Source organism: Notechis scutatus, chromosome 6 (genome assembly GCF_049901735.1).
Source record: "Notechis scutatus isolate UNSWTSFEM ecotype Mainland chromosome 6, rNotScu1.2, whole genome shotgun sequence".
Classification (NCBI taxonomy): domain Eukaryota; kingdom Metazoa; phylum Chordata; class Lepidosauria; order Squamata; family Elapidae; genus Notechis; species Notechis scutatus.
In genome coordinates, this window is record NC_142014.1 from 18,725,001 (window position 1) to 18,797,089 (window position 72,089).

Genomic DNA, 72,089 nt, shown 5'->3' on the forward strand with positions numbered 1-72,089 from the left:
GTAGAAAGAAATTCCCTGAAGATGGGCTCCAGCGTGAATCGGAAAGCTCAGAAGAGTAAATCTCTGGTCCTGGTGACTGATCCAAATTTGATCTTGCATAATTATATCTAACGGGATGTGGTGGCTCAGTGGTTAAGACGCTGAGCTTGTCAATCAGAAAGGTCAGCAGTTCGGTGGTTCAAATCCCTAGCACCACCTAACGGAGTGAGTTCCTGTTACTTGTCCCAGCTCCTGCCAACCTAGCAGTTTGAAAGCATGTAAAAATTCAAGTAGAAAAATAGGGACCCCTTTGGTGGGAAGGTAACAGCATTCCTTGCACCTTCGGCCACATGACCACGGAGATGTCTTCGGACAGCACTGGCTCTTTGGCTTTGTAACAGAGATGAGCACTGCCCCCTAGAGCCAGAAACGACTAGCATTAGCGAGGGGAACCTATCTATCCAAAGCAACTTTTTCCCTAAGTCAGATGTATGACCATAAGAGGAATATATCTTAGAAGGAGTGATGTGCCCAGAATTTTCTTTCTTCCAATACTTTCATATTTTGATTAAGGGGTTTGCATGATCATTTTTCCTGTAGAGGAATCAATATATTACATAATAACATAAAGTGATATTTAGAGTAAACCACCATTTTTGTATCTTATTTTCTTACCATAACTGTATTACTTGCTATTAATAGTACCAGTTTTCCTTCTTCAGGAATATAACATTGGCATTATCCTTCTGTGCTAAAATAATAAATTGCCACTCTTATCCCATATCCATCATTATGTTCAAGGAATGGTAGTTAGGATCTTAGAAACTCTTCATTGTAACTGTTTCGGGATTCATTATTTTCTTCATCGATGAGACTGTCACCGTAAAATTGCTACCTGAATGGAACAATAAGAATGGGAGCATATAGCATTAAGATACTTTAAGCGAAAAATAATTATAAGTGTTTGATAGAAGTTCTTTATTTTCTTGTCTATTGATGTCGAGAAGAGGCACACTGCACAATTAAAATTGAACTTCCATAATACAGGAACCTGAGAGCCATGCAACAGAGAGAATTCCTAATGTTTGCCCCAACTCCTACTGACCTTGCAGTTCAAAAGCATTCAAATGCTAATAGATAAATACCACCACCATACTGAGTCAGACACAACTAGACAAGGGAAACTTTTACCTTTAATACAGGAACCATTTTGGATTTGAAGGACTTTTTTGTTTTCAGGGCCTCAGATTTTCAGTTTGGAATAGGGCAGAAAACTGCAAAAAACATTCCTTTTAAAAATGTCCCAATGGAAATAAACGCAGTGGGTTTTTTTAAAACTCAGGTGGTGATAAGTGAAAACTAGTGCTTTTGAACACAATTAATAATACAACCAGATTCAAATTTCTCAGAAGAATATATTAGATGGGTTTTTATTTCTCCCCCTCCCTCTCTCTTTTTCTCTCTCTCTCACTCACTCACTCACACTCACACATACACACCACCCTTACATTACAGAATTGTGCATGAATAATTGTCCACTGTCTGTGTGCATTATGTCGATGGCAAATTAAATAAAATGCAAATTAAAATAAAGAGCATGCTTTTCCCTGATGCCCATAGTACTGTAATAATTGGAGACCGAAAATTGGGCCCTAACAGAGTTAGAAACAGAGTTTCTAACAGTTGTGAATTTAGTTCTCTTTAAAAAGTTGTTATCTTTCCAACATTGTCTGCAATCTGCTGGTAAATTCCAAATAGAACATGACTAAAATTCCCCTATTCCCAGTTTGCAACCTATCATCTAAAATGGGTCTAAAATTGAATGTATGACAATATATCCAGCAATGACTCTAATAAAAGAAGTATTTCTGCAGAATGCATTCCAAAACTAGGGTCTCATTATGGTAAAAGACTTTTTTCCAAACTCATATTGCTTGGGGAGAGGGAGGACATACGAACATGAATTTTGAAGGATACCATAAGATTTGAGCAGATATATTTGAAGACCCAACAGACCTGATAAAGACATTTATTGCTTTAAAGGGTAGATTTAGAACCATCTTTGAAGTGAGCATAGAAATTCTGCTTTTCATCACCATTTTCCACAGCCTGGTCCTAGTTGTGTATTCTATTTGAATGGAAATTATTTTGTGGTGACTGACAAATTTATTGGGTCATACAAGTGTTTTGTATAATAGACTGTTATTCTTGGTGTCTGAATGCATACTGGAATACATAACAAGCTATGTATCTCTTCCAGGAACATTTGGACAACTCTATCTACCTTTATTAAAAAATAATTTCTTTTGCAAGCTCAACATTTAAACCTTATGCAAATGTTCATTGTTAGTGAAATCTCCAGAAGAGTCAACAACTTCACGGTTTATGGTATAATTTTATTTTTTGCTGCTATGGATCAATGAACCTGCCAAGTTCAGTTTTGCTCAATTTACCCATTTTCCCAGTCTTAAGTGTTTTCTAATTTATTTCTAGCTCTGTCTGTATAATGTTTTTTTTTAAATCTATACAAATGTTTTTTTCAGACTTTTTGTGCATCTTTCTTGTAATATAGACTTCTTTAGTCCATGTTTCTTTTATATTCACTTTTGTGGAGCACTTTTCCCTGTTACAATGCATTTATAGAGAAATTATTTATCTGCTTAATCATCTTTTGAATGGCAACTTGTATCAGAAAAACCTTAAATATGGGCATGTCACAGTATAATTACATTCAGGCTAATATAGAACTTTAGAAAATGAAACTGATATGTTGCAAACTCAGTGAAATTCTCCCAAATGCCTATTTGCTGTGCCAAAGCTTACTCTCCTTTTAAGTACCGTATATGCCAGCGTATAAGACGACCCGGCGTATAAGACGACCCCTCAACATTTCCACTCAAAATATAGTTTGTTATATACTCGCCCCTCTTCCGCACGCCTTCCACTTTTGCACTTTTTTTTTTTTTTTGAGGCACTTTTGTCTACCGTGGAAAGCGAATCCCGTGAAGCTGAAAGGAGCAGCCAGCCTTCTCCCAGCTCCCAAGGAAGCGAGGCTCGCACCGCCCGGGCTCCGCTGAGGTATCCGGCTGGGGCTGTCAGGAGTTGTTACCGCTGGCGCGGCTCCAGTCCCGCGTTGCCTCGGGAAGGAAAGGCAAAAAGGAAGAGCGCGGCGGCGCTTTGCAATGGCAGCAGCGGCTCCTGGTTTTGCCTTTCCTTCCCGAGGCAACACGGGACTGGAGCCGCGCGGAGCCGCGCCAGCGGTAACAACTCCTGACAGCCCCAGCCGGATACCTCAGCGGAGCTCGGGCAGTGCGAGCCTCGTTTCCTTGGGAGCTGGGAGAAGGCTGGCTGCTCTTTCGGCTTCACGGGATTCGTTTCCACGGTGCGCAAAAGTACCTCAGCCGCGGGCAGCCGCAGTGCTTCCCAATTACTATTTGCCGCGTATAAGGCGACCCAGCATATAAGACGACCCCCCCAATTGGAGGCATCTTTTTCAGGGCAAAAAAGTCGTCTTATACGCCGGCAAATACGGTATGTCAAAAAGTTTTGGCAACTGGTAGCTTGTAGATTCCATTCTTAATGAAATCTATTCAGTCTTTTTTCACCTGCTTACTGAGATCTGTCCAGACTGATTTCAATAGTTAATGGAATTAGAATAATTTCAGAAAGCTCACCAAAACTAGAATGAAAGTTAATAAAGAAGAAACAGTCTGAGGTCAAGTGTAGGGGTATCCAACCTTGGCAACTTTAAGACTTGCAGACTTTAACTCCCAGAATTTCCCAGCCATCATTAAGGGAGTTGAAGTCCACAAGTCTTAAATTGCCAAGATTGAACACCTCTGATCTAAGGGAAGGCCCTTTTCTGCTGTTAAGTTTGGAGAGTAATGGAGACCAGACATCTGACCAGTGACTTCAACTCTTTACTAACAGTAAATAGAACAGAACAGAGCAAGCTATGGGTAGCAGTAACCCCTTTTATAGGGTTGGCTGCTACCCTATTAACCAATACTAAGTGCATCAAGTTCAAACTAATAACCAATAAGAAGTGTCCTAAGCTTGGCCAATCAGGGGCTTGTTATGAACCAATCCTTGTTCATTGTTTAAGGACCAATCAAATGTGCAGGCTTCCAAAACCTGCTTTGCATTTAGGCTTAGTAATTTTATTCATTCACAACATCTGCCATGGCCCCTGCCCTTTGGAAAATCTTGCTGCTGGAGGTAAAGATCTTCCCCTCCACCCTTTTGGCGTTCAGGAAAATCTCTAAAACCTGGCTCTGTTTATTAGTGTGGGACTCTAATGAGGAAGCTGTAGGCTGGAGGTGGTTGGTGCAGTAATAGAGAAGACCCAACTACTGCTCTGCTATAAGCATGTGGTCTTTTAGTCTGTATTTAATCTTTTGTGACTTTAATCTTAGGGGGGGGGGGTGGGGGGGGGGGGGGGGGGGGGGGGGGGGGGGGGGGGGGGGGGGGGGGGGGGGGGGGGGGGGGGGGGGGGGGGGGGGGGGGGGGGGGGGGGGGGGGGGGGGGGGGGGGGGGGGGGGGGGTGGGGGGGGGGGGGTTTTTTGAGGGGGGGGGGGGGGGGGGGGGTGGGGGGGGGGGGGGGGGGGGGGGGTGGTTGTTTGGGGGTTTGGGGGGGGGGGGGGGGGTTTTGGGGGGGGTGGGGGGGGGTAGGGGGGGGGGGGGGGGGGGGGGGGGGGGGGTGGGGGGGGGGGGGGGGAGGGGGGGGGGTTTATTTTTTTTTTTTTTTAAATAAAAGAAATTTTTTTTTTTTTTGTTTTTGGGGGGTTTGTAAAAAAAAAAATCTTTTATATTTATAATCATTTGGATATCTCTATTTTTTACTGCAAGGTAAGCTGCCAAGCTCTTCTCAGACAGTGAGCTGGGCAGCATATAAATTTAATAAATAAATCAACAGCATTTATTTATTTTTCACTATTTTGATCCATTTCCACCCCCACCCCCATTTCTCCATGACCTGGACTTGCTAATCCATAACCATGTGTCTCTATGGAAAGCTATCCAGGCAATTAACCTTTCTTGACATTCAATAAAGAAGAAAGCATGTCATTATCTAAACTGTATTCAATGCTGCAAGATCTGGTAAAACTGTTAAAAATAAAAGAAGCAATAGTGTACGATTACAGGATGAATAACAATTAGCAGCCATGCTCCATGATTGAGACCATGTGGTCTACTTCCTGACTAGGCCAAAAATATAATTGTCCCTATATTACCTAAAGGTGTGAAGGGATATGCTGTTTGCCTGAAATACCCCCAGATGGGTCAAGATTGCACCTGAAAAACTGTGAGTGGCTTCTCTGAATGGAAGATGGAGGGTAGAATGGCCTCACTTCCGTCCTCTTTTCCATCAATGCACAAAATGGGGAAGTAAGCAATAATCCCTAAACACTTCCATGTGAACATTTCCTTGCCGCACCTATTTGGGCAGCAAGGGTTAGGGTTGCTAAACTTTACCTATAAACCAGCCAAACAGAAAAAAATTAACCTGCCAGAGTAGCAAATACTCTGGGGCAGAACAACCATATTATTTACTGGGTAACTTTTTGACCTTGGGTAAAGAAGCTATCTTTACTTCAGTTATCTCGATTGGCATGATTTAAAATAATCCTCAATTTTATAATGTTTTTAATGTTACTGCAATACAATGAATCTAAGCACCTTATAAGGATAAAAAAACATAGTATATACCAGAATGAATAGTAATCTAATCTATAAAATCATCATGTTTTTTTCCTGTTAATTCACAAAAATGTGATGAATAATAATATAATACACCTCCAAGGTATGTAACTGACACATCCCATCTATCCTAATGGCTTCTTCCAGAATTACTTATAACCAATTTCTAAATATTAATAATGGAGAAGCAGCTCATATTTCTAAGAGTATCTGGATTCACAGAGGGAGTGCCAGTCTTGCCAGGGAGAAATGACAGACATTTTGTGGTATTTTACAATAATATTGTGTATTATTTATGTTATGGTTGGGAATTCATGGGTAACTTTTCATTCCACCAGTGCAATTAAAAAATATTTTGAATTATCTGAGTAACAATTTCATAGGATTTCATACTGAGAGCAGGAAAACTTTGATTGTTTTGAATGCAAAATGATCCTTTAATAATACCCATCCTATGAAAAATCATCATATAAAAAGTTGTTATTTTATTTCACGTGTTTAAAATGTTAGATTTCTTTAAATGGCCTGACAGATGATAAAGAATTTTTTTTAAAAAATCTGCCTTCTATTTACTTCCTATTAAAATACTAATGTGACATTTTTATATCTGTTTTCATTAATATAGATATAGTTTAATGTCATGCAGAAATATGTCCTAAGCTAATATAAATTGACCAGTTTTTCCTTGTGCAGCCAAAGGCAACAAGACAATCAATATACAAATGGCTGTTTATAAGAGCTTTTCAGAATATGCTTTAATGAAGTGGCTGATATCATTTTCTGTTCAATAATTTTTCTTTATAGTGTTCTCACTTAGATAAAGAAATAATTTAAATAAAAGATTTCTAGTCAAGGCAACAAAAGTGAGGAAATTTATATACCATTCTTAGAATGACCAAATCATTCATATCCCTCACTTGAATTAAAAGGTCAGGTACAAAATAAGTATTGGCCTGTATCTAACTTTAATCATACAGAAAACAGTTTTCAATTGATCTCCTCTAAATAGGATCATAAAACTAAAACACAGTGTTAAATAGTACAAGGAATAAAACAGCATAAAATAGTAGAGGCACTTAAATATATTGAAAGTATATTATTAAACATTAAAGATGCTTAGTTGTATAATTCTCCTCTATGGTATTCATGAGGTAGGGTTAAAAAAATCAAGATGACCAAGTCATGACAGCCTAGTCAAAACTCTCTCATTGTACATGACTATATAAATAGGACTTTTTTATTGTTCTAGAAACATTAAGGCCCTTTAGAAACATAAAGACTTCATTGCATTCACTGGATAACTTTCTTTCTTTTGAGAAAGAGGTATTTAAATACAATTTTAAAAGTTTTAGAAAAATATTATTTTTTGATTAAGCAGCAAAAAAGTGATTGGAATATGGATTTTGGAAAGTTTACAATGGATTTTTAAATTAATTTTTTTAAAATTAATTAGAAGAATTCTTCCCATGGGAAATGATGATTTTTGTGTTTCTTTTAAGAAGAAACATGATAATTGATCCTTGAAGGTTTGACACCAGAGGAAACTAGAAAATAATATTATTAGAAAATAATAAATTTATCGCATTAATAAAGAATGGAGCAAAAAGCTTGGAATATTCATCTTTGAAATACTTAATATACTAGATATATCATTTGCATATTTCACTCGAAGTCCTGTAGATTGAGGTATTATAGAATACCTCAAATAAATACATAAGTACATTGTTATGATTATACTATATATTCAATTGTGTCTGATTTGAGAGCCTGTTATTGATTCTGGTTCTGTGGTCTGTTTCTCCTGTGCTGGGCAATCCTTTTGTGTAAAAGCTATTTGGTTTCTTCAAGTAGCTATGGGAAACATGATTGTTCAGTTCCTATCCTGATGAGCTTGCTTTTCCATACTTGATTGGTACTCATCATTACTGCAATTCAACACTTTATTCTGGACCATATACACTGCTTTAATCAATTTGCGATCTCAAGAAAATGAATTATTGCAAACATGAGATTCCTTTACTGTCAATTGTTATTCTGACATTTCCATTCCTTGCAGTGGTCCTGAGCTTGTATTTTTGATGTTCAAGATGAACCAAATTTCTCACTTTTTTCTTGAACCCTTTTGATCAAATGTCTTCTATTTTGATTTCTGAAAGGATATGTCATAATCATATGATGATGTTCTTTCCTCTACTCTTTATTCCAATATTTGGTTCTTCAGAAAAAAAACCCCACCAAACCTTATAGATAAACATAAAACTCAAGTTACAAAGAGTCGTAGTGGCACAGTGGTTAGAATGCAGCACTGCAGGCTACTTCTGCTGACTGCCCTCTGCCTGCAATTTGGCAGATTGAATCTCACCAAGCTCAAGATTGAGTCAGCCTTCCAGCCTTCCAAGGTGGGTAAAATGAGGACCCAGATTGTTGGGGAAAATATGCTTAGAGTGGGCTGTAAAAGCACTGTGAAGTGATATATAAGTCTAAGTGCTATTGCTATTGCTACAATCAGCATCTATACCAAGCATGAATTAAAAGCTTTATAGTTAACTAAAGATAAAACTAATTTCTTCCTACTTTGGAGGTAGATCAACATTTTTTATCTCCAATTGTTTTTTTTTAATTTCCACGAATCCAATATTGCCCGAGGTCAATGAATGTAACCTTTCCTTCAGTTTCTTAATGGACATAGAAATAAACTTTACCACACATTCCCTGAAAAAAATGTAATCCGTTTCCTCTTTCTTGCATCTTCTTCCACAGCATGCAATCAAATTAAAGGATCAATGCCCATTTTGGTTTTTACTGTACTTATTTAACAGGTGAATGAAGGGGCTTGTTCATCAGCTCCCGAGTCACTCTACCATAGCACCAGAACAAAATCTTATATTGTATTGATCTGTTGCTACCATCAGAGTTTACCAATCAAACATATTTGGTTCATTAGAAAGAAAGTAACTTTAGTAAAATGTATGTGGGAAAGAAGAAAGAGGAAAAAAGGTAAGTAAAGCTGAAGCAACAAGTGAAAAGTAAATGCTAATTGTAAAGTAACCCTGTTCCAGCAGATGGGAGCACAAAATTAACCTAAGCCAGTGTTGAAAAAGCTAAAGTTAATTGGACCTGGTTACTATCTTGAGGGTGACGACCTGGAAATTGCAAAGTTGTAGACTACCCTGAGAATTAAAACAAAAATGGCAAAGGTAATCTGGAAAAAAGGTAATAGTAAGCGTTTTTGTACTGTTACCAAGAAAACTTTTGGATATGTTCATAGAGTTTGACTTGGGGAAAAATTTATCTTAATTCAATCATTCTAAATTTAACCCTAGCGATAGGCTGAAATTAGAAAATGGTGGCTGGGGATTCTGGAAATTGTGATAGATACACATTTGAAGAGGGCAAACTTGCAAAAGGCAAAGGTAAGTGATTTCCCCCCCCTTTTTCAATGTTTTAAAGCAGGGTTTTAAAAAAAGAACATCAACTCAGATATTTTCTGTAAAAATAGCATTTCTGAAGAGATTTTATTCCTCAGTTCTAGATCACCATTGATTCATTTATTTGTATGCTATTCTTCTTAATAAGAGAACCACCAATCTAAGCTATATCCAATCTAGCTAGTACAGGGCTGTCAAACTCACAGCCCACGGGCCTGATCTGTCATACGCTGGCCACACCCATGCCCTGTTTAGCAAAGGGGAAAAAAGTCATGATACGTCACTTTTAAAAACGCGAGTTTGACACCCCTGAGCTAGTAGATAACTTTTCTGCATAGGTAACCTTGACTATATTGTGAACACAAGTAAGGCAAGAATTGCATCACAATGCATAATTTTTCATTAATCTCCCCTTGTTCCCCATCTCCCATTCCCACCCCATGGATGCCTCTGGCTACCCTAAAATCACACAATAATTAATGGCATTACCTACAGGTATCTAGCTGGACCTCATAGATCACTCTCTCACAGACAACCAGAAAGACGAAGTTGATTTGTCCAGATAATTTGGGTCCATAGTGGATCTTGAACTAATTGCATCTTCAGTCCCTCAGCCATGCTCATGTATCCAGAAAGGAAGGGAGATTTCTGCTCCTTCTATTTTTCCAAAGAAAAAATTAGGTATGTCTGGTGACTGCACTGTATTCCTTATTCAACTTACCTGATGAATATTTCTTGCACACATTTTGAGCATACTTTTTGGGAGAGGTGTTTTGAATAATGCTAATATTTGATTTGATAAGATTTGAATAATCCTAATAAACAATTGACCAGTTATGGATTTAGGATATTTTTCAAAGCCAGCTCAGCTTCTTTCTTGTTTTTTTTAAAATGTAGCAATAAATGCTTATTATTTGTAAAGGTGGTAGAAGAAGCAAAATATTACACGTTAACAAATATATGATGCATTGATTTGTTGCCTATTATAAATAAACCTTTAATTTTGCAAACCAGAACTTTTTATAAGTATTTTCCTACAATTAACAGTAAATGAAATATTGCTAAATTAACCTCATTTGAAATTAAGTTGCAGTTGAAAAAAAATGTATTATTAGGGAAAGCCCACACTTGATAAAAGGAACCATTAAAACAAAAAATGCTTCAAAGATGGCTTGTTTATATTTCTACAGAAACTGAAGGAAAGGATTTTTATTTGAAATAGCTACTGTGTCAACTTACAGCAAATAATACCTTCTCTTTCATGCAATTAGGGATAATACCTCTATGGCAAAATATGTCTAGTAAGGATTATATTGACTTTGATGCATGCAATGTAGGGTAAAGGTTTTTGTGCTGATGAGAACAAAAACAACAAGGAATTAAAACTGGTGGGAAAATAATAGGACTGAACAAAAAGAAGCAGATAGACATGTCATGAAAAGAATGTTATAAAAGGGCAATTGTCTTTTACTCCATCTTACACTTATCTTAGTCCAAATTCAGTAGTCCACAGTTCATATGTATCAATCAAAATCATAGGAACATCTGGTTAGGAATTCTATCACAAGCTTTTGATGACATTTCAGATAAAATAGGCCATGAAATCGAGTTAATGTCACCCAGTGGTGAAGCTTTACCTGATATACCGCCCCAGTTCAGATTTTAAACATTGAAAGTACAGGTAGTCCTCAACATATGACCATAATTGAGCCCCAAATTTATGTTGGTAAGTGTCATGCCCCTGTTGGAGACTGACTCTGAGGGAGAGGAGGAAGAGCTGACAGGGAGTGGAAGTGTGGCTCCAGAGGTTGTGGAAGAGACTGGGGGAGGCCAGAGACCAGCTGGGCAGTCAGAGGAAGACCCAGGCCCATCCGCACTTCATCCTAGGGCACGCGGGGAGGAATGGAGAAGGGAACAACGTGGCTAACAGGAGAGGAAGTGGCCATGATCCCCCTCATTGGCTGCAGCTGGGGGGAACAGTATAAAGCAGGGGTGTTAAAACACCGTTGCTAGAAGCAAAGTGTGTTTTATTTCTGGCTGAGGTTTATCTTGGTTGGAGTTTGGACTGTATTTCTTTCTGGAAAGAGTTTAATCTCCACCTGCGAACAATTGAACAGTGGGGCCAAGTTGGAGGCATTAAAGGAAATTTATTTACGTTTGGGAATTTATTATGTGTGTGCTGCTTCCTGGGTCATCACAGTAAGCAAGACATTTCTTAAGTGAGTTTTCCTCCATTTTGCAACCTTTCTTGCCACAGTTGTTAAGTGAATCACTGCAATTGTTAAGTGAGTCTGGCATCCTTATCGATTTTGCTTGTCAGATAGTGCAAAAGGGATTCATGTGATTCCGGGACACTGCATCCGTCATAAATATGAGTCAGTTGCCAAGCATCTGAATTTTGATCACAGGAGAATGAAGAGGCTACAACGGTTATAAGTATGAAAAATGGTCATACCTAACTTTTTTCAGTGATGTTGTAACTTTGAACGGTCACTAAATGAACTGTTGTAAGTTGAGGACTACCTGTATGCCAGAAAGTAGTGCATTTGTTTATTCTATTGCTAAATGTTTACATTTTAAGTATTGTATTCAAATGTGCTAAAAAGGATTTGAGAACTTTACATTAAGCCATATTAGTGAGCCACACATCATGTGACTTTTTTTGTAAAAAAACTATAGAAGAGTCTAGATCAGTGGTTGCCAACCAGTGGGCTGGGGACCACTGGTGGTTCGCGAGAAAATTTTGGTTTCCGCAGAGAAATGTCCCCCCCAAAGCACTCCCAAAGGAATTAATCCAGGCTGCACGGGAACACAAGGCTGTGCCACCCACATGGCCCGCCCACCTGCTGGCCCCCACTCTTCAGCCGAGCACAAACTTTACCTTGAGTAGAGCCATTGGCAGGAGAGGGGAAATCGGCCCCGGGGTGGTTTGCTGATGGTGGGAAAGTCAGTCCCATATTCCAGAGCTGCAGTAGTCACAGGAGTGGCCCTTTGGTCATCCCAGAGCAGCTCCTCCAGTCCATGGCAGGCTGATGCACCTGGGTGGATGAGCAGCTGCTCTGGGATGACCAAAGGGCCAGTCCTGTGACTACTGCAGCTCTGGAATATGGGACCGACTTTCCCACCAACATCAGCAAGCCACCATCTGTCAAAATTCCTATTAGTGGTCCGCAGGATTTAAAATTATGAGTTTGGTGGTCCCTGAGGTCCAAAAGGTTGGTAACCCCTGGTCTAGATCAGGGGTGTCAAACATGATTTAATTGAGGGCTGCATCAGAGTTGTGTTTGACCTTGGTGGGGGGACTGGCCAGGTTGAGCGGGGCCAGCTCGATGTCACTTGAGCATCTCTGCCAGCGAATGTTTTTGCTGGCAGAGGCACCGCAGGCCCTTGAGTTTGACACCCGTGGTTTAGATTCACAAAACACATCAAGCGAATTTTTTTTAAAAAATTGTTTTGGGGCAACTTGGGGAGCCAGTCTATAGCAATCTTCTGTGAATATTGGAAATAAACAAATACATTAATCTTCTCATCACTCCTTATTTCCCATCCCCTCCCACTTGTGACTGTAAGACTGTAACTTTATTGCTTGTATCCTTATGATCTATATTGACTGTTTCCTAGTATGATTTGATTGCTTATTGTACCCTATGACTACTATTAAGTGTTGTACCTGATGATTCTTGACTCTTGACGAATGTATCTTTTCTTTTATGTACACTGAGAGCATTTGCACCAAAACAAATTCCTTGTGTGTCCAATCACACTTGGCCAATATTTGGAGTTGCCATATGTTAGACCATTCAGATACATAGTCTAGATCTTTTGAAGGGTAGTAGTATTGTCTGTGGTATTGAACAGCTTTACATCATCAGCGAAGAGAACGCAATTGCTCTTGAAACGACCTTTGTGATCATATCAAGAGCAATTGCGTTTTCTTCTGCTGATGATGTAAAGCTGTTCAATACCACAGGACAATACTACTACCCTTCAAAAGATCTGACTATGTATCTGAATGGTCTAACATATGGCAACTCCAAATCTCAACAAATAAATGCTCTGTCTTACATATTGGTAAAAAAATCAGAAAATAAAATACAAGCTGAATAGTCAAGATCTTGTTGATGACCCAAGCTCTGTAAAGGACCTGGGAATACTCACCTCTAATGATCTAAGTGCTAGAGCTCACTGCAACTACATAGCCAAAAAGGCATTAAGAGTTGTTAACCTAATCCTACGTTGCTTTTTCTCTGGTAATATCTCACTACTAACCAGAGCATACAAAACATTTGCTAGACCAATACTCGAATACAGTTCATCAGTCTGGAATCCTTATCACGTATGTGATATTAACACAATTGAGAAAGTCCAGAAGTATTTCACAAGAAGAGTTCTCCACTCTTCTACCCGTTATAGAATACCTTACGCCACCAGACTCGAAATTCTAAAACTAGAAAACCTCGAATTACGCCGTCTTCGGTCCGACTTAAGCATGGTATATAAAATCATACATTGCAATGTCCTACCTGTCAATGAATACTTCAGCTTTAACCATAACAACACAAGAGCACACAACAGATACAAACTCAAAGTAAACCGCACCAAACTTGATTGCAGGAAATACGACTTCAGCAATAGAGTGGTCAATGTCTGGAATACTCTACCCGACTCTGTAGTCTCTTCCCCAAACCCCAAAAACTTTAACCTTAGACTGTCTACTATTGACCTCACCCCTTTCCTAAGAGGTCTGTAGGGGCGTGCATAAAGCGCACCAACGTGCCTACCGTCCCTGTCCTATTGTTTCTCTTATTCTTTTATTTTTCTTATATGTACCCATTTCATATATTCACAACTATGTATACACTTGTACTTATTATCTTGTAAACAATTGACAAATCAAATAAATAAATAAATAAATAAAATTCTATTCTATGCCCAAAAATGGAAATGTAAAGAAACTCCAGGTGAAATAGAAATAATTAGGAAAAATTGGTTCTGTGAAGAAATGGATAAATTAACACAAGAATTAAAAAATAAGGATGATTCTGATTACTACAAAATATGGGGAAAGTTTTATAACTGGTTGGAAACTAGGAAAGATCAAAATGACTTAGAAAAAGGCCAAATACTTTCCCCACAAGTCATCCATGTTCATTGCCGTAGATCTGATTACTCATCTGTTGAAGCCCTTTTCTAAAGAAAGAGCACAGTTACACCAGTCTGGATGTTGCTGATTTCCCATAATTGCCTGGGAAAATCAGCACAGAATTGATGGATGATCTGTCTCTTCCCTTCCAGCCCAGTTCTACTTAAGAGCGCTCTGTCAGTCTAACAAAGCAATTATTCTTTTGTAACTCATGCAGTCAAGAAATTACACGAAGCACTGCCTCTGATGGAAGAATGCACTTCTTTCTGGGTTATTTTGCACTACAGGAATTTGGAATGCAATGCTATAAATACTTTTCAAATGTATAACTCACCACCAGGGATGGCTGCTTTATGGAATCTGGGAGTCAAAGACTAATGTAATATCAAATTTGTAGAACTTCCTCTCCACCAGGGGTGGGATGCTACCGGTTCTGCCCGGTTCTATAGAACCGATAGCTCTGAAGAGCAGCAGACACTGAACCGGTTCTGTGTTTGCTGCTGTTTGCCCCACCCACCCACCCAGGCTCTTACCTGTCCTTTATTTCCTGCTTTTTCAACCTCAGCTGCTTTGCGCGGCACAGCTGAGATTGTAAAAGCAGGAAAAAAGAGGCTTTTCAAATGCTGTGCACCTACACGCAGCGCGTTTCAGCTGTCTGGGCGGCCCAACTGATGTTTTTTTACACACGCGCACAGGGCGTGTCAGGCGTGCATGTGCACGCAAAACGTAGTCACCGAACCGGTAGTAACACCATTTGAATCCAACCCCTGCTCTCCACCCCAGCCCACCCCATTTGCCAATGGTCACACAACCCAAGATTAACACTCTAGGTGGATTTCTGCAAAATAGAATCTTAAAACTGTGTAACTGCAATGGAGAAATGGCAGTTCTTTTTTATATATATATACCATTTTATTCATAAACATTTTGAATACAGTGTATTGTCAGGGTATACCAATTAGAAGCAAAAAAACACCATAAAGAATACTACATTAATACACATTAAAGATAACAATGCTAATAATAACACATAATAATAGTAATAATATCACCAAGTATTTTTAACTAAGTTTCTTTTTATATTATCTTATTTAGACTCTTTTAGTACTTATAATGATTATAATTATAAACTATCTCTATTTTTGATGCATACGTTAATCATTTTTCTTCCTCTAATTTCTAACTATTTGTAAAATCTATTCCATATCAAATAGTATTCTGTGTCAGCTTTATCTTTTATTTTTAAGGTTAATCTGTCCATTTCAGCACAGTCTAAAATTTTCCTCTTCATCTGACAGGGTGTTCTCATTTTTCCAGCATTTTGCGAAGCTAATCCTTGATGCTGTCAATATATGTAAAACTAACTATGTGGTCCCTTGATCAAAAACCTCTGGTGTTATGCCCAGCAAGTATAATTCTGTTTAACTATCTTTTCCAGCCAGCTCCTTATTTTCTCCCAATATTTTCTTGCTTTGATACAAGTCTACCACATAGGATAGTAAATACCTGGGGTACGCTTACATTTACAGAATTTTGCAGAGAGATTACTAAACATTTTTGCCAATCTTGTCGGTGGTAAATGTCACCTATAAAACATTTTATATAAGTTTTCTTTATATGCCGAGGCCATAATCAATTTATAATTTCTGTCCCAAAGTTTTTTGCCAGGAAAAATAGCAGTTCTAGTAACGGTAGATGTAGTTCATTTATTATGCCTTTACAACAAGTATGGGACAAACACAATTGAAAAATATATTACAGATAAATATAATATCATAATATAAAGTAAGAAGCCTCTAAACTAAAAAGTTTTATGGGGTATATTAATACTTTCTGTCTTTTCAAAATAACAAGCAAGGATTTTTTTTAAAGCAATTTAATGGGGATTATGAAAAAGAAGACTCTTTAAGGCTTTTTTTTTTTTTTTTAAATGTAAGTGCTCCAAATCCTGGTGGGGAGACTGGTCCAAAGAGCCCAATTTATGTCAGAAAAAGTTCTAAATGTTGACATGGCTAGTTGAGAATGCTGCAAAACACCCACAGAAATTGCCCTAATTTTAAATACATATCTCACAAAAAATAATGGGAAGAAAATCCAACTCCTATTTTTATTTAACAAAACCCCAAGAAATTCTTTAGTGACATCAGAAATACACTTCCTTTGGCACTGAGAAAATTCTTCTATTTTTGAAATGCTACTTTTTTTTTTTTTGTTTGTTTGTTTGCTTTCTGGACAATTTACAAATCTGTTGTAGCAATTGCTTGCATTCCAGCTATTTAAAAAAAAAAAAAAAAGAATATTCTCCTCCCCTATTACAAATCCAACATCACGAGAACCTCCTACTCAGGGGTGGGATCCGACCGGTGTAACTACCGGTTCGGTGATTTTACATTTTGCGCACGCATGTTCATGTATATCATCGTCAGCTAGCTGCCTGGACAGCTGAGCAGCATTGCATGCGGATGCGCAGTGGTTGAAAAAGCACTTTTTTCCCGCTTTTTCAACCGCAGCTGTGTTGCGCAAAGCAGAAAATGGTTGAAAACGCAGAAAATAAAGGTCAGGTAAGAGCCCGGGTGGGCCAAAACAGCAGCAGCCATAGAACTGGTTCTATGTATGCTCTCTGTTTGCTGCTTTTCAGAGCAACCGGTTCTACAGAAGTGGACAGAACCGGTAGAATCCCACCCCTGCTCCTACTTTTAGAAGTAATATTTTACTGGCCAACTATTCCTACCATCTATTTCCTGTCATTTAGCCAGTTACCTCTGCAGGAGAAGATCTGACCTCATAACTCACCCTAAGCTCAGTTAAGAGTCTTTGGTGAAGGGCTTTTCCAAAGGACGTGCAGAGGCACAGTGTACAGCAGACGTGTCAAACTTGTGACCTGCGGGCTGGATGCATTACACACTGGCCCCAGTTTAGCGAACAGGAAAAAAGTCACAATACATTACACGATGACAATGTCAGCTTTGGAAGCCATATTAGCACCAGAAGCTTCCACGCTGCCACATTCTTGAGCTTGGGAATTTGGGAGGGGGAATTTTATGGAGCGTTTGTAGTTAGAAATAATAGCATTCTTCTTTAGAGTCAAGGACATGTTATATCTGCACCTGGATGAGGAGTGATTGGAGGGATGTCTCAAGTTGGAACGGATGGTGATTGGGGCATGTGATGGAATGATGGGTGCAAAGGGTGGATTTTTAATTTTTAATTATTGGAGGAAAACCCAGAACTTTCAGATTTGTGTTTTCCCAGATGTGCCAGTATGACAGCTCAAATAAAATGGAACTTTGAGAAAATGCCTGTCTCAGGGTTTTACTATTGGAGCTAGTTTTTCTCGAACGCTGACAAACAACATGATGCCACAAGTTTGACACCTCTGGTGTACAGCATCAGCTGGATCAGGTCCATCTCTATGCCTGTTCATTCTCTTCAACAATGCTCTTTCACATCTTCCAGTTTGAGCCTCTTCGCAGACAGACCGAAACTGCGATCGTGCATGGTTTTGATCCGTGCTCGCCGCTGGAGTGCCCCGAGCTGGCTGGTTTTGGGGCTAAGTCACCCCGTAGAGGTGGTGAAGAGGGGGGAGACTGCCAGCAGGGTTGAGGAGAGCCGCATCTCTCCTCCTCAGCTGGCCATTACTCCCTTTCCTGAAGGCGGTTGCAGCAGTGGTCAGAAATGGCTACCTCAAAGAAGAACTCAACTGGAAAAGGATGTGCAGGAGGAAGATAAGAAGAGAAAGTTTTGATTGACCAGGTTAAACTGCAGAGCAACAACTAAGGTACCTTGGAATTTAAAGTAAAAAAAAAAAAGTAACATTGTTCCCAAAGAAGATTCTGAAGCAGGGAAGGAGAGAGAAAAAGGAAAGGATTTGGTTTTTTTTCTTCTCTCCCTTTCCCTATACTGACAGCTAAGAGATCTAAATAAGAAATTGGGGGAAAAAATCCACTTTAACATCAATAGGCATTTAAGCTGAAAATAAAATGTCAAAGGATAATAAAGATTTCTGGATACTTAAAACCTTTTAAAAGCAGGAAAGGAGAGAAAAGAATAAAAGGGCAGGATCTGGAAAAAAGGGAGGAGACTGCCTGGAATTAAAAAGAATTTACAGTAAAACCTCAACAAGACTTCTAAAAGATACATTTTAACTGAAACTTGGCTACAAAATAGTAGAACCCCAGGAAGAGAAAGTGGAAAAAAGAAGCAAAAAGAAACAGCTTGGGAGTATTTGGATTACTTGGTGATCTCTGGATTATTGAATGACTAAAATCAATCGGGTGGTTGTTTGAAAGTGTTTTAAAATGGCACTACTTTTAGATGAACTGAAAATGGAACTTAAAAAGTACAAAGAAGATGCACATGGAGGGAGAGGTTCTTTTGGCTTCGTATTTCAGTTCTTAAAAGTGGAGATCTCGAACTATGAGAAACAACAAGAAATGCCTGCAGAACAAGAAGACTGGGACAAAGAAGAGGCCATCTTTAATAAACAAGTAATTTTATGTGTGTGGGGGGGGGAAGGAAAGGGCGGAAAAGAATGAAAAGTTTAAGATTTGAAAAAACAACCAAGGAAAGGAATAATAACTTGAAAAATAATATTAATAATAATATTAGAAAGCAACAGAAGAGAGGAATACAGAAGAGAGAATTAGAACTAGAGAGACAAGGGGGTAAAAAGGGGAGGAAGAAGAAGAGAAGGAAGAAGGAAAGGAAAAGAAGTTATAAAGGACAGAAACAAGATATGGAGAAACAGGGCCTATTTAGAGATAATGGGTGAAAATTTCATTGAAAAGGGGATTCTGCAAAGGTACCTAAGATAGTATTGTTATATTAGAAATAGAAATAATTTTAGAAAATATGAAACAATGTATGCTTAAAATGATGGATAAAATAGTTATTGTAATCTAGTGAAATGTTTGTTAATAAATAAATGAAATAAAATGAATGAGAGAATTGAATTAGGAAAGGATGGGAACATTTTAATTATTTAATGTTTTATAAAATATAAGGGAAGAGAAATAGGGGAGAAAAAATTAATTACGAAAAGCTTATAAGTGTTCCCAAGGAAGTATGATATTTAATTGAAAAGTAATGTTAAAGATGTTAAGACTTTAATGACTATTAAAGAAGGAAAGAAGTTACCTTGGTAACAGAAAAGGAAGGCAGTTGATCAGTAGAGAGCAGCTGGAAAAGAGAGAGGCGGTGCTGATAAAAGAGAGAAACTAAAGCAATTATTTGAAGGAGAGAGAACAGTCAGAAAAGGAGAGTAAACGATTGAAATATTTGTGGGGTATGGTTTTCAAAAAGAGTAAGTGACAGTTCCTGACTCAAAAAGAAAAAAGCACAAAGGTCTAGTGAAGATTTCAGCTAAAAAAGAAAGTTTGAGGAACAGTGATTGCGAACCAAAATCTAGTGGCAGTGTGACAATCTATATTCAGCCATGGTTTCGTTGTGACTGTTCATACAGGGATCCAAACACTTTGAACTAATTCTGCTGATAAGAAGCTGGGAAAACAGCACTGTTTAGTTTCTTATAGGAAGTGTTCTCATGGGACCATAGATGCTGAGATGGTATTAAGGACATTTCCAGAGGAACTGGAGTGGAGTTGTGTAAATGGCTGAATCAGACCTAGAATCAGACCTAGAGAGCTAAAGATCAAGAGTATTATCAACAGTGGTGGGATTCAAAAATTTTTACTACGAGTTGTGTGCACGTGGCATGGCTTAGTGGGCATGGCTTAGTGGGCATGGCAGGGAAAGGATACTGCAAAATCTCCATTCCCTCCCCACTCCTGGGGGAAGGTTACTGCAAAATCCCATTCCCTCCCCATCCCACTAACCTGCTTTCCAGCTCCGTTCTCCTGTGCAGGGCAACAAAAGAAGACCCAGCTCATCAGCTGGGACTCGGAAGGCAGAGAATAGATGGGAGCAGGGCCAGTCAGAGGTGGGATTTGCCAGTTTTCTGAACTACTTAAAATTTCCATTACCGGTTCTCTAAAAATGGTCAGAACCTGCTGAATAACACCTCTATCAATCAGGAACTTCCGGTTTGTCGGCCCGCGGCGGCAGGGATTTGCGGCTGCGCGATCCCTGCCGCGCTAGCCGTTTTTGGGGCTCCGACCCAGCCGGGTGCGGAGCTAGGCTGCCCTGCAGGGGCAGCTGAAGGTAGGGGGATCCGGAGAAGGGTTTGGGGGTGCTGCAGACCCCCTCCTGGCCGGCAGAACCCCCTTTTCCCAGGAGCCGGTGCAGCGGCGGTCCGTAATGGCCGCCACAAAGAAGCTGGCAGCCGGGTAAGAATGCGCAGGAGGAAGTGGAGAAAGTGATTGAGAGGAGAAAGTTTTCTTGGCTCCTAGGACTCTAAGACATATTTAATAAAATTCCTGAAAAGTATGACTTTCTGAATAATACCTGCCAGAAGAGGAAAAAAGCGGCTGCTTGAAGGTGCTGAAAGGATAGCTTTCCCTCTTTTCCTATGGAATAAATAACTGGATATTAAGAAACCTATTTTTTTAGGTGGAAATTGGTTTTAAGCGATGAGTGGGAAGAGAGAGGATTAAAAAGAAAATATTTGTATGCTAAGATTTGTTGGAGCAGATGCCTTAAGGATTTGAAGACTAGAATATATTGTAACAAGACTTTAAACAGATTTGGACTTTCTTTCTCTTTGATTGATATCACCCCAGAAGGAGAAAGTGAGAACTCTGCCTTGGTTTGGACTGATTGATAACTTTGGGACTGTTTTATCTTTTTTTATTTTCTTTTGAATATTCTGGTTGTTGTAAGAAGAAAGAAGGAGAAAAGAAAAGAAAAGATTTATAATGGCTCTTTCTGTTGAGGAACTAAGAAATGGTGTGGAAGAAGCTTTCCTTTTCTTAGAAATGGCGCTTACTAATTATCAACAAAAATTACAACAGATGAAGACAGCAGAGGAACAAGAAAGAAAGGAAGGAGCCATCTTTAATGAATCTCAGAATTTGATACAGAAAAAAAGAAGAGAGAAAGAAAAGAAAGAAGAGAAAAGAAAGAAAACTAAAGGATTTAAGGACTTAAGATCTAAAAAAACATTTAAGAAAGGGAAAAATAAAGTGCAAAACCAATATGATGATTGTAAACAAAGGGGAAAAGAAATACGACAGAGAAGGGAAGCCGGTAAGGCAGAGGCTAGAAGAAGGGGGGTAGAAAGGTTTGTTGGGAAAAGAAAGAAAGGGAAAAGGTGGAGAAAAGCTACAACGTTTTGAAATTAAATGGAAAAAAGGAATTTTTATGGATAATGGATAAAGTAAAAAAGATTTTGCAAGGTACATAAGATGAGATGGTAGTATTGCAATGGTTTAAGAGTTGATAAGAGATTAAAATGTTAAAATGTTTAAAAATGATTGGTTTTAAAACTTAATAATAGGAGGGTTTAGAATATTGTTTTAATTAAAGAGTTTAATAAAATTATGGTATTGATGTTATTATGAAATTTTTATTATAGTATTTCTTTTTAATATTTGGATTTATTCTCTAATTATGCACTTAATTGTGTTGGATGTATTAGTTAGATAGAATGTACCAAGCAAAATCTGATTGGGTATTAGATATTATTTTAAAGATTAATTTGATTAACTTAGGGGAGATAGAAAGGCATCATACTCTGATTAATGATTTCAGGAGAAACTGATTTTCTTTTTTTTTCATAAGGGATGAGACAAAGGGATGATAAAAAATGGACAAAAGATACAAATATAATGATTTAAACTAAGATGATTAATTAAGGTAGAATTAAGAAGTGTGAAATATGTGGAGAAGTTAATATAGAAGGCTTAGAATGGTAAATAAAATAAGTAATGATATGTAAGATGAGCATGAATATAATTGAAGTCCATGAAGAGAGAGACACCTGGGTCCAAGTTACTTTCCAAAAAGATATTTTTTTATGTTTTGTGTGTTGTGTGTATATGTCTTTTTGGGGGAGAATTGGTAAAAACTTGTAGAAATATAGAATGAGAATAATGGTAACTAAGTCAGAAAGAAACAGATGAAATAATAATAATGATATTGAATAAGAGTAAAGAGAAGTAAAGAGAAATTGAATAAGAGGTTTTGGTATATTATATGGAAATGGTTTAAAACAGAATCATAATTTATCTGACTTGTTAAATTTACAAGGGAAAAAGGTTTAAACATGTAATGAATAATGATAATTTGTGTGTTTTAAAAATTAATAAAACTTGTTTTTTTTTTTTAAAAAAAAACACCTCTATCAATCAGAGAAAAGCCATTTACCAACCTGAATCACAGAGAAAACAATTGCAGGGGATTGGGGAAAATCTATTTTTAATATAAAAAAGGGGGAATTTGGGGCTCTATTCCAGTGGAATATCAAAATTTCATATTAACATATTTGCTGCTTGTATTCTGCTAGGATTTTATTGAAACCTAAAGTAAGAAAGCATTCACAGGTCACAATACATCACAGCTCTGTCAATTTGCTTTGCAAGATGGATTCAGATCTGTCATTCAGACTAAGATGAATAAAAAAGGTCCCAGAAGAATTTTCGTGACACAAAATCTTAAGCCCACTTGCACAGAGATATAGACCAATGCTATATGTGTTTTGGAATCAGATGCTGAGTGAGGGATTCATTCTCTTGTTTTTAGAAATTTAGACTGTCTAGAGTCAAAATTTAAACCTTCCTAAAGAGGCACACTTTGCTCCATATAGATAGTCCTCCAGTCTGAATGGAAATACGTACGGTATATATAACAGTGTATATAACAGATATAATACTGTTATATATAAATGCATGATAGATAGATAGATAGATAGATAGATAGATAGATAGATAGATAGATAGATAGATAGAGATAGAGATAGAGATAGAGATAGAGATAGAGATAGAGATAGAGATAGAGATAGAGATAGAGATGACAGTTTATATAATGAGGAAGGTAAAAACTCTACACAAAAGGTGCCAGGTTTTGACCTTCCTCACCAGCATTGGTCAACTCTGAACAGGATCCGTACCCAACATGGTGCCTGCCAGGATTCATTGTTGAAGTGGGGTCATGTCTCTACCCCTCAGTGTGACTGTGGTACTCCTTGACAAAATATCCACCACATTGTGTCCGAATGCCCATCAAGAGTTCACACCAACCCAATGTATGATTTTTTTCAATCTAGACCACCCTGTCCTTGAATGGCTGGGTGGGCTGGATATTAACATTGGAACCATTATAAGTCCATGTATTTGCCATACGCTAAATAAACGATAAATTTATATAACAGTGTATACCCTTATTTCTTCTTTTATCGAGCGGATTTTTTTTATATTATATCTCAAATTGTTTGAAATCTATTTCATAGGTTTGGTAGTAAAATAAAAGAAATTAGTTACAATCAACATCTCCAGTGGGCTCTTATGGGGCTATAGGATTCTCTATTGGTATAGTCAACTTACAACCCAAAAGCACCCAATATGAAATTCTGATAAAGATTATGGGTCATCTATCATTTCTAGACAGCTCATTTCTTTTCATCTTTTTAGAGATATCTTTGTTTAATCAAGAACAAGGAAGTATTTTGTTATGGTATTCACAAATAATATAATAATATGTTAAGGTATTAGGATTTAAGAACTGACCAGCAGTGAGTAGCTGCATGATGCTATGAATCTGATGTAAGTACTGGCTGATGCAACAAGACTGATTCAGCAGAGAATGGATATTTCCCTTTCAGCACAGAGAGTAAAGTTCCCCTTAAGTGGTGTGTATATAAAAGGCAACCATTAGAGGGCTTGGTTCTTTTTCCTTGTGGCCAGTATTCAGTGCAGAAGATCTCCATGTGTTAGGAAGAAGAAAGCTTGCTTGTAAAGGTATTTTGCCACCACGTGTATATTATCTGTATATAACTGTTGTATATTAAAACTACTGTTAATGTCTAAGTCCCTGTGTTCTGTGTGTTGCTCCTGAGTTGTCTCACAAAGGTAGTTATGCTGCCAAATGCTCTGACATAATAATAATATGCATAATAATATAATCATACTAATGCCTTATGTGACTTACATATTTGCATCAAACACCCTACTGTAATGCCATGTGGGGTACCTTTTTTCTGGCCTCATTGAGGTTTGTCAGTGATAATTCTCTACATTCTGTATTATATGCATCTTGGTATTCTGATTTTCTTTGATTTCTGTAATAATTCCAAGCTCTTAACCCAATGCTACAAAAAGAATTGCATGGCACAAGAAGAAAAATTTTCAGGCTTTGGTTACTTACTCATTGCAAATCTAGCATAGACAATGCCTATTTTGAAACCTGTGTTTTATTGCAAAAATATTGGCTATAGCTATGAAGCTCCTCTTAAACAGGAACTAGAATTAGCTTACTTGTTGCAGGGTTATAAGAAAAAAAGAACATTATTAATCTTTGATACAAGCTATATCACATATGCAATATAAAGTCATTAGTATCCTGGACTTGAAGGCATCTTTGATAATTTTCTGCAATTCAGGGGATGTTTCTTCAAGTGTGGAATAGGATAGCTAGAACATAAAGAGGATTATTTCTGACCAAACCAACCTTAATAATATAATTGTGCCTTTAATTAATTGGCTTGTGAAGAGGATGAGATTGTCAAAAGTTTGTTTCAATGTGTAAAATGAAGATAAATCATGGTACTGCATCCGCATTGCTAAAAAAGATCTTCTGTATCAATGGTTATTGGCCAAGATAGCAAAATAAATGAATATTTATTGCAGTCATCAGACCAGAAATAAAACCCTGCCAAATACCAAATTTTAGCTATTAACAAGGAAGATAGAGGGAATAAATATTAGAGGCAAAATTTATATCTTGAACATGGCAAGAATTGTTTCCTTGGTTTGAAGGAACCAAGAAAGGTTTATTATAATATATTATTATTATATTATAATAATTAATATTATATTACAATAATTATATTGTAATAATTATTATAAAGGTTTTTTTTAGTAATGAAGCCAATAGTCCACTAATAGCAGGGCATTTCATGATGAGTTACAACAATGCCAACAATAAAAAATGTTCCGGGGGGGGGGGTGTGGGGGGGGGTGTGTTTTTTTGGGGGGGGGGGGGGGGGGGGGGGGGGGGTGGGGGTTTGTTGTGGGGGGGGGGGGGGGGGGGGGTGGGTGGGGGGGTGGGGGGGGGGGGGGGGGGGGGGGGGGGGAGGGGGTGGGGGGGGGGGGGGGGGGGGGGGGGGTGGGGGGGGGGGGGTGGGGGGGGGGGGGGGGGGGGGGGGGGGGGGGGGGGGGGGGGGGGGGGGGGGGGGGGGGGGGGGGGGGGGGGGGGGGGGGGGGGGGGGGGGGGGGGGGGGGGGGGGGGGGGGGGGGGGGGGGGGGGGGGGGGGGGGGGGGGGGGGGGGGGGGGGGGGGGGGGGGGGGGGGGGGGGGGGGGGGGGGGGGGGGGGGGGGGGGGGGGGGGGGGGGGGGGGGGGGGGGGGGGGGGGGGGGGGGGGGGGGGGGGGGGGGGGGGGGGGGGGGGGGGGGGGGGGGGGGGGGGGGGGGGTGAGGGGGGGGATTTTTTTTTTTTTTTTTTTTTTTTTTTTTTTGTTTTTGGGGGGGGGGGGGGGGGGGGGGGGGGGGGGGGGGGGGGGGGGGGGGGGGGGGGGGGGGGGGGGGGGGGGTGTTTTTTTTTTTTTTTTTTTTTGGGGGGGGGGGGGGGGGGGGGGGGGGGGGGGGGGGGGGGGGGGGGGGGGGGGGTTTGGTTTTGGGTTTTTTTTTTTTTTTTTTTTTTTTTGGTGGGGGGGGGGTTTTTTTTGTTGGGGTGTGTGGGGGTTGTGTTGGGGTGGGGGGGGGGGGGGGGGGTTGGTGGTTTGGGGGGTTGTTTTTTTTTTTTTGTTTTTTTTTTTTTTTTTTTTTTTTTTTTTTTTTTATTTTGTTTTTGTTTTTTTGGGGGGGGGTTTTTTTTTGGGGGGTTTTTTTGTTTTTTTTTTTTTTTTACCCCCCATTTTAAAGTTTAAAGTTTTAACTGTTATAAGGATTAATACTTAAATACAAGGAAATGTATAAACATCTTAAATATAAGCAAATGCATAAATATTTTTACTGGAGCATCTCTGAAAATAATACGGTCGAGATAAAAAGCTACAATTTAGACGGTAATGGGATTAATTTATTTTTACCAGCGGTTCTGTGGGCGTGGCTTGGTGGGCATGGCAGGGGAAGGATACTGTAAAATCTCCAGTCAGAGGTGGGATTTGTCGGTTCTCCAAACTACTTAAATTTTCTACTACCAGTTCTCCAGAACTGGTCAGAACCGGCTGAATACCACCTCTGAATTTAGACCCGAGGCATTTTTGACAAAACAAAATAGACAAAAGTTTGAAAAAAATTGCATGCTTTATTCTTTTATGTGATAAGAATAGTAAGATTTCTGTACGCCAATGTTGGAAGGATTTAGCAATACCTACAATGGAACAGTGATTGTTAAATGGGATGGCTAAACTGATGGCTCTGATTAGAGAAAAGACATTGGCCAATTTTAATATCAAATGAAAGCCCATTTTGGACTTTTTGTAGGAAACAAAAAAAATGTAATCATAACATATAGATTTGATGACTATCAATATTTGTACATTAGTAAACAAAATGGATATTATATTGTAATTGTAGAGCAAAAACTAAACGTAAAAGAAGATGGAAGTCATTCTTTTTGTCTATATTTTTGTTTTTGTTTATATATTTTTTATTTTTTTTCTCTATTATGTTTTCTATTCTATTATCTCTTCACTGTTAGTTTTTTTATTTTTACTTTAAACAAATAATACATTTATATATAAATATAAAAAAGAAAGAAAGCTAGCCAATAGAAGCCCTATTCTTATTTCTAAGAAGAGAAGTCTGGCTGAAAAGATTTTTCATAGTGGTTTCCCAAAGGAGAAAGTGAATAGACTGAAGGGAACTGAATCATGGAAATAATATTTTCTTTGTTTCATTACAGTGCCAAAACTGAAGGAAATATGAAGGAAATTAATATAAGCTTTGTCAGAGTATATTCGTGGAATAGAGCATGGTAACAAGGTCAGCCAATGAATAGGCATAGCAACTAAGTCAGCCAATGAGAACTTTTTGGAAACTGAAACTAGAAGTAGCCTAGGAAACTTCTACTTCTAGAAGTAGCTTTGGGGTGGTTCTATATTCAGCTCTGCAACTCTGCAGCTATGTGAAGCTCTGAGTCTGTTTATTGAAAAATGAAACTGCTTCTCTCCTCTGCAGTGTATAATGCTTGCTACTGAAGTTACTTGCAACATGTTTCTGTCTGAGTTTGCTCCATGTTGGAGAAATCTACAACTGGTTTGTAAAATCTACTTATTATGTTTATAAAGATGTTAAATGAAGCATCAGCCATCTGTGTTTATTTTTCTGGTGCTGAATTAACTCTGCAAAACTCTGAATAAGGTTCCCGTGAGATTATGAATTTTTATCAATCAATCAGAATAGAGCTGGAAGGGACCTTGGAGGTCTTCTAGTCCAACCCCTTGCTCAAGCAGGAGCCCCTGGACCATTTCAGATAGGTGACTGTTCAGTCTTTTCTTTAAAATATCCAGTGATGAAGATGTATTTGGTAATTTATTATACTTTTAATGTGTTTAATATCAAATGTTCTTTGAGTAATTGACATAAAAGAATAACAAAAGGAATGACTATAACCACAGTTATACAAACTGTTAAACAAAGCATTGACAAATGAAGCTTTTGTTCTTTTATCAACTGGAAAGATGATAAGTGACCATATGACATGCAGACTGACTATGTATATGTATTTAGCCTGAATCTAGCAGGGTTTTTTTGGAGGGAGGGGGGTTTACTCCTCCTTTCCGTATCCATGATAGTATAAGTTATCCATAGGAAGTGACGGAAACAAGTCCAAGAAGTTCTTATGTTCACCTATAAAAATGTGGTCAAACTTCAGTCATCTGTGCTGTCCGTACAAGTACTTAAGTATTGCCAAGATGGAAGCAGCAATGGTCTTTAAGTTGTGCAAAGTATAATGAAGATGCTAAAGATGGATGAATACCATTTGCTACCTTCACTTTTAAGTTAAGATGTGATATTTCAGGATACCCTGCAATCATTGTGATGCATCTGGTAGAAAACTACACATAAGGAGAAAGAATATGCTTCATTACCCTGACAACAGCAGAAACTGGACAAATGTCACGGCTAGATGGTACCATCTAGTGGTCATAATTGCTTGAGAAGAGGAACCAGTGCTCCTAGCAAAATGAAAATGCCATGAATAATATGAATTGAATCAGCCTGGATAACGTTTGTCTGTCTCTCTGTTGGAAAATGGTTTTCTGATGCACAGGGTTACAACTAGAGAGCCCGGGATTTCAGCAGACTGGAGCAAATTCCAATATCCATATCGGAAATTATTATTTCTGCTTTGCCCATGAACATGTTTAACCATATTAAGGTTATTTTTATTTTTATTTTGCTTTCATCTACTTGCATAATTGTGCCGTAAATTCATTTAAATCACTGCATTTTGATAACACGATTTAAGCCAATTTGTTTTGTGAAAGAATGTTAAGTTTGGGTAGATCTGAACTAGATTGACCTGGCAGTTCAAAGGCACTTTTCCAAATTTGGTTGATTTTTCCCTGGTACTGTTAAGTACACTTTGATTATTCTGGTTTCTACAATTCTTTATTTTATTAATGAATTAACTGATTAACCTATTAAACCTGGATAGTGAATTAATTTAAAATTAATTTATTAGAAAACTTACCTTAAATTTAGCAAATATTGCTCAAGCTTCATAGAATTTCAGAAACATCTTAAAACTCATAATAGGATAGTGTGGAGAATAGATAGAAAAGCTTCATAGCTTGGACATTTATTAGTATGTGTATATTTCTGTGTGTGTACACACAGTCCACATTCACACACACATATTGGAAACAATTATGGTTTGGTAAAAACCAGGTCAATCAGGCAATTAGAAATAACAAAACATTAACAACAACCAAGTGAACATAAACAACAAAAATTGGGCTATACAAAGATGTACCCTTCAGCTCTGTATGTACCAATGATCAGATCTAATTTAGTTCTTAATCTATCATGTGTCAGCTGTTATGTTGCTGCCTGTCAAATTATATTTTTGACAGCTTCCATCTTTAAAAATGTACTAAAGCTCACTAAGAACTATATAATAGAAATAATTGGCCAGCAAAGGTTTATTATTATCAGAATCAGCTGTTGTTAACTAATCTTGAACAAGAGAGTGTTTTGGCAGCAAAATGAACTGAAGATTTATAAGTATCACATACTATGAGGGACTTAAGGAGACAAAGTAAAATAAAAGAAGAAGAAGTGTATCACATATTCATGATATAATACTAATACCCCATTGTTGTGAAGGAGAGGCTTGTAATGCTCTGATGAAACTAGAAGCTATGCTGGTAGTGATATATTTCGCCAGAAAGGTCACCCATGCCAAACAGCTCTTAGCAGACTAAGCATATCCATTAATCCATTTAATATAGTGAGAAAGCAGAAAGTGAATCCTATACTGGATTAGTCATCACCCAGGACCTCATCATATGTTACAGTTCCTGAACATCTCTTAAGAAGTTCTCAATGAGATTCAGGATCTATGGCCAAGCCCTGTAGGATTACTGGAAGAAGAACAGCCACAAACAAGACAAAAGTATACTGTGATAAATCACACCGCTATGGCCTGGTATTATAAATTGGAACAAAAGAAGTAGGGGTATTTAAAGCAAACATTTGAACATTAGTAAAGAATTTATCCAGATTCAAACATGAATGAATGATATTTGAGCCTGGAGAAAAGAGATTCCTTACCAGAAATAAAATATTCAGGGATGTAGAATTGGAAGAGATTCAGAAAAAAATTGTGAAAGTGGAACACCCAGAAACAGCAGTAGAATAGTAGAAGAAACTCAAATAACAACATTTGCAAATAGAAAAAAACTGATATGAACTATAGAAATGACAGCTTTAAAAGAGCAATAACAACAGAATCAGTATGGGCCGGGACTGAAGCAAACTATTAACTGGTCTTCCGACAAGAGTAATTAAAACAGAATATTATGTCATATGCAGAATTACCGGCAGAAAAACAGAGACTACTAGCATCAAAAGTAGTGCCTGCAAAAGACACGGCACTTATAATGAAGGATGTGAATAAGTTGTTTGCAAAGATTAGAATAAAATCTATTGAATAGACCAATCAGCTTGCAGGGGTGGTTAAAGAACTGGATATGAAATTGGAAAACAAAAAATAAAATCATATTCAATTCCAAAGTAGAAAATTAGACTGGAGACCAAGATAAAAGAAATTAAGACCAGATACTTTTATTTAAAAAAAGATGAAAGAGCAAAACTGGAAGAATGTAAGGATCAAGACAAACCTAATAGAAAATATTGACTTCCAGAAAAAGTTTTGGGAATCATAAAGCAGCAAATAACAATAAAAGCATGGAAAATTGAATGCTATGGAGCAAAAATGATCCAATTTAAACAAAATCAGCTATTTCAATCAGATCAGAGGTGATTTTACCAAAGTATTAAAGGCAATAAATTCTGAAAATGGAATTTGGCATAAACTGGCTACGGTGGTTCCAGTGGTTACTGATACACTAGGTACCATACCAATGAATCTTGAAAAAGCATTTAGAACATCTGTAGATAGACAAAGTTTCCATCTGTCAATTACAGCAGAATATGCTGCTTCGATCCACACATATATTATGCCCATATATTATAGCATCCTAGGTTCTTGTGAAGAATGTGATGCATATGAAGGCCAATACTAACTAATAATACATGCTTGACAAATAAATAAAAAGTAGCAATATATGCAAGAAATACCACTTGCCTGCAAGCAAGAACTGGTTAGACCACAAAATAGATTAAGTAATAGAAAATGAATAAACTAAAATACTCTGGGACTTTAAAATTCAACAGACAAACATCTACCACACAACAACTCAAACTTAACAATTGTGGGTTAGAGAGACAAAAGTCTGAATAATGGACACTGCAATATTTAAAGACGGCAGAACAGAACTGGAGCAAGCAATAAAGTATGAAAATCTGCAAATAGAACTATTGTGGCAAAAAAACCCAAACAAACACCAATTATAACAGGAGGCTTGGGTGTAATTCCAAAACATCTAGAGCACCACTTGAACACCATTGGCATTGACAAAATCCCCATCAGTCAGTTGCAAAAGGCAACTTTACCTGCAACAGATTACATCCTACAATGATATCATTGAATTACGCAAGTAACAGAGCCTGCCAATTGCATTCATAACTCAAGGGTTTCAGCTTACAAGAAGGAGTTGCTGGTCCCCACCCCACCCCATTCATTCTAATGTCTTGCTGGAATCTCAGAAAAAGATGGTTGCTTCTGGAAATTTGCCACATGGCTCTACAATGGAGCATCCTTCTTCTTCTGTACCCCAACCTCTTGAGCTCTGGAGATCTTGGAAAGGGAAGTGAGCAATCAGTGATCTGAGTGAGGTGGAGATGAGAGAGAAGGCCCAAGCAGCTGTCAGGGGCCCAAGAGATAGGAAGCAGAGTATGGGGTATCTTGGGGTGAGGAGACACCTTTGGAAATTGGAGGCAGAGGCAACCCACATATTTGACCTAACGGCCAGCCCATTTGATTTAGGAATGCATGGGAATATCAGGGATGTGGGCTCATTCATTTAACATGATCCATGGTGTGGAGGGGAGAGAAGTGGAAAAACCAAGGAATAACATGCTCATGCAGCCAAAGCCTGAAGGGCACAGCTTCAGAAGCACCAAAGGTTTCATGTTAAAAGCCTTGCACAGGAAAAGAAAAAAGAAAAAGCAAATTTCTCTCTTCTTTAGCAGTATAGGCTAGCTAAAGCAGCATAGCCTTCGAAAGTCAGGCAAACTTGCTGCCTGTCCCCAAAAGCTGCTACTGTTACACTAATCCCTGGGAAGAAAGAGAAGGGTTTCAGTTTACAAGAAAAGGCCTTGGGAAGGAAGCTAGGCCTCATCTCAGAAAAAGGCAGCCACTTCTGGAATTTTGCCATGTGGCTTAGCAATGGAGAGGCCTTCTCCTTGCGTACCCCAACCTACTGAGCTCTATTGATCTTGCAAAGGTAAGTGAGTGATCGGTGATCGGGGTGGAGTGGGGAGGAGCAGAGCAGAACATGTGGAACCTGCTGGATTGGCAAAGCAGATCCAGTATCTGGTGGGGCAAGATGGGGGAGAAGTGGTGATGGTGGAGAATAGCCATGGGAGCATTCTGCAGCCTCTTTGCAGTTGGTTGTAAGGGCAAACGACCATAGGGAGGCTGCAACAGTCATAACTTTGAGACTGAGTCTTATGTACTCTTTGGGGTTGGGGGGTTGTATTATTGTAGCTTTGAGCCAGGGGTCTTCAAACTTGATAGCTTTAAGACTTGTGGACTTCCACTCCCAGAATTCCTCCTTCAGTCATGTTAGCTCGGGAATTCTGGGAGTGGAAGTCCACAAGTCTTAAACTTGCCAAGTTTGAAGGCCCTTGCTTTGAGCCATCGCGAAGTGAACTGTCATAATGTACCACCAAGCCACAATCATCTACCTCTCCCATGTCTTTGGGACAAATTGGATAGATGGATAAAAATGCCAAATCTAGTCTTAAACGTATCGATGACTGAGAAACCAACCACAACAATTCCACTATTTTTAAATAGTGAATTATGGGACCTGGTTCTCTTCTTTGCCCCCTCAACACAGTAAATGTGTAAGACAGAACACATTTCTCAAGCAATCATTGCTAAAAGCATTATCTGCAATGGCTGCTGAAACAACAGAAAGATTTTGCAAGACGTTCATATTCCCCCTCAAATTACACTAAACTCTATTGTCACCTCTTGGACAGGGATCAAAAAAACATAAAGGACTGTACCAAGATGCAAAGAGCTTTTTAAGGAGTGTGGTGCAAAATAACAGACAGGCTGTTCTTTAAAATTTTCAAGAAGATGTTTGCTTTTAATAAAATGGCACCAGATCAGAAATGCGCGATCCAAGAAGCCAAATACAGCTTGCTGCAAATTCCTTCTCAACACATTGAAAATCTCAGACTTACAGCATGAATACATTAAGCTCCAACTGAGCTTCCATATACAGAGGGATAATGTGATGGAGGCATATTATATTGTTTCCCAAGTCTTTAAAGCAGTGCTTCCCAAACTTTTTTCTTTATTTCCCAAAACCTCATCTCATGAAAGTCCTTATTTAAATTTCCCTGTTCTGATTGGGTAATAAGTTTGTGTCTCTTTACTTAAAGAAAACCATTTTTACCCAATTTGGGGTCATTTATCCAGGTTTGGGAAGTACCATTTTAAAGAAATGTTTTTTGTTGTGTAATGAGATGTTACTGGGGGAGAATTGGAGCCTCACAGCAAAATTATCATTGCCACCAATCCAGGCATTTCTACTTTTTATTTTTCCCTATAAACAAAATGCTTTAAGTGAATATTAAAGCCATATAATTTACATCATAGTTGACATTTGCCCAGAATCCCTGCAGATAGTCATGATGACAGGCTTTCATATGTTAGCTATATAATATTTTCCCTTAGAAACATCCTTTAGAATGTAAGGATTGCAATGTAGTTCCGCATGGGGTACTTTCAAGAAGTTTCCCAAACCTTTGCAGCTAGAAGGTATAAAACAGAACAGATTCAGTGGTGGGATTCAATTTTTTTTACTACCGGTTCTGTGGGTGTGGCTTGGTGGGCATGGTGTGGTTTGGTGAGCGTGGCTTGGTGGGCCTGTCAGGGGAAAGATAGTGTAAAATCTCCATTCCCTCCCCTCTCCTGGGGGAAGGTTACTGCAAAAATCTCCATTCCCTCCCCACCCATCTAACCTGCTTTCCAGCTCTGTTCTCCTGTGCAGGGCAACAAAAGAAGACCCAGCCGATCAGCTGGGACTCGGGAGGCAGAGAGTAGATGGGGACGGGGCCAGTCAGAGGTGGTATTTGCCAGTTCACCAAACTACTCAAAATTTCCGCTAACGGTTCTCCAGAACTGGTCAGAACCTGCTGAATACAACCTCTGAACTGATTCATAGAATTTAATTTATATGGAATTCATGCAAAAACGCAGGATGAAACTTGACACCTACTTATGTTAAAGAAATGTTATCCACCTATTGTTCCACATCCTATTCTACCTATATGTCTATGTTTTCCTCTTTGTTAAAACTGCTTTGGGTAAAAGATTTCATAACTGCTAATTATTGTACACCTTTTTTGGGGGGTGGGTGATCTGTGTCCCCTTAAGGATGACATTCCTTAAGAACCCAAAGATACTTCTTAAGCCCTAAGGGCGATTCCATAATATAGTTCAACAATGTATATGTGAGATCATTCCCTATCATTCCAACAGATGTATGTTGATGTGCCCAATGTTTGGCAATCTTTTCTTCTCCCACTGTTGCTGTCCCTCCTTTTTTGCATAATTCTTATAGTATTGACTTTTATTATCTTTTCATTGACAATCGTTACTTTGGAAGTTTGTTTAAATACCCATTGGTTTTCCTTTCATGGATCTGGACAAGTGTCCAGGAATCACCTCACCCTGAATGCTTCTCTAGAATTTCTCTTCTGAACTAGAAAATAAAACCTAACTTGTTTTGAAACTGTTTTAAAAACTGGTATAACTATTCTTGGAAAATAGCACCTCATCTCTAGGTGAGATTGAGTTTCTGTAGGTTTAAATTCACAATTAGTTCCATACAAATCCTGTATGGTATTTGGAGTATATGGACTAAAGACAACTTTTCAGGCATAATATATTCATGTCTGTGAAGAACAGAAAAATAAAAATGGATTTTTAATAAAAACTTTGTGATGTGAAAAAACCCTCATTGACATTAGAGTACAAGATTACAGTATAAGAAGAACTAATAAAAGAGAATATTTGTAACTCAGGGTTACAATGATGGGTCCTTGGTGCTCTCTCTGTGTGGGTATTTTCTTGCAAATATTTTGATACCCAAACTAGAAGATATCATCAGTGCTAGGTGATGGTGTTCAACATTTAGCACTGGCCATGACATCATCTAGCACTATGATATTACCTAATTTGGATAAGGAGGCATCATGGCTCAGTGGTTAAAGATCCTGAACTTGTTAGCTAAAAAGCTGACAGCTCAGGTTTCAGGAATGTTTCACGACAGGGTGAACTCCCATTACTTGTCCCGGCCAGCTCCTGCCCACCTAGCAGTTCAAAAGCATGCAAATGCAAGTAGATAAAAAGGTACCACTTCAGTGGGAAAGCAACAGCTTTCTGTGGGTCTCAGCATCTAATCATGCTGGCCACATGACTATGGAAATGTCTTCAGACAATGCCGGCTCCTTTGGCTAAGAAATAAAGATGAGTAACAGCCCCTGAAGACGAATATGATGTTTGATAAAGGAAACCTTTAACTTTAGTTTGGGTAATGAAAGGTCTGCAAGAAAACACCCAAGCTCAGAGAATACTACGGACCCCTCAGAATAAGGGGAGCAAGCTATGGAGGAGGAAAAGGAAGTTGCTAAAGCAGACATGTAAGGGACTCCCAGAAAATAATACTGCCATTCCTTTTTCCTGTTGTTGTTGTTGTGTTTTTTTTTTTTGCTAAAAATCATTTTTAGCAAAAAGAGATTCTTTAAAAATTGATTTAATATAAAGAACAAATACTTTCCCCTCAGTGTATTTTGAGTCCATCTTGATGTCTGGTGACTGTCTGGCTTAATCCCTGCAGTCTACTTTGCAAGATTTCAAAAGTGGTTTGCCACTGCCTCTTTTCTAAAGCTGAAAGAGATTGGCCCAAGGTCCACGTGGCTTCATGCCTAAAGTGGGACGAGCGCTTATGGTCTCCTGGTGTCTACCCTGGTGCTGTATCAAAATGGCTTTCTATCAGTGATGGGATTCGAAATAGTTTACTACCGGTTCTGTGGGTGTGGCTTGGTGGCCGTGGCTTGATGGGCCTGGCAGGGGAAGGATACTGTAAAATCTCCATTCCCACCTCACTCCAGGGGAAGGATACTGCAAAATCTCCATTCCCTCCCCACCCCACTAACCTGCTTTCCAGCTCTGTTCTCCTGTGCAGGGCAACAAAAGAAGACCCAGCTGATCAGCTGGGACTTGGGAGGCAGAGAATAGATGAGGGAAGGGCCAGTCAGAAGTGGTATTTGCCGGTTCTCTGAACTACTCAAAATGTCTGCTATCAGTTCTCCAGAACTGGTCAGAACCTGCTGAATACCACCTCTTCTCTTTATCAAAGCTTATACTACATTGAAAATTACAGCCTTAAAGGTCAGAGAAATCTTTGTTACTTTTCATTTTAACAATTGTCTTTGCTTTCCATGTCTTGGATTGGCCTCCAGGGCTCATCCTGCTTTTAGGGCACTCAAAACTTGTGCCTTCATTAAAAAAAAAAAAGCTACTTAAAATTGTCCATCCAGAATGGCTGTATTAATATATAGCACAAGAGCCTGAATGTTAATGCTATACTTTAATGCAAAGTGAATCACTAGAAATTGGGTTTCTATAAAGGTAACAGTGTCATTAATATTAATTTATACTGTTTTATTTTTCTGCCATGTCCTTTTTGGTATAATCAAACATCAAATGCGGCTGCTGCTTTCTTGATTGTAACTATCTAGTGTCTAGCAGATAAATGTTGGCTGCCAAGGAATGTTTTTAAAACAGTGGGAATGGTATTCATACACTAGCTAGCATTTCACATAAATAGAACTTTTCAGGCCAGAACTAGCAGTTGCGTATTCCCTGGAAGTCTCCTAAAATACAGATTGAATAGGAGATACACTTAAGAAAAGAAGAACAGATTTATTTCGAATGATGAATGACTCTGCTGACATGTTCCTCCATCATTGTTTCCTTAAACATTTGCCCATCTGTGCTGGCACATTTTGTTCTGCAGAAGATAGTTTTTCAAAGTTTATTGAGAAGGCATTTCTCTATTCCTACTTTTGTTTTCTTAGAAATAACAGTGAAGATGATATGGTTGATCTTGCAATATCATTTATACAGCAACTCTCATACTTACTTAAACAAATTAAACAAATAACAAGATTCATTTGCATAAACAATAGAATGCAAATTCTTCACATGATAAGTACCAGGTGAACAGCGAATAGTTTTTTAATATCTAAATAGTTTTAGCTACACTAGATACTACCTTTAAGTCAAAGGTAGCTTGAGTGTTAAGCTATTAGGCACTTGTGAAAAATTACAAGAACAGATGCATTATAATTCATCATGGAAGATGGTTTTCACAAAGAATGAAGCAGAACTAAATTTATATAAGCAAGAATCTAGTACCAGAATAAATAAATAAAAGCACTCCATAAAAACACTTTAATGAAATCATCAATTCCTAAGGTTAGAATGTATTAATTAAAAGGGTAGATAATTATAAAAATGTATTATGGAAAAACTAAAAAAAAAAGCTGGATTATTAAATGGATATGTAACTGTGTGTGCTTCATTTTGTGACTGTATTTTTTGGTTCCAAACCAGTACTAACTGTACTGTCAGTGCAAGGATATGCAGAATATGATAAGCATTAGGATTCAAAGTCAATTTCACATTTAAAAATGGGACAACATGAAAACTAATCATACCAATCCCTTTTCTTCCTACTTTAGCATAGTTTCTTTTTTATTAGTTAATTCTTAAAATACAGTGTACAATTAATGTTGCTGTTGTATAAAATTGAGTGTCATTGTATAATTGTATGGTTTCTCTTGTTGGAAGCTTCTGGAAGATATCAGAAAAGCATACATAAATTTCTAATGTTGCGGCAAAGCGCCATCTGTTTGCTTTTGTAGATGATTAACAATTTCTCCTGCAATCTACTTTCTTATATTTTTCTGTAGACTCTTAGTTTCAAAAGGCTATGACTGCTGGCTCCCTATGCTGCATTTTTAGTTTGCAGGTAAGACAGACTTTCTCAGGAAAACTGAATATCTTTTTGAATAAAAGATTCAGAGTATGCAGTTCAGATGATTTGCATTGATGAAAATGTTGGCATGTAGTTTTGCTGATAATATAAGCTCCATTAATTAATTAATTAATTCAGCTACTCCATTAATTAATTAATTAATTCAGCTACTCTTTTCTGAATCGCGATTGGTCTACAGTAGCTTTAATCAAGGAATTTAGCCATGGCTCTCCTAAAACAAAGACATTGAGCAAATACATACACATGCATTAAATTCCTGCTTGCTGCCAACATCATCTGTTAGGTCAAAATCTTTCCTTAGTAAACAGGACAATAGGGATAATGCACATCCGAATAACTGTTTGCTGCTGAAAATAGAAAGAGTGTCATATCCCAACATCGAGATGCAATGCAGTTTCAGTTTTCTACTTAATTTTAGATTAATGTTTAAAAATGATTTAAAAGTTACACTAGTTTAAAAAATTAAAATTAGAATTAATTTTTAAACATTTAATAAAAACAACTCTGTATGCTTTGTTGAAGCTTCTCAATCATTCAGCTAAAGTTTTCTGGAAGTTGAATAATGCAATTAGATCTATTTTCTTGTTGGTTTGAAATGTTTTGCTGCTTATTCTTCAGTCTGAACAAGTTGGTTAGGGGGAATCTAAGTAGCCAGAGAGTTATTGGAATATATCAACTCCTAAAATTCTTAGGAATCATTAAGTGTGATTTCCCGTGGTGAACCTGTGGTCTTAATCTTCCTGGGGACTGATGAGAGAGGAGCATAAAAAATGGGGGCTGCTCAAACTGCTCAGGCCATACTCAACTTCCATACTATTCTATGTTGTTGTTAAAACTGTTTTAACCTAAAATCGTCAAAGGGATCATTTTCATGCTTAACCCTAGGAGAATCCAAGTTGGTCCATCTAAAGCTATGAATATGATCTCACTTTTTCTTTTTCTTTTTCTTTTACCTAAGTAACTGAATTTGTAGATGAATCTTTCTTTGATGGAAATGATAGGAAAGAATAGTCTACTAACTCTGACTGTGAGAATCACAGTCAAGTGATATGATAGTTCTGTTGTTCAGCAGATGATCTGCCTCCCGGAAACCACTGTTTTACTTCAGCTAATGATAATATATATATGTTTGTTTTTTAAAAGTTTTCACAACTACAATGACGTGGAATTCCACGAACATTGTAGTTGACAACTTTAAAAGCACATACATACAATACACGTACATACATACATACACTGACATACACATACACACATACATACATACATACATACATACATACATACATACATACATATATATAGTGTGTGTGTGTGTGTGTGTGCATGCGCATGCATTTCTGTGTTTTTGTGTTGTCTCCTGGTTTTGTGTTGTCTCCTGAACTAGTCCCTATGGTTTTTTTGGCAAGATTTTTCAAAAGTGGTTTGCTAGTGCTTTCTTCCTAAGCTGAGGGAAAGTGACTGGCCCAAAGTCACTCAGCTGGCTTTTGTCCCTATAAGGGAACTAGAATTCATAATCTCTTGGTTTCTAGCCTGATGCCATAACCACTACACCTCTCATATTGTTCAATAAACTACAATAAACTACATAAAGTAATAAACTGAAATGTATAAAAAGCATGTAATATTAATAATAAAAGCAGCAAAGCAAAATCAGTTGTAAAATCGTATATTTTAACTGGAGAACTGATTGAACCAATGAAAATAATTTCAAGGAAAACAGGAAAAAAGTACTTGAAATTCTATTGTTTAAATAGATTTCAATCAATCAAATGACTAATTTTACCTCTTCAACATGCCAGTTACAAATAACAAAAACTTGCCTAATATTGTACAATTTATCTTCTCATTGAAAGTAGAAACATTTTTGATAAGGTCAAATTCTGATGAAGGTAAAGTGTTTTCAGTTCAATGTAATGACGCCTAGAATAGCTTTTCTTTAAAATAACTGGGAAACTTGTCTTTCATGGACACATTCAATCACACTTTTCCAAACTTTTTCATCAACTGAATTAAGCCTACTAAGATAATTTTTCCTCACTAATAATGTTCATTCTTAAATACAGAAATAGATGGCACTAAAACTGTGAATTAAGGAAACAAACCCACAGACATTCTGGTCAGTTTGTATTGATGTATTTATACTTGAATTGCATTGTATTGAATACTTTATTTGGCCAAATGAAATTAGACATACAAGGAATTTGTCTCTGGTGCAGAAGCTCTCAGTCTACATGAAAAGTAACATCATCATCATCATCATCATCATCAGACCAGTAAGAGATGGGAGTATAATACCATAATAATACCATAAGAGATGGGAGTAAAGAAGATAAGAAGGATAAATAATAATGCTACAGACATACTACATGAATAAATACACAGACATTGAACAGCCCTGAGAGAATTAAGTGGTCAGCAGAGTGATGGCACCGGGGAGAAAACTGCCCTTGTGTCTAGTTATTTTGGCATGCAGTGCCATATATGTCCAGGATGTGAAGGGTCTATAGATATATTCTCAGCCCTCCTTTTGACCCACACAATATACAGGACTTCTTCGTGTTGGAATATATTTTGTATTGTAACAACTACAGAATTATTCAGTCAGTAGATGGCAGTGTTTAGTATGCCTCTATGGTTATAATCTATGGTTCTTTTATGCTCTGAGCAGAGTTTCTTGTGACAATCAAAACCATGAAGCAGCAAACTACCCCTTCTGTATAGCTATACAATACTCCTCTGCTACCATTCCTGTATAACGAAGCAGAATTTATAATAGGTTATGGGCCCAGAGATAAACCCAGTTCAGCACAGAACAGAGCAAATCAGTCATAGCCAGCTACAGCAAATAAGTACAAGATACAGCAATAGTAAAACAAGATGGCCAGTAACAAAGCTGAAAGAAAGATTTCATTTGCAAATCTGACAAACCAGAACTACCTTCTCTTATTAGCAGCACTTTTATCTTGAATTTCCAAGAAGGTAGGTGGAAATGTATAAATGAAACTAGGCCAGAACACCCTTCAGATGAGTAGATAGATAAAAAACAGGAAGCTCAGAACAAAATCTCTCTTAGCACAGAAGATGATCAAATCATACATAAACTCAGTATTCCAGAAACCCTCAAGTCCAATAAATAACTCTGAAACAGGCACATCTGGGAAATCCCGAATCTGAAAGTTCCGGGTTTCCCTCCAATAAGTAAAAAATTACAAATCCACCCCCTTCACCTATCATTCCGTCACACGCCCCAATCACCACCCGTCCCAACTTGAGACATCCCCTTAACCACTCCTCAGCTAGGTGCAGGAATAACATGACCTTGATTTTAAAGAAGAATGCTATTATGTCTACCCACATATGCTCCACGAAATTCCCCCCTCCCATTTTCCCAAGCTCAAGAATGTGGCAGCGTGGAAGCTTCTGGTGCTAATAGGGCTGAAACATATATGTAAACATGAAACTGCTAAAGAAATGTGGGAAGGATTAAAAAAAAGGTGCATGACAGAGATAATCTAGACAATTAACTGTATTTGATTAGAAAGCTGTACCAAACCAAGCTGATGAAAGGCCAGTATAGGCAGGATTACATAAGGCACACCTTGGAAATGGTTGAACACCTGAGAGGCATACGAGAATAAAATATTTTCATGTTGCAGCATTACTATTTAGCAGAAAGTTATGAAATGCTTGTCACAGTGCTTGAGACACGTCCAGATGACGAGATAACATTGGAATATGTTGAGGGCAATAATAATAATATTATAGATGAATAAAAGAGTAAAACAGAAAGCATTGATAGTGACAGTGCTTCTATCGCAGAATCTGTTTTAAAAACAAAAAATAGGAATAAAAACAGTTACATAAAGCAAGAAACACATGAATGCTTTGTGTGCAAGAAAAGGGTCATTTAAAAGCAGTTTGCAGAAACTGAAAAGCTAGAATGCAAAACTAAATGAGTAATAAATATTAATAATTAATATTTAACATATTTATTTGAATCTTGCTAAACTATACTCAAGCATGCGTCATTCCTTCATGTTTATTGTTCAGCATCCCTGGGTTGACCAGTAATGTGAAGTTATCTTTTTCCTCATGGCTTAGATTTTCTTTTTCTTCCAACTCTGCACATTAATCAAGCTAGGATGCTATGTGTTCAATTACTTTTTTTTATATTCAGTGCTAGCATCAGTAAAAACGAAGCAAAGTGAGACAAAGCATAGGAATATTACTGGGACCAAGTAAGATTAAAAGAATTACAAGTGAGGACAGATCACACATCTGTGGAATCTTAAAAAAAAAAACAATCCACAAAGCTTAGGGCAATAATTCATCAGGTTTTCCTATCTGTATAAATATCTGCCTTTTATATGATTTCCAACAATGCCGCTCAGCAGGCAGTATTTTCTTAGCATTCCGCTTTGAGCAGTTTGCTAAATTTCAGAATGAAGAGTAAAATCATGCTAAATTGAGTGTTTGGTGTAGATAAAATAGAATTACTGTTCAGGTTGATGCCACGATTCACTTTCGTCTTTTCTATATAACTGGCAATATAAGACAAACACTTTTGTTTTCCTTCTCAATAGCTAGTCAAATACAAACAGCTTATGTATTTTAACTTTTAAAGGACTGTTCTACAGAATAAATGTGCATCTTTTTTGGCATTGACAGAAATGGTATGCTCCAAAGTTAGGGGGGAAAAAACAGGCAAACCATTCTCTCAAATATGTTCAACGGCATAATTGAATTAGAGATGAAAGTAGTAGTTGCACTCCTTCAAATATATATATTAAATGCAGTATTAGGAATCTTCACTGGGCTATGCTAAGTTTTCTAATTAATCAGAATATGTACACATTTACATGTGTACATGTTTACCAACATACAGAGAGAAACATATTTTGAATTCCCTCAAGTCTTCCAATTAAAAAAGGAAGCATTCTTTTGGCTACTTTACTAAAGGCATTTATTGAACTATTAGAGACACACCATGAAGAAAGTCCTACATTTCCAAACCTATGAGTTAAGACAGGCAAGCTGAGTCTCCTCATTGTACACTTCAGAATGTGTTACATTGCCGCAACTCGTTTATGGTGCAGTGGAAAATGCAATGCACTTATAGAAGGATTTTTCAAAATACGTTCTGTGTGACTCCAAAATAATTTAATGGGGTTCTATGAGAAACTAAAAGCAAAAGAAAAATATTTAATGTTAAATTTTGAGAAAACTCAAGTGCAGGCAGTTTTCTATGACTCTTGAGCAAGAGTCTTAGCAGGTTGCATGGCCAGAGAAATTTGAAAACCTGTGGAACTCTTTCATGAATCCACCTTTAGTCTTCATTCACATCGACCTTTAGTCTTGGAAGTTCTATGGATTACTTTATACCAGGAATGTCAAACTCAAGTCATCCCGGCAATGTCACGTGACGTATCACAACTTTTTCCCCTTTGCTAAACTAGGCGTGGCCAGTGCGTAATACATCCAGCCCACGGGACGGGAGTTTGACAGCTCTGCTTTATACTAATCACTCTCACACCAATGTAATCCATGATTGTTTCGATGTGGTGTGTTGGAACCAAGTAATAGTAGTATTAGTAAGGATATTTTTGTTCTTGACTGAAAGCAGGAATATAAAACAGCTAAATAGAATTTTCATGAACTTGGTCTAACGGAAGAATATGCCTTTTTCCCAAAGTCTTTCTTTATTCCCATTTCAAATCCAAATAACCACCATTTTGTTCTCCAGGCTTGCAGTAAGGATTTTTCAACTTCAGGTTCCAATTCAGTACAACTCCTCGATAAAAGAAGAAGCAATTGTTTGTTTCTAAAATAAAATGAGACATAGATCATGGCTGGCTGGCTGGCTGGTTAGATGGAAGCTTATCAAAGAGAGAGCCAACCTAAGGAAAAATTTCTTGTCAGTGACAAAAATTAATCAATGGAACAGCTTGCCTCCAGAAAGCTCCATTATTGGGGGTTTATAAGAAGAGATTGGACAGCTATTTATCCAGAATGGTATATGGTCTCCTGCTTGAGCAAAAGGATGGAGTTGAAGACCTCCAAGATCCTTTCCAACTCAGTTATTCTATATTTTTTTGTAATCCTTCATTAGGTGCTCTAAAATAGACATTCAATTCTGATAGCAGCTAACTGGTCCCATTTTTTTTAAAACAAATATAATTTCGCTTAAAGCCTTATTTTTATTTTTATTTTTACAGAAAGGCAATCATTTTATTTTCAATAGGATTCTTCTTTCTAATATATTGAACAGTTAAACAACATCTCTTATCTTTCAAATTATTCTGTTTCTAAAAACAAAGACCATACTCTTTTTTTAAAAATAATCATGTATCTTTTGGAGATTTGTTTAAAAGTAAAAGGTGAGATTATTGCATTAAACCTATGTTCCAAATGTGATAAATCAGTTCCAACAAGTCAAGGAAAATAAAAAAACAAACATCTAGCTCAGCTACAGCAAAGTGAAAGAAGATGACATTTTGCAAAAAGGCTAATACAATTCTTTACTCAGGACAAAAATTGCAAAGTGACATCACAATATAGAAACAGGGCATAACCTCAGATTTCTATGCATACATTAAAAAAGTATAACTGATGCCCAACATAAAATTATAAAAACCATTTGCCAGTTTGGTTTTAAAAAAATCTACAAAAGCCAAGATTCAGTGGTAGATGAAATCTTTCCATATTCCCCGCTCCCCGTTCACTCCATTAACATAGTCAATAATTTCAAAAGGATTTGATGAGTCTGCTAACAGAAGATTTTTTTAAATTCAAAATGTTTATAGTTGTGAAGTGATGAAGTAATTAATCTCTTGTTGTCTGACTCTGATGTTATGTATTTAACTACTGTCTCTTCTTTCATTATTAGTAATAATCTTCTCCAGTCCCATTATTAAAGTTTCAGTGGTCATAGCTGCATCTCTATTAACAAAATTGTAAGATGCTTATTAGCAAAGCATCTCGTTTGTTATTGTTGATTCCTGTATGAGTATCTTAGAGAAAATAGATATTGTAGACATATTGATGTGCAGTAGATTATCAATTATTCATATTTTTAAGGGAGGGAGTCAAGCATTAATATCCACTTGAGACCATTTTTATTGCACAAAACTTAATTTGAAGGAAAACACATTTAAAACCTAGCAAGTGTGCCTACAGTATTCCAAACATTGTGGAAAGCAAGATCATCGTTTTCCAACATGTTAGCACACTTTTCTATTTTCCCTATTAAAAAGACATTGAGTGAAAATGTATAAACCTAAGAACAGTTTGAGAGTGTCATATGTTTCACCTCATAAAGTAGCACCCCATTTTTGAAGGACTCTTAAGAGGACAGTTTTCACAAGTGGTGTCAATGCTTATATAAAAGAGGCAGGATTTTGTTCAGGCAGTGCAAGAATCATGACTCCTTTAGTCCCTTGCAGATGCTTTTGGACTAAAATTTTGATTTAGTGGACCTCAATGCAACAGTCCTTGCGTATAACAGACCAAGTTTCTGCACAGATTATTGTCATTTGTGTGATGTCATTATGTAAATTATACATTTTTTAGAAATGACATTTGCATATATACTGTATGTAAAGATTTAAAAATGCAAATAATCAAAATTGACACAATGTAATTTATGATATATCCTCTGATTTAATGGACAGTCGGGAGTAATGGACACCACTATCCCAAACTCCAATTATTAAAAAAAAAACTTATTAAAACAACTTTAACTTACATACAAATTTGAATCCTTATTTGTCTTTTGTGATGGATAAAAACTCACACTGCTGTATATTTTTAATGTCAGAAATTTAAAATTTCTGACATTATTAGGTATATATTAGTTATATGTAAACTGATGTTTACATACACCTAATATATGGTCCTAGTTTTCTATTAGTATTTTAAATTCTATCATATTTTTCAAGGTTCTTCTTTCGTGAGACTATTTATATATTTTTTCAACAATTAGTAGAGACAGAACAAATTAAACATTATGTGATAAAGTGGATGAAAAACTTGAGAGCAGAAATCAAAATGGAATAATAAAGATTGAATAAATAAAATAAATAAATAAAACAATGTAAAACAGTTATGGGGAAAAAAATCAAATTTACTCCAAGGTACAATTTGAGGGGAATTTGTACAACATATTTTATTCAACTATAAGGACTTTGTGGAGTCATTGGTGCTTGGTGGTTTTCTTGCAGACATTTCATTACCCAATATTACCCATCTTTACTATGGTATTTCTGTCAGAATTTTCTCACACCAACGAGGCCACCTAGTTGTGTAATGAAGTGTACAAAAATCCTACTAAGTTCAGAGAGCATCAAGGGTTCCCCAGTTCAACCGAGTTAGATGGAATCATAGAGATATAAGGCTTGAAACAACTTCGGAGGTCTAATCCAATCTCTTACCCAAGACAAGGAACCTTATTGCATCTTGGACATATGGTTGATCCACTGATAGAGCACTCACAATGCTGGAAGATAAGCTATTCAGTTGATTAGTTATTCTTAATATCAGGAAATCTTTCCTTAATTCCAGATTGGATCACTCTTTAACAATTTCCAACCATTGCTTTTCACCCGGCTGTCAGATGCTTTGAAGGATTAGTTGACCCCTTCCTCCATGTGACTGCCCCTCAAGTATTGAAAGATAGCTATCATATTACCCCTAATCTTTCTTTATGTTAGGCTATACATATCTAGTTCCCTCAACCATTTTTCATACAGTGTAGCTTTCAGACCTCTGCTCATTTTTTGTTGCTCTTTTCTGCACTCTTTCAAGGGCCTCAGCATCTTTTTTTGTATCATGGTGATCAGAGTTAGATCAATTATTTCAGTTGAGACAGGTCCCATCTATATTATAACTCTACATTTGCTTTTTCCTGCCTGAATGAAGGCCCTGGCTTTTCTCTCCACTGAACTGCATCTTGTTGGCTAAGACCCAATACTCACATCTGTCAAAATATTCTTCTGAATGTCTTCCAAGCTGTTGGCAATTCCGCCCAGTTTGGTGTTGTCTGCAAATTTGATAATTTCTCCTTTTATCCCCTCATTCAGGTCATGTTGAAGAGCGCTGGGCCCAAAACAGGACCTTCAGGTAACCCATTGCATACTTTCCCCGATATAGATGTAGTTCCATGAAGGACTACACTCAGTGTAGTTGGTCAGCCAATTGCAAATCAATATCGTGCTGAAACTGTCTATTCTACACTGTTCTATCTTACCAAGAAGTTGTCTCTGGTCTGCTTTGTCAAATGTCTTATTGAAGTCCACGTAAACTATATCCACAGGATTTTCATAAACCACTAATTTAGTTACTATCAAAGACATAAATAAGATTTATTCTGGCACAATCAGCTTTTAACAAGCCCATTTTGGCTTCTAGTGATCACACTTTGTTCATTTTTTAGGTGCTCACAAATCTGCAATTTGATTATCCATTTCTCCATCGCTGAATGCTGTTCAACATGCAACAGCTGATCTATGCACTACAGCTGCTCCACATGTCCGATGCAATCTTAGAGAGACAACTGTCCAGCCAATAGTCCAGCCAGCAAGAGTCCAAGCAAGGAGGTGAGTTTCAGGTACCACGAACGACTCTACCTGAAGCTGCTACACAGCCTAACAAGAGAGGCAAATTGTACGGCAAAAAGCAGCACCAACTAGGCTCAATAGAGGAACATTCCACATTTGCAGAAACTCTACCAATTCTTAATCCCTCTCTCTAGACTACTTACCTGCTGCAACATAACAAAAGTGACTACCGTTGGAAGCTGTTCCACAACACATCTGGTCTCGGTACCATCTTTGAAAACTAAACAGAAGTTATACAGCAGAGAGGTCCATTCTTCAAGTGACTGAGGGAGGTGCAATGATCAAAAAGCACAAATGGCAGGTTTATTATAAGGTCAGAAGTGTATAACAGAACAGATGCAGCCACTATTTGTAATAGGTGAAAGTTGTAGATGGAACAAACTAAGGGCCTTTCCCTGTTACAGAGAGGAATTATTATTTAACCTTAATTTTTCATGGTCAACTTTTTACCATATGTGTGAATTTCATGAGTAGTGTGCATGTACATGCACACATATGCACACAAACACACACCCCTTAGAGGGAACATAGGTGGCATCCTATGTTCAAAAGTACTTGTGAAATAAAGAATATCAGGCAGTAATTTGTTTCCCCCAAATGGGAAATAACTTTGGACCATTTCCTTCTATGTTTATGTCTGGGCCTTAGTTAAAAAGAACAAAAACACAACTCAGTCCTTTTTCTCAGTCCTTTTCCCCCCATATACTGGGTTTGAACTTTCAACGAACACCCATTTGGTGGATCACTGAAGGTATAGAATGTTGGATCACAAAGGCTTTAAACTAGATGCAGTTGACTTGTTTTTCCAGAGGCACACAACAAGAACTGTGTGATGTTTTTTTCTATGTTTTCTTATATATGATGGGAATTTAAAATCATCAATGCACATCCTGAGTCCTTCACAAGATGGATCCTATGGGGAGGAGCTTACCGTTTGCTAAAATTTAGTTTAGTTTAGTTTAGTTTATTGTCATTGCACCTCGTACAACGAAATCAAACACCATCTTCAGTGTACATCACAACCATGACCATGAAAATAAACACAAACACACATCCTTCACCCTTCACACATTGTACTGGAAACCCCTGACACCACACCAACACTGCACTATACAGCAGAATTCAAAAGAGCTACTGCCCTGGGATAGAAGCTGTTTTTCAGCCTATTTGTCCTTGTTTTTATTATTCTGTACCGTCTGCCAGATGGTAATAGTTAAAAAAAAGGGTTCCCAGAATGAGATGGATCTTTGAGAATGTTTTGAACTTTCTTAAGGCAGCGGGAGCTATAAAGCTCTTCTAAAGAGGGGAGAGGGCAACCAATGATCTTCTGGGCAATGACGTTAACCCTCTGGAGTGCTTTCCTATCTGCCACTGTGCAATTGGCAAACCATACAGAGGTGCAGTATGTTAAAATGCTCTCTATGGTGCAGCAGTAGAAGGTCACCAGCAGTTTCTCATTCAGTTGTTGTTTTCTGAGAAGCCTCAGGTAGTATAATCTCTGCTGGGCCCTTTTGACCAGGGCTACAATGTGGGCATCCCAGGTCAGGTCCTCTTTTAGGGTAACACACAGAAACTTAAAACTGGCCACTTGCTCCACTCAGTCTCCATTGATAAGCAAGGGCTGGATGTCTGATCTTTTCCTTCTATAATCCACTATAAGCTCCTTGGTCTTATTGGTGTTGAGGACCAAGTTGTTGTCTCCACACCATGAAAGCAACCGGTCCACCTCATCTTGGTAGGCAGACTCATCCCGCCCAGAGATAAGTCCCAGCACTGTTGTATCATCTGCAAATTTAGCAATAGTATTACTAATGTGAGTGGGAATGCAGTCATGCACATAAAGAGTAGAGTAAGGGACTCAACACGCAACCCTGTGGTGTACCAGTGTTAAGAATAAGGGCTGAAGAGGTATGATTACCTAATCTGACCCTCTGTGAGTGGCCAGACAGGAAATCCATAATCCAAAGGCAGATTGAATTAGAAAGCCCAAGGTCCAGAAGTTTAGACACTAGTCTATGTGGAAGAATTGTGTTAAACGCAGAACTAAAATCCCCCTAAAGCATCCTCACACAGTCCCCCCTCCCCGCTGTTCTAGATGAGTCAGAGCAGTGTGAAGAGTGATGGCTATAGCATCCTCTGTAGATCTATTTTTTCTGTATGCAAGCTGGTGTTTATCAAATGTATGCGGAAGACCAGAAATGATGTGCCCGCAGACCAATTTCTCAAAGCACTTCATGATGATAGGAGTGAGTGCCACTGGTCTATAATCGTTGAGGTTATTGATAGGGAACTTCTTTGGCAGCGGAACAATGGTGGAAGCCTTCAAACAAGATGGAATAGTGGACTGGGATAAAGACCGATTGAAGATCCTGGTAAAGACTCCAGCCAACTGATCAGCACAGTCTTTAAGCACTCGGCCAGAGATACCGCTAGGACCGGCAGCCTTTCTAGGGTCCACAGCCCTCAGAATGCTCCTCACCTCCTGTTCCTCCACAATGAGGTGGGGGCTACAATTGGCTGGTAGTTGTGTTTTATCTGTCTCTGATGTCTCCACTTCAAAGCGAGCAAAGAAATGATTCAGTTCCTCTGCCAATGAAGCCTCCTCCTCCTCAGACATTGGTTGGTTGATGGTTGGTAATTTGTTGAATCCCTCGCCACACCTGCCTCATGTTATTGCTATAAAAATTATCCTCAATCTTCCTCTTATAATCAGTCTTGGCCATTGTGTTGGTCACAGCCAGTAAAAAAAACCAACAATCACCTTGAATAAATGGGCAAACTGATAATCCATCTCCCTATTCTCTATGTTGCTTTAGATTTCCCCAGCTGAGCTTGTTCAATATGGCGGGGGGTCACAGCTCCTTTACTTCTAGGTAATCAACATAGAAAAAAATGAGAAAAAGAAAAGAGGGAAGTTGGCAAATGGTAGAGAACCCTACACCAATTAACGCAGTGAATACAATTGAATTACACAGCGATGTTGAAGTTTTAATTGATTGGGTAAACATATATCCCATTTGAGATACAAAGAGTGGGATTTGCCTTCTTTCCTTTTGCCCTCATCTCTTTTCCTTGATGCTTTAAATGAAATTATCTTCATTAATGAAACCATATATTTTTCCAGCATCCCAGACCTTCTCAGGAACTCAAAAGCCTGATGGACTTCAAATAAGCAGGAGATAGAAAGAAGTCCATTGCACTATTCCCAGGTTTTCTGAGAGAGTAATTCCCCTTTCCGCCTTGGGCTATCAACATAAATATTACCTGCAAGATGTTTAGTCCAGGGATTCCTTAGTCCACCATTAAGTGGAATGAAAGGAAAAAACCTCCCTGCCCTTTTGTCCCAAGAAAGAGGTTATATCAGGCTGTGGTCCCAAGAGCAGGGGGGCATCCAAAATTACAATCCATGTTATTTTAGGTTTGCTACATACACTGGTTCTAGGCTGATGATTTCCACAGTAGAGGACCTGGTTCAAGACTGAGGAGAAATATCTCCAGCCATGGGACTCAAACCTCGTTTGCTTGAATCAAGTATCTCATTGCCAAAGCACATATATGCCATTTATAGTAAATTCTTCTCTAGACCTCTGGAGCCATCTTCTCCCTCTAACATTGCCCCACACTTCCTAAATTCCAATTCCTTTGGAAGGAGGAAAGCTTGGTATGGCATTTCTATCAAAGAATTCAAGGTCACCATAAGTACTTTTTTTTTTTCCATCTGCAATTCTGGCCTTGGAACATTACAGTTAAGTAGGCATCCTCGTGAAGAGATCCCTGCATGAGGAAAAACTGCGCTTGCAACAAGCCAATGTTCTCACAATACTTGATGCCTGTCCTCAAAATAAATCTCATGCTTATTGTTTACAGTGGCGCATTTAAACAGGAGCTTTAACTCTTGATTCTCTGAATGTTTGCAATGGCCTAATCTTCCTTCAAGATCCTCCCAGGACTTCTATGCCTTTATCTTCAAAATAAAAATGAGGTGCTTTGAAGTGGGAGACTGCCGAAGAAGGCCTCTGAGCACAAGGCCAAAGGCCTGCTGCAGCAACTGGAAAGAAACACAGAGATGATGATGTTCACTTTTCTGGAATGCTTTTCTATCTGTGCCAACACCAAAGGAAACGCTGGAAATGTTGCTGAAGGTGGTACCTCTGAAACATACTCATCTTTTTTTCTCCATGAACACAATCCACAGGAAGCCACAGACTTGACTTCCACAGGCTGGTGGGACCTTATTGTAGGGGCAAAAGAAGGAAAAGATACCAGGGCCAGCTGGGTCAAATGCTAGAGGAAGTTCCAGCTATCCTCTTTTCTGTCCACTTTACGAGGAAAACTGTTCTGTCCTGGAGAGTGGGCGCAATAACGGAGACGAGGCATCGAATAGTGACTCCAACTCTTTATTAGTGACTTCAGAACAGAGCAAATAAGTCTGGCAGCAGCAGCTCCTTTTATAGAGCTGGCTGCTGTCAAAGTGTCCAGTGATTTGAGTTTGCCGCGCTTGGAGCGTCCAATCACGGCAGCCCGTTAACTAGCCAATCGGATCAGCCCGGAACGACCAATCACGACCCGCTGTTCACGGACCAATCAGATATGCAGGATTACGAGCCTGCTGTGGAAAAAAGGCCAGTCAGGTTTGCAGGCTTATGAGCCTGCTAGTTCGGAACACCCCTCTCCTCTAGGTTTCGTCTCAGGGGTGGGGTGATGTATTCGCGCAGGTAGGCAGGCCTTCGCACTTGTCTACCTGACTTGCGTTGTTCAACTTGTCTTTGTTCGGATTCTGGTGGACTGCTTGCTGTGTTCAGCTGTAAAGGTGACCTGGCTTCTACGCTGGGTATCCTTGGAAGTGACTCGGGGATACCTTCAACGCTTCCTTCATTCCTGTTGTCTGGATCCTCTGGACTCGCTGACCCCGCTCGGCTGCTGTTGCCTGGAGAGATGACCATCTGCCACGGCTCCTCTTCAGCTGGTGAATATGCTGGGCTTTGTTGTAATGACTGTGGGGTTGCGTGTACTGAACCTGATGTTAGTTCATTTTCAAAACCCTCGGTTTCCCTTCCCCCTCTGGTTACGAGTTCAGGGTTTGTGAAGGGGGTAGTTGTCATCCTTGAGCGCAGCTGGTCGATGTGGCGCTTCCACAATCTCCCATCTGTGGTTTCTAATCAGTAGGAACGGGGGCCCGTAATTTGTGTTATTTTGGCAGGGACCCACAATGGGTCACCTGTAAAGTTCTTTGCAAATAAGGGGTCTCCTACCTTAAATGTGCGATGTTTGCTGCTGGAACCCAGAGGCTTTTCTGGAGTGTAGGCAGGGTGTAGGCAGTCCAGATGCGATCTAAGTTTCCTGCCCATGAGGAGTTCGGCTGGACTTTTGTTTGTGGTGCTGTTTGGTGTAATGTGTTGAAGGAGGAGCATCCTGGTGACTTTGTCGTGGATGTTTCCTTGGTCCATTTTGTGTAAGGTTTTTATTGTGAACTGGACCATTCGTTCAGCCCTGCCATTGGCTGCCAGGTGAGCAGGTGATGTCAAGGCGTGGCGTATTCCCCAGTCTGCTAGGTATTGTTCAAACGCCAAGGCGGTAAATTGCGGGCCATTGTCGGAAACCAAGACATCTGGTAACCCGTGCATTGCAAACAGTCTGTTCAATTTTTTGATGACCGCTTCTGTGGTGGTGGTCTTCATCTTGTTCACCTCGAGCCAGTTTGAGTAGGCGTCTACTGTTATTAGAAAAGTATGTCCTTTTGTAGGTCCTGCAAAATCGATGTGGATACGGGACCATGGACCCCTGGGCGTTTCCCATTCCGTTGGTGGTGCTTTTGGTGGAGCCGAACGTGTTTCTTGGCATTTGCTACAGGTGGCAACCCAGGCTTCAATTTGTCTGTCCATACCTGGCCACCAGGCGTAGCTCCTTGCCAGTGCTTTCATTCGTACGATGCCCGGGTGTCCATCATGTAGCAATTTCAGGACTTTTTTTGTAGTTTTTCTGGAATGACTACTCGGTCTCCCCACAACACGCACCCTTTTGGGGAGAAAAGTTCTGTTTATCTATTTTTGAAGGGTTTGAACGAGTCATTGGGTTCAATTTCTGGCCATCCCCTCTCCACCCAGCTGAGGACCCGTGCCAAACAAGGGTCCTTTTTTGTTTCCAATGCGATATCCTGCGCAGTTAGTGGAGGTGAGGGAAGCATCTCAATTTGTAGCGTGGATAGTGTAGGAGCTGGGTCGTTTAGGAACTCAGGTAATGGCGAACGGCTTAAAGCGTCAGCATGGGGAATGGCTTTCCCCGGTCGATATCTTAACTGGTAGTCGTAGGCGGCTAAGAACTCCGACCAGCGTGTCATTCTTGGCGATAGAATGTGGGGAGTTGGTTTATCCTCTGCCAAAATGCCAAGCAATGGCTTGTGATCTGTGATTATGGAAAAGGACCTTCCATACACGTATTTGTGGAACCTTTTAATCGTGGATACAATAGCGAGGGCTTCTTTATCTAATTGACTATAGTTCCTTTCAGTTTTAGACAAGGTTCTTGAAAAGAATGCAATAGGCGCTTCCGTACCGTTTGGTAGGACGTGGCTCAGGATAGCTCCTACCCCAAAAGGTAAGGCGTCACAAGTCACAGTCAATCGTAGTGTCTCGTTATATTGTATTAACACTGCATCTGATGTTAAAAGGTCTTTTACTTGTTGGAATGCCTGCTCCTCTCGACGTCCCCAAAACCAGGAAGCCTTTTTGTCGAGGAGCCTATGCAGGGGTTCAGCAACAGTCGCCTTCTGGGGTAGGAAGATGTTATAAAAGTTAATGAGGCCCAGGAAGGCTTGGAGGTCTGTCTTGTTCCTAGGTCTTGGAGCGTTTTTAATGGCAGCCAATTTCTTTTCAGTAGGGTGAATTCCTTGTTTGTCAAGAAGGTAACCAAGAAATTCAACCCTCTCAGTGCATAATTGGCACTTTTCCTTCTTAACTTTGAGTCCTGCGTCCTTGAATTTTTGTAGGACAGTTCTCAGGCGTTTTTCTAACTGATTTCTTGTAGGGGCGGCTATCAATACATCATCGAAGTAGGGTACAACCCCTTTTATGCCCTGTAGCAACCTTTCCATCAAACTTTGAAAAATGCCAGGTGCTACGCTTACTCCGAACTGGAGTCTATTACATTTGAACGCACCCCTGTGCGTGACTATAGTTTGGGCTTCTGCGGTCTCTGCGTCTACTGGCAGCTGCTGATATGCTTGGGCCAGGTCAAGCTTCACGAATACCTTTCCGCCCCCAAGCGAGTGAAGAAGGTGTTGTACCACGGGTAGTGGATAGGCGCTCTGCTGTAGCGCGTGATTCAGGGTGGCCTTGTAATCCCCACAGATTCTCAAGGATCCATCAGGTTTTATGGGGGTTACGAGTGGGGTCTCCCAACGGGCGTGGTCGATGGGTTCTAACATGCCCTGTGTTATTAATTTGTCCAATTGCTCGTCAATTTTTGGTTTGAGAGCAAAGGGAACTCGGCGTGGCTTTAGACGGATGGGTGCGATATCAGGGCAGAGATTAAATGAGATGGGGGACCCCTTGTACTTGCCTAATTGCTCAGTGAAGACTTCTTGAAAGTCCCGGACGAGGGCCGCCTCCCAGTCTTCGCTTACAGTCTGGTTGATGCCTGCTAATTCGATTCCTAGCAGCGTGAACCACTGCAATTCCAATACGCTGGGTCGGTCTCTGTCAACGACGGTGAGAGGTAGAGTTGCGGTGTGGTCTTTAAATGAGACCTGGACGTGACTGGAACCAGCAACCGGGATTCGATTGCCTTGGTAGTCCTTTAATATGATTCTCTGAGTGCTGAGATCCTGGCGGCGGATGTCAGGGATCAGCTGCTTGAGGGTTTTCCAGGAGACCATCGATAGGGAAGACCCGGAGTCGACTTCCATGATGCACGGTTGATTTTCAATGGTGACCTTTACCCGGATTTTTTTTGCATCCAATGATGAAGCGTGGCCGATGGTGATGGTCTGATGTGCCTCTTCTCGTCTGGTAGTGGTAGCAAGCATTCGGTTTCTGTTGTACTGGCTCCACTGGTTGTTTGGGCAGTCCCGGTTTGATGGTGGGGTGCCTGATGCCTGCTGGAAACTATTTTCTTTTCTCTTGGGGCTGGATCTTCGTTTACTCCTGCACACTTTAGCAATGTGGCCCCTTTTATCACAGGAACGACAGATGGCATCTAGGAACCTGCAGTCTGATCGTGGGTGGTTTCCCCCGCATCCGGCGCATTGGAAATTGGGTTTACGACCTCGCTGGTCTCGCTGATCGCGCTCTGATCTGAGTCTGTTGACTTCTTCCTCCTCACTTTCCGATGAGGACTCGATGTCTTCATGGTGGGTAGCTGTTGTGTGTCTCTCTCAGTGTCGCTGGCGAGTTGGCGGTTGGTCCCATTTGCTCGGCGCATTCGGGCTGCTGACTTCCTGGTTGCTTCTGCTGCAGTGGCATCCGCTATGGCATCTGCGAGGGCGATGTCTCCTTTTGCCATAATTTTGCTTTGGATGGTGAGGTCTCTTAGACCTAGGACAATCCGATCTCTCATGGCTTCTTCCAAATTTGCGAAGCCACATAGTCCACCCAAATTTCTTAGGTCAGCTACAAAGTCCCTGATGCTCTCGCTTTCCCGTTGGTCCCTCTGGTAAAACTCGTGTCTTCTGATGAGGGTTGGAACTGCTGGGGCGTAATGAGCCCTGAGGATGGGAGCAAGGGTATCCCAGTCCATTGTTTTGACTTCAGCCCGTTTTGCAAGTGCCTTTGCCATTTTGAAAACGGCGGGTCCGCAATGCGTTAGGAAAACCGCACGTTTCTTGCTAGGTGTAGCATCCTTCAGATTATTAGTTTCCAGGAACATTTGAAACCTGTCCATATACGAGTCCCAATCTTCGTTGGCTGGATCAAATGGAGCGGGTGGTATAGCGCTGCTGGTCATTCTGCAGCTATCTGTGCACCTTTAGCCACGTGCTCTGTCAATATTTCACGAGTGCTCAGTCAGCTCTATCGTCTCCGCATCCCACCCTCGTCGCCAGTGTTCTGTCCTGGAGAGTGGGCGCAATAACGGAGACGAGGCATCGAATAGTGACTCCAACTCTTTATTAGTGACTTCAGAACAGAGCAAATAAGTCTGGCAGCAGCAACTCCTTTTATAGAGCTGGCTGCTGTCAAAGCATCCAATGATTTGAGTTTGCCGCGCTTGGAGCGTCCAATCGCGGCAGCCCGTTAACTAGCCAATCGGATCAGCCCGGAACGACCAATCACGACCCGCTGTTCACGGACCAATCAGATATGCAGGATTACGAGCCTGCTGTGGAAAAAAGGCCAGTCAGGTTTGCAGGCTTATGAGCCTGCTAGTTTGGAACAAAAACTTTCCTTTGATTTGGCTGCCCCAGCAGAAAGTGTCCAAAATAGCAATGAGCCTAACTGAAGCTTCTGGCTAGGGTTCAAGAGCAACCCTATATGGAGTTTGTTACAGTAGTCAAGCTGAAAGTTGACCAGGGCGTGAGTGACTGTCTGAGAGGCCTTCTGATCTAGTAAGAGGCACAACTACTATACCAGGTGAAGCTGTGCTTTAACTTTTTTCTTTTATTTTCTATTTCCCCCCTTCTTACTCTCTGAGTATTGCAAACAGATTTTCCCTACTCACAACGAAAGAAACAAGAGATTGACCCACCTGATGTCATATAATGTAAGCAGTGCAGCAAAGCAGCTGAACTGGTTGTCCTCCAACAGAGTGGAGAGAAAGGGTGTTGGTCCAACCTGATATGCCTCTTCTCAGGGAGTCGACGAGAGAATCCAGGTTGCATAGTTTCTAGCCTCGTTGCTCTACAGGCCGAGTTGAATTCTGAGGACACGCCCCCCTGGTAACGGTCACCAGTTCTGAAACGAAGGCGAAGCGAATACCGCTGTCCATCTTCCTCTGAACAGCAGTCCTCTGAATGGCGACCCTTCTCCTGCCTATGACCAGACAGTTCTCAGTGTGGGACTGAATTTTCCTGTCAACTCCCTGAGAAGAGGCATATCAGGTAGGACTAATGCCCCTTCTCCATTGAATTGATGGGAGAATCCAGGTTGGGACATATCAAAGGTGGCTGCTGGCTGTCCTAGGGGCTCTGAAGTTCCTGCCTCTACTTGTACACTTTGCAGGACTTGCCTGCCAAAGGCTGCCTCTGCCGAGGCGAAAGAGTCAATTCAATAGAGTCTGATGAATGGTGTCACTGACAACCATGTTGCAGCTTGACAAATGTCTTGGACAGAAGCCTGCATTGCCCAAGCCGCAGTAGTTGCTGAACTTCTAGTAGAGTGAGTTGTAATTCTCCTGGGCACCGGGAGAGCCTGCAGCTCGTAGGCTTTTGCAATACAAGCCCTGAGCCAATGACCCACAGTGGAAGGTGTCACCCTACAACCCAAAGTTGACAGTTGAAAGGAGATGAACATGGATTCTGTCTTCCTGAAGGAAGACGTTCACTTGATGTAAATGCGGAGGGCCCTCCTGATGTCCAAGGTGTGCCATTTTTTCTCCAGAGTATGTTTAGGCTCTGGACAAGTCAGGCAAAATCAACATCTGTGAACAATGGAATAAGGAGTTTACCTTGGGCAGAAAGGTAGGGTCCAACCACCTGTTTGCATGAAAAACACAAAGGTCCTTTCTAACGGATAAGGCCACCAACTCTGAGATATGCCTGGCCGACGTAATGGTCGCTGGAAACTTCACAAAAAATCTTGGGAGTTGAGAGTTCCCTGGAGAGGCAAAAAGATCCAGAATCGGCTGGCTGAACCATTCTGAAATCTCCTGGAACAGACTGGGATGCAGGCACCACTCAGACTGGTTGACTGTGACCCTGCTCAACCAGTCTGCCTGAACATTTGAAAACCCTGAGATGTGCTCTGCCCTTATTGATAAAAGATGTCTCTCTGCCCAAAAGCACAATTGGTTCACCTCATGCATCAGGCACCTGGGGTGAGTGCGATTTATGTGGGCTTTTATGGCCACGTTGTCTGTGAGGAGAAGGACATGCCTCCCTGAAACCTCCTGCTGGAAACTCTTGAGTGCTAAATGGGCCACCCTGAGCTCTAGCCAGTCTATATTGTGGGAGAGCTCGTCTTGTGACAATTGCCCCTGGATAACCTGGGGTCCTAGGTGAGCCCCCCCAGCCGTACAGACTGGTGTTGGTGGTGATGGTTAGTCTTTGTGGCTCCTTGTATAAACACCCCTGATCCATGGCCCAGGACTGCCACCAACGAAACAATCAAAGTTCAGCCTGTGGCACTTGAACCCTCATCACTGAGTTTGCCCCTACCTGCCCTCTGATAGGGGAGCAGGAACTATTGCAGAGCCTGGGCATGGAAACAATGCCAATACAGGAGATCATTTTACCCAGGAGCTGAGACAGCAAGGCGAGAGGGGCCCATCTGGAGGACAGAATCTGGTCTGTTATTGCCTTGATGCTCTCCCGATGCTCCTGGGAGAGGAAGATTTGACCAGACAGAGTGTCTTTAAGCAGCCCCAAATATAAGAGATGAATTGATGGGACTAGATGGCATTTGTCCAGGTTTATCGAGAACCCGTGCTCTCGAAGGACCCTGATTGTAGTTATCAGATCTTCCTCCACCTGAGGTGGGGAAGAGGACTCGATCAGGATGTCATCCAGGTAGCACTGTATTCTGATGGGCATATCCTGAGGTATGCTGCCACAGCCGCCAGAAGCTTGGTAAATGTCCGTGGGGCAGATGCCAGGCTGAATGGAATAGCTTTGTATTGGAAGTGGCCGCCATAGGAAAACCTCAGGAACTGTTGGTGGTCTGGATGAATAGGCACATGGAGGTAAGCCTCCATCAGATCTACCTAAGTCAAAAAGTTTCCTCCCGAATACCCTCGAGGATTGAATGGAGAGAGTGCATCTTGAATCTTCTGTATATCAGATGCCTGTTGAGACTTTTTAGATTGAGAATCACTTGCAACCCCCCCTCCCCCGAGGCCTTTGGTCCCTTGGAACTGGCTGGATGGCATGGATATCCGGCAAATTCTGGATTGCTGATTCCATGAGGGCCCTCTTTGCAGGGTCCCTGGAGATAGGGCAGCACATAAAGTCTCAGGGGGGTGGGGAGAGAAATTCCAGGAAAGCCCTGATTGAATGGTTTCCTTGATCCAAGCGTCCAGCATAGTCTCCTCCCACATCTGTGCAAAGAGACCCAGACAGCCCCCTATGGGGTGAAGATCCCTGACATCACTTGGCCCGTCTGAAGGCCCTATTGATGCCAGAAAAGGACCTTTTTCCTTCTGGCCTCTGACAGCCTCTGGCACCAAAGGCTGGTCTATCAGCCTGAGGGGAAGGTCTCGGGAAGATTGGCCTGTTCTGAAGGGGAAAATTTGCCCCAGCCTCCCCCTGTCTAAAGGAGGGCCTCCTAAAATAGGGCAATGGCTGGTATTCAACCCGCTTCCCCTGGGGAGTATCTTGCACTTGTCTCTAGTCTCCATTAAAATGGTTCCAGATACTCCCCAAAGAGCACCTCCCCTTTAAAGGGGGCTGAAGCCAGCTTCCATTTATTCTTAGAGTCCATTTGCCAATTGTGTAGCCAAAGAAGCCTATGAGCCATCACAGAAGAGGCAGTGGCCCGTGAAGAGAATTTGGCTGCAGTAAGTGTGGCATTTGCAGTCAGTTCTGCTGCCACTATGATCTTATTAAGATCCTGATGGACTGTAATGTCTTCGGGTGGGATCTTTCCCTACAATTGCTTAAGCCAACATTGTGAGGCTTGGGTAAAAAAAGATGCTGTCGTAGAGGCCCTAATGGCACAGGCGTCAGCTTGATACACTCTGTGGAGAGCCATCTCCTCCTTCCGGTCCTTCTCCTTCCGGTCCTCCTCCTTCAATGCGTCCTCAGAGTTGGGTGGTATGACAGATGAGGATGTCAGTGCAGCTACTGGGGCATCCACCTTTTGCATGTCAGTAACGTCCAACAGCTCTTGATCCACGTTAAATAGTGTTATTTCTGACCCACTGGGATGAGTGTACACCCCTGGTGAGACCTACTGCCTCTTAATTACATTCATGAACATCTGTGGCACAGGAATAGTATCCACCTCCGCTTTCTTTTCTGTAAAAATATAATCCTGGTCTTCTCCCTCTGGAGGGGGGTCCCAGGTGACTGGGCCCTTCTTCAGGTGAGCCGTGCTCTTTGCTTTAATAAGCAGAGGCTTAAATAGGCTAGGCTGGAAAAGGCCCTTGAAAGTGGGGGTGCCCAATGTCTCCACCTCATCCTCTGAAAAGTCCCTTTCCCCTGGAAGCTGTATCTCCAACAAAGAAGACTGGCTCCACACAGAGGGTGCTGGTGAATAAGATCTATGGTAGACTATCAGCTCCCCCCGAGGGTTGCCAATGCCCTTGAGGTATGACCTTCTCAGTGTCTGACATTGAATACTGGCACTGGTAATTTAATTCTGCCTCTATTTCCTGTATGATGGCTTGTGAAATCCAGGCTCTCATAAAGGCAGGCATCTCCTGACTTTGAGGCTCTTTGGGCATAGTCCTGCTGCAGTAGGGGTGAAGGTTGCCTCTAGCTCAGCTTTTACCCTACTGGAAGACTACCTTCCCAGTCCAGCTGCCACAAGCCTCTCTGACTGGTCAGAAATTGAAACCCCAGTCTCTGCAATAATTTGCAGGCTTTCCTATAAATTTTGTTCATTAGAGCCAGTTGGTGAACAGGCTCTCAAATTCTGCCTAGTATCCACAGACTGTTCTTGCTGCAGGACCTCATGAGGCATTTGGCGTGAAATGGAACTGGTGTCAGCCATCTTGGAGCCCTTCAGAACCTTATCAAATTCCTTATCCAAGGCTCTCTGCCTTGCTTCTCCTCTGCTCTGGAAGCCAGAGCCCTCCTTTAATCATGGCTGCAGCCTCCAAATCAGCTGAGGTGGGCTTCGCTGAGCCTTTGACAGCTCTGCCTCTATTCTGCTGAGGTGCTGTCATCTCCTGATCAGCTCCCCTGGCCGCCATCTTGTGTGTGCCAAAAGAAACTGCCAGTGACAGAGAGGAAAAAAAATTAAAAAATAAAAATTGCTCTCTGAATAAAGGAAAAAAATGAAGCCTGAGGCTAGTTGTGATGGCTGGAGCAGCTGTCAACAGCTTCAGGCGGCAAAAGCAGCCAAAGAAGCTGTCAATTAGCCCAGTGCAACCCCTCTAAGTGAGGCAATTGAAAAGCCCAAAAAAGAAAAATGGACTTTTAACTGCAGCAAGCCCTGATGGGTCAGGAGCTTGCAAGCTTAGCGCTGGCTGCACCGCAATTAAATAGGCAGATGTTGTAGAGCGGCGGAGATACGAGGCAGACACAGAGTGTTAGTTCAGGAAGCTTTATTCAAAGAATAAAGGGTTGCCGCGGCTGCCGAAGCTAACAAGGCAGATCAGCTGGCGGCAACAGCTGATGCCGTTTGACAGTTCCTTTTATAGCCGGCTGTCAAACGGCATCAGCCAATGGGAGCGATCGGCGCTCCTGCCAGAACTGCGGACCTGAGTGGGGACTGCCGTCAGTTCTGTGAACACCACACTCCTTTCCCCTGGCCAGGAGCATGCGTAGTCTTGTAAATAGGCCGGCCAACTGCGCTGGCGGCTGGACCGTCTAAGTCCTGGGGAATCTCCGGCTGGACCGTCTAAGTCCTGGGGAATCTCCGGCTTCGCCCCAGGGATCACCCTGGAAGCTGCAGGAGCACGAGTCCGATTGGCCGGAGCCTTAGTCCGAGTGCCCGGCGGTGGTCCGGGTAGGTTACTTCATTTGGCTCGCTTCGGGCACGTAAATCGGCTGGATAGGTAGACCGGGTTGTTTGGTCGGGAGTCCATAGCGTTCCCTCGGTAGACCGGGTCGTCTGGTCGGAAGCCTCCGGCGTCGGCTGGGTAGACTGGACCCTCGGCGTTGGCTGGGTAGACTGGACCCTCGGCGTTGGCAGGGTAGACCGGATCCTCAGCGTTTGCTGGGTTTGCTGGGTAGACCGGACCCTCGGCATTTGCTGGGTAGACCGGGCCCTTGGTGTTTGCTGGGTAGACCGGACCCTCGTCATTCCCTGGGTAGATCGGTCCCTTTGCGTTTGACGGGTAGACCGGTTCGCCTGGCTGGGGACCGCTGCTGTTTGTTGGGTAGATTGGGTCATCTGGCTGGGTGCGGAAGTCATCAGTAGTCCTTCTCCAACGCCTCCTCAGCTGGTCTACATGTCTGCCAGATACGACCGTCGTCTAGGAGGACCCTGTAGGATCTTGGCCCTGTAACTGATATAACCTGTCCTGGTACCCATAACGGGTCCCCTGCATAATTCCTGGCATAGACCAGGTCATGCAGGGAAAATTCCCTGGTACGGCTATCGGAACCCAAGGGGGTGCCAGGGGTGTAATGGGGGTGCAAGCTATCCAAAGGTGGTCCTAAGGCGCCTGCCCATTAGCAATTCTGCAGGTGACTTGTTCGTTGTGGTGCAGGGGGTTGTATGCTGAGTCAGAAGGTATCTGGACAGTTTGGAGTGCCAGTCTATCTGGCCAAACCTGGCTAATGCTTCTTTTACTGAACTAACTGCCCTCTCAGCCATCCCATTGCTTGCAGAGTGAAAAGGGGCTGTGAGGATGTGCCTGATACCCAGGTTGGCTGCAAATACTTCGAACTCACAAGAGGTGAACTGGGGGCCGTTGTCGGACACCAGTGTGTCAGGGAGGCCATGGGTGACAAATACCCGGGTCAGGGCTCTAGTGATGGCCAGCGTGGTTGTGGAAGGAAGTAGAGCCAGGTCAATCCATTTAGAAAAAGAGTCCACTAAGACTAGGAAGGTCTGCCCATGCACTGGGCCAGCCAGGTCGATATGTAGACGCGACCAAGGGGCCCCAGCATCCTCCCACCTGGTAGGAGTGGCTGCAGGTGGGGCTGTCCTGGTAGCTTGGCATGGCTGGCACGAGCTTACCCAGCTGGATATCTGGGCATCCATGCCTGGCCACCACACATAGCTGCGGGCCAGGGCCTTCATCCTCATGATGCCCGGATGGCCTTCATGTAGGACCTTTAAGATTGGCTCCTATAGTGTGGCAGGGATGACCACCCTTGTCCCCCACAACAAACAACCCTGTAGGGATGACAACTCTTGCCTGCGAATCTTGAATGGCAGAAATTCAGGAGTGTATTGGATTGCAGGCCACCCACTTCCCACCCAGTCCAGGACTTGGGCAATTACTTTGTCCCTTTTGGAGTGAGTGGCAATGTCTTCAGCTGTAACAGGCAAATTGAGTTCGTTGACCTCAAAAATGGCATGTATGGGTGCGGGGTCTTCAACTGGTACTGGTAGGGGGCAGCAGCTAAGGGCATCTGCGTGGCACATGTTCTTCCCCGGGCGATGCACTAGTTTGTATGAATAGGCGGCCAGGAACAGAGTCCACCTGGTCATGCTTGGTGATAGGACTTGTGGGGTTTGCTTGTCCCCAGACAAAAAGCGTTAGTTCAGCAGACATTCTGGGATGCATCTTCTTCAGGGTCTCCCAGGAGATGACTGAGAGTGCAGATCCCGTGTCCACCTCCATCCTGCAAGGCTTACCTTCTAAAAAAAACAAAGATACTTATTTTGTTAGAGCCTTTTGAAGTGTAATCTGAGTGGTAGCAGGTATAGCAATCCTCAACTTGCCTTTGAAAATTAGCAGTAGGTTGAGGCCTCTGAGGAAAAGTTCTCCCTGCTTGGCAGACTCTAGCTAGGTGGCCTTTCCTTTGACAGTCCAGGCAGATTGCATTCCTGAACCTGCAGGATGCCCTAAGATGGGTACCTCCACAGCTCAGGCAGATAGGTTGCTGCCTGGGGGTGAGGTTGGTCTTTTGCCTAGGCCCTTCTAGGGGAGGCTTCTGCTGTCTACGGCGGTTTATGTCCATTGTGTCTTCAGGATTTTCATCTAGGGAAACTTCCTCAGAGTGGATAGTTGAGCTTCCTTGCCTGATAGGAGTCCCTTGAATTTCAGCTGCTGATTGAGCAGATAGCTCAGCAGTTTGGGCTTCCTCTATAGATATAGCTAAGGTCAAGTCTTTTTTGGCTAGCAAACGTCTTTGAAGTCTCAGGTCCCTGACTCCACAGACAATCTGATCTAGGAACGTGTCTTCTAGGTAATCTCTGAACCCACATTGTAGGGCAGCTGATCGCAAAGCTGTCATATACTCACTAACTGACTCCCCCTCAGACTGCTTCCTCATCCTAAAGGCATGTCTCCTAGCGATTTGGGAAGGCTTAGGGGAGTAGTGGTTGGAGAGGATCTCCTGGAGCTCCTCCCAGGGAATAGTTCTAATAGAACGAGGGGCGACTAGTGCTGTAGCGGTGTCAAAAACCGCAGCCCCGCAAAAACTAAGAAAGTATGATTTCTTTCGGTGGTCTGTGGCGTCCGTGAGGTCTATCGCATCTAGGAAGCAGATGAAATGGTTCTTGTACGATTCCCACGTCTCAGCAGTCGGCTTGAAGGGTGGGAATGCCGGGCTGGAAGTCATCGTGAGGCGGCAGCGTCTGTCTCCTCAGCTGGTGAAGGCTTTGAAACTCGCGCTCTTAGAAGAGCAATCTGCGGCTGCGCCTGTCAGGTGGCGCCTGTCTCCTCAGCTGTGGAGGCTTTTAAACTTCGCGCTTGCGGAGAGCGTCAGCGGCTGCGGCTGTCAGCTCTCGGTGGCTCCGCTCTTTTTTGGTGACCAGCTCAGCTTGTAGAACGTCTGGTTGCCTCTTATAGGATCCCGCCCTCGTCGCCAGTGTTGTAGAGCAGCGGAGATACGAGGCAGACACAGAGCGTTAGTTCAGGAAGCTTTATTCAAAGAATAAAGGGTTGCCGCGGCTGCCGAAGCTAACAAGGCAGATCAGCTGGCGGCAACAGCTGATGCCGTTTGACAGCTCCTTTTATAGCCGGCTGTCAAACGGCATCAGCCAATGGGAGCGATCTTGCAGCTGCTGCAGTTCTCTGGGGAACTGTTAAACTGTTAAACAAAATTCGTTTAACAAAATCCCCCCAAAAGGCAAGCCTGGTCGAGAGCAGGACTTGCCAAATGGACCTGAGATAGCCGCTGTCAAAATGACAGTCCTAAGCGGTTTGCGGCTGCCGTGGCTGTCAAAAAAACCTTGGAGTCAGACCGAAGTACCAGACAATGACTCTGACTCCAGCCCGGACCCCACAGGCTATCAGGGGCACTCTAGGTCCTCAAATCCTTTAAAAAACACTAACAGTAGGAAACAATTCAAAAATGAAAAATACATTAACTGGAAAAATAAAGGCATGAAAATACAAAAGCGCGAAAAAACCCCAAGCGGCTGAGCCAACAAAGTCGTACAGCTGTCAAACCTCCCTCAAAAGTCCAAAACGCTAAGAAAATCCAGACGGTAGAATGATTCTTCCAAAACTCAAATAATTCAGAGTTCTTTTAGGGTGGTCTGAATGAGCTGAGACCGAGTGAAGAACTGGGGACTGTTACAGGGGGGCGTGTCCTCAGAATTCAACTCGGTCTGTAGAGCAACGAGGCTAGAGACTACCCAACCTGGATTCTCTTGTCGACTCAATGGAGAAGCAAATAATTCAAGATCAAGCAGGTTTCTGCAGCCCTTCCTCTTTGTCCCAGCCCCTTTTGGCCTGCTATTATGCTACAGCTTGTGCTTCCGTACCAAGGAAAAGTAAGAACTCTTTGCATGGGCTTGTTTTTGAAAGCTTCATTCTGTTTCTTTAACAGACCAGTGGAGGTTCTACTAAATCTTCTGAATAGCTAGTGTTGTAGAGCGGCGGTTACAGAAGGGAGACTGAGCCAAGGCTAGGCTAACATACTTTATTCATTGAATAAAGGGTCGCCGCGGCTTCAGAGGCAATCTGACAGCCAGCTGGCAGCGACAGCTGATGCCGTTTGACAGCTCCCTTTTATAACCGGCTGTCAAACGGCATCAGCCAATGGGAGCGATCGGCGCTCCCGCTCAGATGGCGGACCAGAAGGAGAACTGCAGGCAGGTTCTTAATACATAACACTCCTTCCCCCTGGTCGCGCGCATGCGTAGTCCTGTAGCCACAATGGCGGCCTTCGTTCGCGGCTTGTCCTCCGCGGCTCTGGAGGCTTGGGGCTGCAGCACAGTCTCTGTTTTCTCTGGCGGTGCCAGGCGTCTGCGGAGGGTCGACGGCCGATCCGGACCTGCTATCTGGAGGCTGCTCTGGTGAGTTTTCCTGCGGTGGTCGGTTGGCTGGGAAGTCGGGCCTCTGGTAGACCGGGTAGTTCTGGGACGGCTGCGGCAGGCGGCGAGTAGACCGGGTGGCTCTGCGGCAGGTTGTCCAGGCTTTCGACGGCAGGCGAGGTCCAGCGTCTCCTGAGCTGGTCGATATGCCTCCTCCAGGTTCTCCCATCTTCCAGGAGGACTCTGTAAGACCTGGGCCCTGTAATAGAAACTATCCGCCCTGGCAGCCATAACGGGTGCCCTGCATAGTTCCTGGCATAAACCAGGTCTTGCAGGGCAAAGCCCCTGGCATGGCTGTCAGATGCCAGGGGTGTGCTGGGGGAGTAGTGGGGGTGCAACCTGTCCAGGGTGGTTCGGAGTCGCCTGCCCATCAAAAGTTCAGCAGGTGACTTGTTGGTTGTGGGGCATGGCGTGGCATGTTGCGTGAGTAGGTAAGTGGACAGCTTGGAGTGCCAGTCTGCCTGCCTCAGTTTGGCCAAAACTTCCTTGGCCGACCTAACAGCCCTCTCTGTCATCCCATTACTGGCGGGGTGAAAGGGGGCTGTAAGGGTGTGCCTGATGCCCAGGTTGGCAGTGAAGATGGCAAATTCATTAGAGCTGAATTGAGGCCCGTTATCTGACACCAAGGTGTCTGGCAGTCCATGAGTAGCAAACAGTCTGGTCAAAACCCTAGTGATGGCTTGAGTTGTGGTGGAAGACAGCATGGCTACTTCAGTCCATTTGGAAAACGAGTCTACTACCACCAAGAATGTCTTCCCCAGCATGGGGCCAGCTAGGTCAATATGTAGCCTGGCCCAGGGTGCCCCTGCATCTTCCCATCTGGTGGGTGGAGCTATGGGTGGAGCTGCCCTTGTCGCCTGGCAGGCCTGGCATGCGTTGACCCAGCTGGCAATTTGGGCATCTAGTCCTGGCCACCAAACGTAGCTGCGGGCCAAAGCCTTCATCCTTACCATGCCCGGATGACCCTCGTGCAGTGCCTTTAGAACTGGTTCTTGCAAGGAGGCAGGAATGACCACCCTTGTCCCCCATAACAGACAGCCCTGTATTGCAGACAACTCCTGCTTGCGGATCCTAAAGGGGATTAAATCAGGGGCAAATTGTATATCTGGCCACCCCCTTCCCACCCAGTCCAGGACCTGGGAAATCAATGGATCTTTTTTTGAGTGCGCAGCAACATCCCCGGCTGAAAGTGGGAGGTCCAGTCCCATGCACTCGAAGATTGTGCGGATGGGAGCTGGGTCCTCGACTGGTGTAGGCAGGGGGCACCTGCTGAGGGCATCTGCGTGGCTCAGGTTTATTCCAGGACGATGGATCAAGGTGTATGAATAAGCGGCCAAAAAAAGTGTCCACCTGGTCATTCTCGGGGAAAGTACCTGTGGGGTTTGTTTTTCACCAGCTAACAGTCCTAACAAAGGTTTGTGGTCAGTTACCAGTTCAAAAAAATGGCCATAGAGAAACTCATGGAACTTTTTTACAGCAGCTACAGCTGCCAAAGCCTCCTTATCGATCTGGCTGTAATTTCTCTCAGCAGCAGAGAATGTTCTTGAAAAATAGGCAATGGGTGCCTCAGATCCATTTGAAAGTCTGTGGCTTAAAACTGCTCCTATCCCAAAAGGTGAGGCATCAGCGGCGAGTACTAGGGGCAAGTCCTTGTTAAATTGAACTAACACTGCGTTTGAAGTTAACAGCTACTTCACTGCCTGGAAAGCGTTGGCTTCTTTATGTCCCCAGTGCCAGGAGACCTCCTTGTCTAGGAGCCTATGTAGGGGCTCAGCTACAGAGGCTTTGTGGGGTAGGAAGGATGCATAGAAATTTAGGAGCCCTAAAAAGGCCTGTAATTCAGTTTTGTTAGAGGGAGTGGGTGCCTCGTGAATGGCCCTGACTTTACTTTCTATGGGGTGAATCCCAGAGGCATCAATTCGATAACCCAGGAAGTCTACTTGGTTGGTAGCTATGGTGCATTTATCTTTTTTTAATTTGAGCCCATTTAGTCTAAATCTGTCAAGAACAGACCTTACTCTGAGTAGCAGTTGTGCCTTGGTAGAGGCCGATACTAAAATGTCATCAAAGTATGGAACCACCCCGGGTAGGCCCTGGAGGATTCTTTCCATGAGTGACTGAAAAATGCCTGGGGCAACGCTGACCCCAAACTGTAACGTTTACATCTGAAAGCGCCCCTGTGTGTTACTATGGTTTGGAGGTCAGCAGTGTGCTGGTCCACAGGGAATTGTTGGTATGCCTGGGACATGTCCAATTTTGCAAAAACTATGCCTGGCTCAAATGTGTGAAGCAGGTGTTGAATAACAGGCACTGGGTATGTGCTAACTTGAAGGAAATGGTTGATGGACGTCTTATAGTCCACGCAAATTCTCACGCTACCATCCTTTTTTAAAGGGGTGACTATGGGTGTTTCCCACTTAGCAAAATCTACCTGTTCCAAAACTCCTTGATTAATGAGTTTGTCTAGCTCAGCGTCTAATTTGGGCCTAATGGCGAAGGGAACCCTTCGAGGTTTCAAACGGATAGGGGTGGCTTGTGGACCCACATTGAAGGATATGTGGTTGCCCGTACAACAGCCCAGGTCATTGCTGAAGACATCAGCGTAGTCATTAAAAAGGGCATCAACTTCAGAGTTTTTGACAGAGTGAATCCCTGTGATGTTAAGACCTAGGGCAGGGAACCAATCCAGTCCTAGCAAGCTTGGTAGGGCACCATCAACAACTACCAGTGGCAAGTAACCTCTAAAGTTTTGGAATTGAATAAGGAATCTTCCCTTACCCAGGACCGGGATGGTCTTTCCCTGGTAGTCCCGAAGGTTCAGGTGGCAGGCAGTCAGCTTCCTCCTTGGGAACGAAGGTAGAATCTTCTTCAGCGTGGACCAAGCGATGATGGAGAGGGTTGACCCGGTGTCCACCTCCATGTGGCAGGGCTTATCTTCTAAAAGAAGAGAAACGCTTATTTTGTTAGGGTTCGTGGAGAAACTGCCCGCGTGATGACAGGTATAGCAGCTTTTTACTTGCCTTTGGGATGAGGCAGAGACTCGAGATCTTTGGAAGGGGGCTTGCTCAGCTTGACAAATTCTGGCTATATGCCCTTTTTTCTGGCAGTTCAGACAAATAGCATTCCTGAACCTGCAATTGGATCTAAGGTGGTTACCTCCACAGCTTGTACAAGGGGGCTGTTGTTTGGTGAACTGGTTGTTGTTTCTCCTTGGTGGAGCTAAAGGTGTTCTGGGGTGTGTGAGGCGATTTACTTCTAATGGTTCTTCTATTTCCTCCTGGGATATCTCATCATAATGGACTGTAGCCTGCCCTTGTTTTGGGGTAGCTCCCTGAATCTCAGCTGCAGATATTTCAGATAGCTCAGCAGCCTGAGCTTCTTCAATGGCTAGGGATAAAGTTAGATCTTTCTTTGCTAACAGCCTTCTCTGGAGCTTCAAATCCCTAATTCCACCCACTATTTGGTCCAGTAGCATGTCCTCAAGGTAATCCCTGAACCCGCAGTGTATGGCAGCAGATCTTAGGGCTGCCATATATTGGCTCACGGTTTCCCCTTCAGCTTGAACCCTTCTCCTAAAAGCTAGCCTCCTAGCTATCTGAGAGGGTTTGGGGGAATAGTGGTTGGATAAAATCTCTTTCAACTCTTCCCAGGGAATAGCCTTAATGGGTCGTGGTGACACTAGTGCTGAGGCAGTGTCGAAAACTGTAGCCCCACAGAAGCTTAAAAAATAAGACCTTTTCCTCAGGTCTGTAGCCCTAGACAAGTCTATGGCATTTAAAAAACATTCAAATCTGTTAATGTAAGATTCCTAAGTCTCTGTTCCTGGCTGGAAATGTGGGAAAGTCGGCGTAGATGCCATTGGAGTGGCAGAGTGGGTCTGCTAGATGAGGAAAAAAAATAGAGGTCGCTTTTAGAAAAGCGTTTCAGTAGCGCCCGTCAGCGGCGTTCAGCTCCTCAGCTGCGGAGCTTTGAAGTTCGCGCTCTTTTGGAGAGCGCCGGCAGCGGTGACTTCAATCAGCACTTAGCGGCTTCAGCTCTTTCTCTGTGTGACTTCGGCTCAATTGTTTCGCCTGGACGTCTTTACTGTATCCCGCCCTCGTCGACAGTGTTGTAGAGCAGCGGTTACAGAAGGGAGACTGAGCCAAGGCTAGGCTAACATACTTTATTAATTGAAGAAAAGGTCGCCGTGGCTTCAGGGGCAATCTGACAGCCAGCTGGCGGCGACAGCTGATGCCGTTTGACAGCTCCCTTTTATAGCCGGCTGTCAAACGGCATCAGCCAATGGGAGCGATCGGCGCTCCCGCTCAGATGGCGGACCAGAAGGAGAACTGCAGGCAGGTTCTTAATACATAACAGCTAGGGCTAGATTTTCTTCTCTTCCTCTACTGCTACTTTCTTTCCATCCTCCTCTGCTTGACCCCAATTATCACTTGTCTCTCAATTCCTTAGCATGACAGCAAAGATGTAGAGGTTCTTATTCCAGGGCACTCGTACATTTATTTCTCCCCTCTGCTTCAGCTGCAGGCCCTGAATGATGTAGTGGTCTTGCTGCAATGGGGAAAAAAAATAGGGCTGTAAGTCAGGGAGGCTGAGGGGGAGCTTGGAGGGTCAGCAACAGTTTGGCTTCTGCCCTGTCCCTTTGTGCTACCTTGAATCTGGAAAGATGCTAAAGTGGCTCCCCTAGATGCCTACATGGCTTCTTCCCTTTCCTTTTCAATGACCCATCTCAACCCAAAGTGTCTACTCGTCATACTGCTCCACTTTTTTGAGTTGAATATCTAAGGCAAATCTGTCTCTCTTAGGAGTTTTGGTAGTGTTTTCCACTCACTGAGTACAGTGAGTAACTGAGAGTTCAGTCCAAAGATGGATAGATGAGGACAAAAGGCCCTGGAGTTTCCAAGGAGACTCCAGACCTCCTTGTCTATAAGCATTTTGATGTGCTAACAATGATCATCCAGTCCAGCATTTCTGCATGCTACCAGTGCCAGGCCAATGTCTTCGGGGAGTTGCCCCCTTAAAATCACAAAAACAGTCTATTTT